Source organism: Camelus dromedarius, chromosome 3, assembly GCF_036321535.1.
Source record: "Camelus dromedarius isolate mCamDro1 chromosome 3, mCamDro1.pat, whole genome shotgun sequence".
Classification (NCBI taxonomy): domain Eukaryota; kingdom Metazoa; phylum Chordata; class Mammalia; order Artiodactyla; family Camelidae; genus Camelus; species Camelus dromedarius.
Window position 1 is genome coordinate 116,249,872 of NC_087438.1, and position 72,089 is coordinate 116,321,960.

A 72,089-nucleotide genomic window follows, 5' to 3' on the forward strand; every position below is an offset into this window, starting at 1 on the left:
AATGAGCTCTCAAGCCATGGAAAGACATGGAAGAAACTTAAACTTAAGCCTGTTACTAAATGGGAGAAGACAATCTGAAATGGCTGCATACTGTATGATTCCAATATATGAAATTCTAGATCAGGTACAGTTATGCAGACAGTAAAAAGATCAGTGATTGCCAGGGGTTCAGAAAGAGGGAGGAAGAAATAACTCTGGAGCACAGAGGATTTTTTAGGGCCATGTAACTATTCCATATGGTAGCATAATAGTGATACATGTCACTATACATTTGTCAAAACCCACAGAGTGAACCCCTAATGGACTTTTGGTGTAGTGTATCAATGATGTATCAATTTAGATTGATTATCCGATAACATACAAATGTACTCTCTGGTACAAGCGTTGGTAGTGGGGGAGGCTGTGCATGTCTGGGAGCAAGGAGTAACTTCTGTATTTTCTGCTCAATTTTGCTATGAACATAAAATAAACATAAAATAAACACAGCCTCTTAAGAAAATATTTTTAAATAAAAAACAGAAAAAAGGGACAATCCCCTACTCGTTTCTGAGGCTAGTATTAGCCTTAAAAGATCTTGTAAGAAAATTACAAATCAGTATCTTATGAAAATAGACATACAATTTTCTAGTAAATTATAGCAAATTAAATCCAGAAATTTATAAAAGGAATACTACATCACAAACAAGTGGTGGGGGAGCGGTTTCTCGTGATGCAAACCTAGTTAAAGAGACATCACTGATGTAGCCCATTGTATTAACTGACTAAAGGATGATGCAGCAATTTTTTTTCAGTAAAGGACCAAACAGCAAATATTTAAAGCATTGTGGGTGACGTACACTTTTTACAGAATATTATTCTTCTTTTTACAATCCGTTAAAAAATGTAAAAAATGTGTTTTAGCTTGCTGCCTCTACACAAACAGCTAGTGGGCAGGATTCGGTCTGTGGGTCACACTATGCTGATCCCTGGACTAAGAAAAAATCAAAACCATATGATTATATCAACTGATGCAGAAAAGAAACCTACCCACTTGATAACACAGTCCCGACTCCCAGCCCGGTTACCTCTCACACAACCACAGCACCCTGACCCCGTCTGCCCCTCCACCTGCCGCTAGCCCACCCACCCAACAAATGGTGCCTGGGATCCTTCACGGAGGCCACCGGGACAAGGACAACTGAGTAACACACATTTTCAAACCATGTAAGAGCTGGGGCTGATGGACACTGGGCAGAGGGCCGGAGAGCAGGTCCTTGCAGAGGGGTGACCTGCAGGTGGTAGGACAGGCCCCAAGAGAGCGATGACAAAGGTTATGTGTCAGGAGAGGCTGAGCTGCAGGATGCACAGAGCCGGCACCTCCTCTCCTGGGAACACCCCTCCTGGCCACACTGCTGTCACATTCGACCTAGTCCCCTGCAATCAGGCCACAGTCCACCCTATGCTTAGGGGACATTCAGCTCCAAGTCCTTAGGGAGCCAAGTGCGTGCACGTGGCTGACGTCATCCTGGGCATTAGCAGCTGTGAAGGGAGCAGGTGTGGGCAACAGTGATGCTTTCTCACAGGTGCCCCTTCCCCACCCGCACTAAGGCACGTCCCAGACACAAACACTGGTCCCTGCCCAGCAGTGGAGAAGGCGCCGTCCTACCCCGACCTCCACTCTCACTCGTTTAGATGTTTGAATGGCCGACCCCAGCAAGGACCGCTCCTAGCCCGGGCCCACGGCAACACAGAAGTGACCTTGCACTTGCACCTGTTGACCACTTCCCAGGCTCGGGGTGGCTGCCCTGGGTTTCCATCCTGCCTGCACCTTACTGCAGGATACCACCCTTCCCCCTATGGGCTGTGGTCCCCACGAATGGGGGTCCCCAGGGGCTCTGGTCCCCGAGGGCTTGTGGCCTCCTTGCCTTCCGAGGGGCTAGGTCTGCACCGCTGTCTCACATGGTCCCACAGCCTGCAACCCTGGCCCCTCCAGAGAACCAGCTACTCAGGCTGGCAGCCCAGGAGTCGGGCACCTGCTGGGCTCACTCAAAACTTGGAGGATTGCAACGTGGGCTCTTTGGCCTCGGCCTCTCCCCCATCAAGTGTCCCCTGGCTCTGCAGTCCCTGGTGGAGACGATCAGGGAAGCATGCACCGGCTCCTGACCTCCAGCACAGGGACAGGAAGCTTCTCCTTGCCCCCTCCCCCATCTCAATATTAACAGCTTCCTGTCCATTTTCTCATTTAATCTTGGAAATAATTCACAGCTCAGCTCTGTGAAGAAACTGAGGCTCAAAGAGGTGGGAGGATTGCCAGACGCCACACAGCAAAACACAGGAGGGCCAGGATTCCAGTTTCTGTTTGTCTCACCACCTCACATCCCCTCCACCTCGCAAAAGCCTACAACACCTGAGCTATGCAATCAGGACTGGGAATCACAGACCTGAAAGGGACCCTCAAGGATGGTCTAACACCCAGACCAGGTGGAGGGGGGGCCTCCCTAAGGCCCATTCAACACTAGGGCAGAAAGCCCCATCAACAGAGGTTTCCCCGGCTATTTGCAGAGCTTTCCAGGCTGCCCTGCACATCAGCCGAGGACTAGCCCCAAGCAGGACATGTGGGGTTGTGGTCTCTGACCAGAGGACCCTCACTTGCATCTTAGGCACATCCTGCCCTGGCAAATGTCAGGGGATCCTTGAACCTCCTTCTTTCAGTTACACCTCTAGGATACATCCTCATATACACACAACATCTGGAAGTTCTTCCCCATGTCTGACTGAATCCTTCCTGCTGCAGGGGACACCTGTTACCATCTCTGCAACACAAGCAGGTCCTTCCTTCCTTGAGCACACAGTGACCACTCCCACATGTGGGAGACCAATTGCTGCCTCTTGTCCGAACTTCAGAAACTTGGAATACCTGGGTCACGGATCCAGGCCCCCACTCTTGGGCTCAAACCTGAGGAATCAACGTCAGTGACATCTGCTCCTCCCCAATCCCCAGGTCCAGGGTGACAGAAGGAGCTGGGGCAGGAGCCCCTCACAGCACTAGAAGCAAGGAGCCCCTCCCTGCCTAAGTTGAGGGGAGGTTGCAAAGGTCCCCGAGCCCTTCAAATCAGAGCTCCCAGAGAAGAGGCTGTGCCTCCCCCATCAGACCAGGGTTTCCAAGGGGGCCCAGCCACTGCCCACTCCTCTGCAGGCCACCAGTTCCTCACCACAGGCTCCTCCCACCCTGCTCGGGCCAAAGCCCCCATGTCACCAAACACCAGGGACAACCACCTGTCCCTTTCGCTCCACTTCTGAGCTCCTCTTCTGCCCTCAGTCAGCAACCACAGGGCCTGACCCTGAGCTGGGACCTGAGTTTCCTCTGCCACTCCCCAGCCCTCGGATCCCTAGGTCAATCAAGAATACAGCCAGCAACCTCCTTCCACCCCTATGTCACCCCCATCCACCCACCTTGCTCCCTGGACAGCTGGCCTCCCGATCCCACATCCCCCCGATGCCAAGTTGTCCTTCACAGTGTGTTAGGCCAGTCACTGCCATGGTAAGCTGCCCCTCTGGTTCGAGGCCTGCACACCCACCAGTTATAACAATCTTAATAACCTTAAGCTATTTAGGTCCCCAAGCCCCTGCAATAAGCACAGAAAGTTACATGATCAAGGACAAATTGTTTTAAAGTTCGTCATGAAACTTCATTAAGTAGCCCATGTCTTATCCAGCCGGCAGTGCCTGTCTTAGGTTGTCCTCCTCTGAGGATCTTACCCGTCACTGGCCCTCCTGCCGTCCATACTGGACACATTAGCCCATTTCTTATCCAGCCAGCCGTGCCTGTCTTAGGTTGTCCTCCTCTGAGGATCTTACCCATCTCTGGCCAGCCAGCCGTCCATACTGGACACATTAGCCCATTTCTTATCCAGCCGGCCGTGCCTGTCTTAGGTTGTCCTCCTCTGAGGATCTTACCCGTCACTGGCCACCCAGCCGTCCATACTGGATACATTAAATAGGCCATTTCTTATCCAGCCGGCCGTGCCTGTCTTAGGTTGTCCTCCTCTGAGGGTCTTACCCGTCACTGGCCAGCCAGCCGTCCATACTGGACACATTAAATAGGCCATTTCTTATCCAGCCGGCTGTGCCTGTCTTAGGTTGTCCTCCTCTGAGGATCTTACCCGTCACTGGCCAGCCAGCCGTCCATACTGGACACATTAAATAGCCCATTTCTTATCCAGCCGGCCGTGCCTGTCTTAGGTTGTCCTCCTCTGAGGATCTTACCCGTCACTGGCCACCCAGCCGTCCATACTGGATACATTAAATAGGCCATTTCTTATCCAGCCGGCCGTGCCTGTCTTAGGTTGTCCTCCTCTGAGGATCTTACCCGTCACTGGCCCTCCTGCCGTCCATACTGGACACATTAGCCCATTTCTTATCCAGCCAGCCGTGCCTGTCTTAGGTTGTCCTCCTCTGAGGATCTTACCCATCTCTGGCCAGCCAGCCGTCCATACTGGACACATTAGCCCATTTCTTATCCAGCCGGCCGTGCCTGTCTTAGGTTGTCCTCCTCTGAGGATCTTACCCGTCACTGGCCACCCAGCCGTCCATACTGGATACATTAAATAGGCCATTTCTTATCCAGCCGGCCGTGCCTGTCTTAGGTTGTCCTCCTCTGAGGATCTTACCCGTCACTGGCCAGCCAGCCGTCCATACTGGACACATTAAATAGGCCATTTCTTATCCAGCCGGCCGTGCCTGTCTTAGGTTGTCCTCCTCTGAGGATCTTACCCGTCTCTGGCCAGCCAGCCGTCCATACTGGACACATTAAATAGGCCATTTCTTATCCAGCCTGGATGTATGACTTTCCTCACAGCTTGTTATGAATTCAGCCCATGGCTTATTCTCTAGAGCCTTCAGATGGGGACCTACAGAGGGGAAGGCTAGCATCCTAGAACTCCACACCAGGTAAAAATGAAGATGATATAATACCAAGCAAACACAAGCTAGAGGATTCACTGCCAGCAGGGCTGCACAGTGAGACACGTTAAAAGAACGTTCATCAAGCCAAAAGAAAATGACACCATCTAGATGGACGTGTGAATTTAAAGGAATGGTGAGCTGGAAAGTATCAATAACTTGAGTAAATATAAAGATTTTTTTCTCACTTTTAATAAATTTAAAAGATGATTTAAAGCACACTAACAATAATGTATTATGGGGTATCATAACATGAAGAAGTAAAGGAGGACTAAACAGGAAGGGAGAAATGGAAGTTTATTGTTTCAAGGATCGTACACTCTACATAACTCGTGTATTATTTGAAGATTGGCTATCATGGGTTAAAGATGTGCAAAGTCTAGAGTAACCATTGTGAAACAACAGAAGCAGAGCTAATAAGCCAGGATTGGAGATAAAAAGGGGTTCATTTAAACAACAATAACAACAACTTAACTCAAAACAGGGCCAGGAAGTGGGAAAAGGACATAAAGAACACACAGGACAAATAGAAAACTAGTCACACTAAGGGTAGCTTGAAACCCGAACAAATCATAATTACATTATATAAAATGGTCTTTTTAAAAAAAAAAAACTCCAAATAAAAGGCAGAGATGGGCAGACTGGATCAAAACAACAGCAACAACAACAAAAACAAGACCCAACTCCATGCTGTCTACACACACACAGACACAGATTCAACACAGAGACAGAGACAGGTTAAAAGTACAAGAAAAGAAAAAAGACATCACACAAAAACACTAACCAAAAGAAAGCTGGGACAACTACACTAATATCAGCTCAAAAAATACTGAGGATGGAGAGACATTACATAATAACAAAGGAGTCAATGGACCAAGAGGACAGGACAACCTTAAATGTCTGTCAGGAGTGAACTTCAAAATACAGGAAGCAAAAGCAGAACAGAAGAGCCAAATCCACAGTTACAGCTGGACAGTTCAACATTTGTTTCACAATAACTGACAGAACAAGAGGTCAGAAAATGAAGCTGACCACCTTGATCTAAATTACAGAATACACTACCCAAAACAGCATATAAACATTATTTTCATGTACACTTATAACATTCACCAAGACAGATCATATTCTAGGCCGTACAACAATTCTCAATGAATTTAAAGAGAACTGAAATCATACCAAGTCGTTTCTCTGACCACAAAAGGATTAAGTTAAAACAGTAACTGGAAAGTACTCCAAATACTTGGAAATTAAGTAATTCACTTCTAAATAAACTATGAAGGTCAAGGAAGAAATCACAAGATAAAATAAAAAGGATTTTTAATGGAAATGTTAAAAAAAAAAACTGTTTTATGTAGCTAAAACAGTTGTCTGCAGGAAATTTATTCTTTTTTGATTTTTATATTAGTAAAGAAAAAAGTCTCAAATAAATGACCTAAGCTTCCATCTTAAGTTATCAGAAGGGGAGCAAATTAAACCCACAAAATCAGAAAGAAATGATAAAGAGTAGAAATTATGGAACTAAAACCATAAAAGCAATAGAGAAAAATCACTGATACCAAACATTAATTTTTTGAGAAATCAGTAGTATCATACAGCTATAGCCAGACTAATAAAGAGAAAAAGAGAAATGACAAATTCTCAACATTAGGAATAAAAATAATAACACTACAGACCATACATGTATTCAAAAGAGAATAATAAAACACCTTTATGCTCATAAACTTGACAACTTAGGTGAAATGGACAAGTTTCTGGAAAGACCCAAAATATCAAGACTCACTCAAGAAGAAATAAAAAAGCCAGTAACAGCACTTTGTCTATCAAATGAATTAAATTAGTGGTTAAAAACTTCACAAACTCCAGGCTCTGAATTCACTGTTGAATTTCACCAAATTTTGAGAAAGAAGTAATACAAATCCTACCAGAAAGCAGAAAAGGAAACAAATTTGAACTCATTTTATGAGACTACGACTACTCTAATACCAAAATCAGACAAAGATTTTACTTTAAGTACGCAAGGTTGTAAGTTTAACACTGAAAATCAATCAATGCATTTCATATTAAAAGGAAAACCACAGGATCCTATCAATAAATGTGGAAAAAGCATGAGATAAAATTCAATATATAATCATGACTTTAAAAAAGAAAAAAAAATTTTAACAAACTAGGATTAAGAGGAATTTCCTCAACATAATAAAGGGCACACATGAAAAACTTAACACCTAACATCATACTTAACAGTGAAAGACTGAATGTTTGCCCTTAAGACTGAGAACACAGCAAGGACCTCTCACTACTTCTATTCAAAATATACTAGATTGTGGCCAGTGAAATAAAGCAAAAAAAAATTTAAATACACACACACATATAATCATATATATGAATAAAAGGAAAATATAAAAACTTTCTTCACAGATATATTCCAAATAGAAAATTCTAAGAAATCGACAAAAAAATGGTATTAGAACTACTATGTGAGTTTAGCAAAGCTGCAAGACAGAAGGTCAGTGTATAAAAATCAACTACACTGCATGAAAATATTAACTACTCGGGAATAAATTCTACAGAATATGCGAGAGATCTCTACTCTGAAACATATAATATTGCTGGAAGAAATTAAAGAAGACTAGACCTAGAACAGTTGAAACAATTTTGGAAAAAAACTAAGTTGGAAGACTTACACTGTTTGATTTCAAGACTTACTATAAAACTAAAGTAATAAAGACAGTATGGTATTGGTAAAAAAAAAAAAAAAAAAAAAAAAAAAAAGACATGTACATCAATATAACAGGAAGAAATGTCCAGAGATATGCTATGATGTCAAGATAGATCAATGAATAAATTAACACATCACAGTTACTAGGTGAATGAATTGTGTACAACCCCCTCAATGAGCATGTCCATTTGCACCCACCATGTTTTCCTAGGAACAACCACAGCTCCTGTCTTGCTTCTAAGCCCTCTCTGAAACAAAACCTTTCGATGTGAGGATCACACTAGATTTTTGGGCAAAGGCTCAAGATAGTAAAACTAATCAAGTTAGTCAGTTTACTAGAGATAAACCATTGCTTTACTGAATGTGAATTTTGCTAGGCCAATCTTAAAAACATTTAAAAACTAAGCTCCTAAAACCAGTATCACACAAAAACAAAATATCGTAACAGAATACTAAAACAACTATATGGAAACAAATTGGACAACCTAGAAGAAACGGACAAGTTTCTGAAAACATACAGTCCACCATGATAGAAGAAGAAATAGACCACTAGAATAGACCGATCACTAGAAATGAAACAATTAGCAATAATTAGAAATAAGCAAAAACCCCCCTGCAAACAAAAGTCCAGACGAGATGGCTTCACTCAGGAATTTTACAAAACATACAAAGAACTCATACCGATCCTGTTCAAATTCTAGAAAGATTGAAAAGGAAAGAATATTCCTAAACTCATTCTATGAACCATCACCCATATACCAAAACAAAACAAAGACACTACCAAAAATGAAAATTACAGGTCAATATCACTGATGAACATACATTTAAAAATCATCCACAAAATATTAGCAAACAGAATCCAACAACACATAAAAAACATCATACAACATAATCAAGCTGGATTCATCCCAGGGACACAAGGGATAACACAAGGGATAGTTCAAAATACACAAATGAATCAATGTGACATACCACTTCACAAAATAAAGGACAAAAACCACATGGTCATCTCAATGGATGATGAAAAAGCAAAACAAAATTCAGCCATTTATGATAAAAGCTTATAATAAAGTGGGCATAGAGGGAACATATCTGAACATAATAAAAGCTATTTATGAAAAACCTACAGCTAACACAGTACTAAACAGTGAAAAACTGAAAAATATGCCACTAAAAACTGGAACAAGACAAAGATGCCCACTCTCACCCCTTTTATTCAATATAGTATTTGGAAGTCCTAGCCATAGCAACTAGACAACAAAAAGAAATAAAAGGGGTCCAAATTGAAAGAGAAGAGGTAAAATTGTCATTATATGCAGATTACATGATACTATCTATAGAAAATTCTTAAGGCTCCACACAAAAATGACTAAAGCTAATTAAAGTATTTGGCAAGGTAGCAGAATACAACAGCAACCTACAGAAATCAGTGGCATTTCTTCACATGAATGTAGTACTCCCTTTTAAAATTGCATCCAAAAAATAAAATACTTAGGAATAAATCTACCCAAGGACATGAAAGACTTACTTACATGCAGAGACCCATAAAACACTTAAGGGAATTAAGAGGACTTGGAGAAACCGAAAGATAGCCCATGTCCTTGTATTGGAAGAATATTGTTAAAATGGCCATACCTGCCCTGAGGCATCAACAGACTGAATGCAGATCCCTACCAAATCACCCAGGACATTTTTCACAGAACTAGAAAAAATCGTCTTAAAATTTATATGGAATCAGAGAAGACCCAGCATTACGGAAGCATTATTCAAGAAAAAGAACAAAGCTGGAGGAATAACCCTCCCAGACTTCAGACAGTACTACAGACCTACAATCAAAACAGCACGGTATTGTTACAAAAACAGACATATGGATCAATGGAACACAAATGAGACCCCAGAAATAAACCCACAAACTTTTGGTCAACTAATCTTTGACAAAAGAGGCAAGAACATACCATGGAGGGAAGACAGTCTCTTCAGCAAAGGCTGTAGGGAAAACTGGACCGCTGCATGGAAATCAGTGAAGTTAGATGACTGCCTAACATCGTACACAAAAATAAACTCATAATGGCTTAAAGACTTAAACAGAAGACCAGAATCTATAAACCTCTAAGAAGAAAACATAGGCAACACATTATCTCACATACATCTCAGCAATGTTCTCCTAGGGCAGTCTGCCCCAGCACCAAAAAGAAAATCACAAGCAAACACACACACGGGACCTAGCAGAACTCACAAGCTTCCACACAGCAAAGGGAACCATAAGCAAAACAAAAAGATAACATACTGAATGGGAGAAAATACTTGCAAATGATTTGACTGACAAAGGCTTAATTTCCAGACTACATAATCAACTCATACAACTTAAAAAGCAAAAAACAAGCACCCCAATCCAAACATGGGCAGAAGACCTGAACACACATTTCTCCAATGAAGACATACAAATGGCCAACAGGCACATGAAAAAAATGCTCAATATCTTTATCAGAGAAATGCAAGTCAAAACTACAGTGAGGTAACTATCACCTCACACACAGTCAGAAAGGCCATCATTCAACAAAAGTCCACAAAGGAGAAATGCTGGAGAGGCTGTGGAGAGAAGGGGACCCTCCTACACTGCTGGTGGCAATGTAGTTTAGCGTAGCCACTGTGAAAAACATTTGGAGACTAAATAAAACTAGACTTGCCAAAAGATTTTGATCTCGGGGGCAGGCCAACAAGTTCCCAAAGCCCCAGTCCTCGTCTGTTATTCCAACCTGGAGGGTCCAAGGCGGCCCGCAGTCGCCAGGCAGGTCCACCTGAGCAGGAAGGCCATGGCCTGAGGGCCAGTCGGAGATGCTCCAAGGCCAGCCCAGCGCTCTCCCACCTCCCGGGGCTGCTCCCACTTTCCCAAACCCACGTGTGAGCGGCGATGAAGACACCGGGGTTCAGTGACTACTAATGGTGGGGGCGATGCACCATGAACCAGGGCGGCAGCCCGGACCCGCATCAGGGTCCTGATGGGCTGCGTGGCCCGGGCCTCACCTGCGCAGCCCTCCCTGTGTGCCTCCCCAACGCAGCCCAGGCCTCAACCACCGGCTCCCCGACCTGCGCGCCCCCACCAGCGCCCCCTTACCTGCCAGGCGACAGCAGCAGAGGCGAAGGCACGTGGCGGCCCAGACCCCGGCTGTGTTCCTCCTCGGGAAGCTGGTCCAGGAGCACCCAGCTCCAGCCCAGCTCCCACAGGCTCTGGGCGGACTCCCGCGCCTTCGCGTGTGCGCGTCCTCGTCCACGCCCCTCCCCCGCCCTCTGCCAGTAGCAGTGACAATCGGGCTGGGGCTCCCGCACTACGGGACATGGCCAGTGGGGCTGAGAGGGGCCGAGCCCGGCCATGCGAGCCCAGGCCGTGGGGCGGTGGGGCTGGTCCACCCCGTGGCCCAGGACTGGCCAGCCAAGTTCCCACCCCAAATGCCCCCCCAACCCAGACACCGACAGGGTCCCCTCCACCCCAGCACCCAATCAGAACCACCACTGTTCCCGGGCCAGGCCACACCCCACAGTTCCAATCCCCCCTGCTGGCCGCCACACAACACCTCCAGCCCTGTCACGGCCCCCACACCCCCCGGCCAGGCCTCATCCCTGACATGATCCACAAGACAAGGCTCCTCCTCATATTGAGGTCCCCACCCCACACTCCACCCCACTAGCTTCTAACTTACAGCCCCTGCAAACAAGCTGACCCCTCATGCTTCACCCCGGGTCCACCCATCATCCTGAGATGGTCCCCTCACCCATCACCCCAGGATTAGTCCCCATCCCTCAACCGGGTTCCCCTATTCCGAGCGCCCCTTACCCCGTGATGGCCCCCTCACACTTCAGCCAGGTGACTTCCACTCTGGGCAGCCCCTCATTCCTCAACCTGACTCCCCGCGGGAGCCCCCCCTCACTCTGCACCCCTAACCCGAGCTGACCCCCTCACTCCTCACCCCACTGGGGGTGGGGCGGTCTGCGCTCAGGTCATCATGCTCACAGCCACCAGACAGGGATCCCGAGCAGCGCGCGGATATACACCCCAGTGTCCGAGGCTCCTCTGGGGCGTGGTGGACGGGGCTGGTGCAAGGTGATGCAAAACGGTCCCCAGTCTGGCACAAAACATGACAACTTCAGGGGTGGGGAGGGTATAGCTCAGCAGTAGAGTGAATGCTTAGCATGCACGAGGTTCTGGGTTCATTCCTCAGAATCTCCATCAGTAAATACATAAATAAATGCAATTACCACCTTACCCACCAGGGGAAAAAAATTACTACTTCATAAATTTTAATAGGCCCATTTCTGTGATAGAAAGCCTTGTACACCAGAAATTGACCTATTGTCTGACTATACTTTAAAAATTACTCATCAGCCCTCTAAAGTGACACATTTTCCAGGCCCCCACTTAGGAAGCTTACATTTGTGTACCTCTAGCCTTGACACTCAGAGGCCTGAAGTTCCAATACATCTAAATTTTAAGTATCCTATTTGGAAGGATATGTTCCATTCAAGGAGCTATAAGGGGTAACATGTAGGTACCCACTGGGGATTTTTGTATGTTTTTAGCACCTGCTGCCTAAAAGGCTGCAAACTGAACTTTTATACAGTTTAAAAAAGAAGACTGAAGCTATTATGAGTAGTCTTTCCCCATGAAGCATGCACACCTCACGTCAGAAAGCCCAGTTCTCTCGTAATATGTGTGCAAGAGTGTGAGAACCTTTCTTCCTTGAATTAAGAGCAAGCACTGTCTGAAGTAAACAAGTAACATGGGTGTGCGCACTGCTTCTCAGACACTCGCAAGATTCGGGATGGGTGGTCACCAGACCCTGTCAGCCGGGACTAGTGCTAACACAGACACAGAGAGCAAGGCCCAGCTGGTGGTGGGGGCTTTCTCATCACTGTCACTGGCATCCAGACTCCACTGTGATGCTTCTAGTTTTAGATGGAGAGAGTCCAAGCCCCTCCTTCTGGGTGTGCAAGTCTACAGAATCAAAGCCCAGCTCTGCCTGGGTCACAGACTGGCAGCTGCGAAGGAAGTGAGGCCTGAACGGAATTTTTCAACTTAATGTTTTCTGTTATTTCTCCAATATGTATTTATAATAATAATATGTATCTTTTTTTTTTAATCTACGGAAGGATTTTTTTCAGAACATCGAAGGAAGTATTTTTACAGACAGTCTCCACGACAAATGGCTCAGTGTCCTTGATAAACGGAATGCGGAGGAAAAAATAATTGCAACCCGGAGGTAATGACGGTCACACCCGGAAAACACAACCAACATCCCCAACATCCTCTTAGGAAAATATCAGCTCATAGTTCACAGCTTTGTCTACTAAAGTAATGACCAGTGTCAAAGGGCTGCATCTGCTACCCACAGAAGCCACTTGAAAAACAGATGCATGCACTCCTGCTGTTACTCAATTCCTGTTTTTATCCTAATCTTATTAATATGGACTCCAGACCAGTTAACACCTGCTGAAGACACGGAACTGCTGCAGATGAAATCCACTGGTCAAAACAGAGATGCCAGAGAACGAATCTGCCAGTGTTACAATCTTAATTTTTCAAATACTTAACAACAGAAGTTAGTATCTGGTCCAGAAATTGAAATCAATGAAACATTTCTGTGTGCATTCACGCTTAGAACTCTGTGAGAGAGGACTGTGTGCATGGTTTACAATCATGTACTCTATTCTCTGTCTCTGCATTTCCATTTTCTAAGCAAAACGACATGCTTTGTTTAAAAGTGCATTTTCCTGTCTGTACGCTTTCGGACCAGCTGCCAAGAGCCAATGTTGACCTCCTGAGACACCTTTTTCGAGTGCTCCACAACACTGAGCAACACTCCTCATTCAATCAGATGATGGCTTATAACTTATCACGCTGTCTAGCCCCAAGCCTTCTTGGTCCACCTAATGCCACCAGCTCACAATTAGAAGAGGACTTCACAAAAAAGGTAATGAGACCTCTCATCTTCATGCCTTGTGGGGCATGGTCCCCAGTTTGAACCTGAAACCTGAGGTACTAGCCATGATGGTCCAGGTTTTTCAAGTGCACATCTTAAACACGCTCCCCTGGAGTGGCAGAGTCACTGACCTGGTGGGGTGAGGGGAGGTGGTGGGTCGTTAAGTGGGAAACTGAGAGCAGTAAACACGCTCCCCTGGAGTGGCAGAGTCACTGACCTGGTGGGGTGAGGGGAGGTGGTGGGTCGTTAAGTGGGAAACTGAGAGCAGTAGAGGCATTTCTCCTTTCCCATCCAGGAGACTGAACCACAGAGAGGTAAGAGTAGGATGATGGGACAGAACAGAACCTGAGCTTTGGGGTCTCACAGCCGAGGCTCAACTCTCAGCCTAATCACTGAGGGAGTGTGAACTACGGCGAAGGTCCCATTGTTTCATCATCACAGAATGACAACACCACCCAGCTCCTCTGGTCACTGCTGGCACATTGCGGTGGCTTGGGCAAGATGAGAACCCACGGCTCCACATACACTGGCCTTCCTCTGCCAGCTGTGGTCCCTCACAAGGACACTCGGCTCCTATGTCACCCCCGCTGCAGGGTGAGGGGGCTAGGAAAAGATTCCAGAACATCCAGAGACACAACAGGCCTAATCAGATCACAGCTCTGCCCCAAGCTCAACCCGACAGCCAGCATGAGATGAGGCAGTGCAGACACGTCTCCTGTCCAGCTACTTCCTTCCTTCACAAGAAAAATCACAGAAATCTCTGCTTCTGAACTTTCACATATTTCCTCACTTAAGAAGTAAATTTCTCAAGTTTTTGTCTATTGGATGCTTTATGAGTTTTCCTAAGATGCTGTATGTCAATTTATATCAATAAAACTGAAGAAAATGAAACAAAAACAAACAAATGAAATTTAGTAAGAGAATATACAGATTCATCTCAAAAATCCTTCATAGGTCACTTGAAAATTGTCCTAGTTTTAAACATGTAACCATCGTTACAAAAACATTAGCTATTGAACAAGGCCACAAATTATAATTTTAACCCACTGATTTAAAAGAATTTTAAAATCTGTACCCAAAGTACTCATGAAAGTATCACTATTTCTTAGAGAAAACTGATTTGTAGGCTCATTTTTTTAATCAACTCTGAATTTTTCTCAGAATTCTCTTACAGGTTTTAGATCCAAGACTTACATATGAAATGATTTCTAACTGTGCCATTTGGAAAAGAACACCCCACTGCGCCCTCATGTGTTTCAGGTTTCTCTGGTACAGTTCCTCCTCGAGAACTGCCTCCAGCTCTGGGGAGAAGACACCCCTTCCTCTGGGAAGCGCGCGGCCACTCCTGACGAAGGTGACATCACTACTGACAGGGAGGGGGCTGCAGGGTGTGGGAACCATGTAACTGGCTTTGGTGGGAAAGGCAGCAGGGCTGCCAGGGCTCATGGGAGACGCTCGGACAGTGCAGTTCTGGAGCCCAAATCACATCCCAAGAGCAGTGATCTCCACCTGCTCCACGTCAGGGCAGCTTTCATACTGTCCTGAGACCAAAGAAAGGATAAGGCAGTTCTGACTGCAGGAAGTTGCTAGTACAGCATTAGGAGACATTAGGGTATAATACAGTGTTTGGAAATTTTTTCAAACAAAACTTTAAATGGGACTCATATATGTGAGATGTGCTCAGGCTGAAACTAGAGTGAGGGGCCAGAGCACTGCCTTGTTTATTCCCCACTCCCTTTTTTCCTGCTTAATGCTACCTGAGGTGCCACAGGTTTCCAGTGCCTTTGAAACAGGTTGAAAAGAAACCTGCATCAATGAGAAAAAAAGGACTTGATTGATTTGATGTGAAACCACCTTTCCAGACTGTCAGCACCTGGGCCCCTGTTCACCAGCTGTGTTACCTCTGGCCAGTTATTTTAGCTCGCTTTCAGTTTTTTCATCTCTAAAATGTGAATACAAACAACATCTAAATTTTAGGATTATTGTCAAGATTAATCATGGATGTAAACTAAATTTGTAAAAAAGCAATTACTGGGGCCAGTAGAAGTTCCTCTGAGAACCCTGAGCTAGGACTGTCTGAGCCTAGGTCATCACAGCTAACTGGCTGCAGTCCACTTCATAACGATGAGGTTAGATTCGGAACCTGGGGACGTGGATCATGAGACTCTTTGAATTGGGGGGGGCAGGTAATTAGGTTGGTTTGTATGTTTGTTTTTTATGTTAATGGAGGTACTGGGACTTGAAACCACGACCTCATGTGTAGTAAGTACGCACTGAACCACTGAGCTATCAGCCTCTCCCAATCCCTTTGCAGTTTTGACATTTTTTGGTTTTATGACATTTATCTCACTGCTTTCAGGAAATCTTTGGGAAAATCTATTTAATCAGGAATTTAGTTGAGTCTAGAACCTGAGAATGTGCTTTACTAAGATAACTGTTTTTGAATTCATCAGTGACAACAGGACAACCCCTGGAATCAACACGAATGACAGTGGCAGTCGTTTTCAAAAGTCCACAAGGACAGTACGAGGCCAAGTGCCCATCTACCACGGGTCTGCACACATGCCTGTCCACGATTCTTAAAGTCCCTGAAGAACAGAAGTGGCCATAATCACATTTGACCCTTCCTCTCTTCTATCTTTATTCCTCACATATTGTTTCACTTTTCTTCCTCCTCTATTCTGCACGTTTACCACGATTTATTAAAAATGCGTTAGAGAACCCCTTTATTTGCTTATGGCCCGTATTAACACCTTGGTGGAGGCTCACCTGGGCAGTCTGCGTCTCAACTAAGGTCACTTCTGCACCTGCAGTCAATGGGCAGCTCGGCTGGGGCTGACTCACGTGTCTGTTGGCTGGTGCTGGCTCCAAGTGGATCCTCATCTCTTCAGCAAGCGAGCCCGGCCTTCTTCATACGGTGGAGGAAGAGCTCCCAACAGCAAGATGCTTTTCAAGAGTCCATGTAGGGGAGGGCTGCACAAAGGACCACAAGGATAATGAGTTATTCATCACTTACTGAGGGCTGTGACTGTCATCGACCACATGATACCCAGAACCCGAGATGCATTCCTACCGCACACCTACTCTTCTTCATGAGCTGTTAATCCTCCGTTCTTTACACCAGCATTTTCGTAGGATATTAAGACGTTTGCTAGGGAGTATCTTTGAAATAATCATTGATTTTCCCCCTATGTATTTCTTGCTCTATCTTACTCCCTGTCTTAAGCTGTCTTAAGAGACAGACCATTCCTTAGAGAACAGAAGTTACAGAAGAATATGAGGAATAACAGAGGTGTTTGTTGCCTATGAGTTTTAAACATTCAGTTTTCTAGGAAACAAAAACAATTCATGGCATAAAGATTTAGGTGGGAATCTCATGGGGAAAGCCCAGAACAATGAGGTGTATAGGACATGTGCACCGTTTCCTGAATAGAAAACAAAAGGAATCAGGAAGCCCTCACAGAACAGCTAACTCACATCTCTAAGACCGAGCCTGGTAGAGTCGCACAGAACTTCCTGCACCTCAACATGGAACAGATCAGTGAAATGGTTCCATCAATCTGAGAATAGTAGGGAAGGAATAAAGTCACTGGATTTGCTGAGACAGGTCTCAGCAACAGCTGTGCAGGCCGGCTCCCCAGGACCAGACAGCAACTAGCACAGCTCAGCAGGTGCCCAGCGTACACAGGGATCCCCAGGCTTACGGCGCCCAGCCCAGGAGACCCCAGAGGAAGGTGGGGTGGGGGACTGGGTGCCCCCAGGAAGGTGCCCCCTCATCAGGCAGGATTGGCCCCCATAGAGGTGGAGGGTCAGCAACATGGACAGGGGGTGAGTTCAGTGGAAACGGGAGCAGAGGACGTGCTGACTCCTTCGAGGTCTGCTGCCCTCGCTCTCCAAGGCCCCTCACTCCCTGCTGACCCCCTGCCCTACCCGCTTGATACCACAGTCCTGACTCCCAGCCTCGTAACCTCTCACGCAACCACAGCACTCCAAGCCTGGTCTGCCCCCCAACCTGCCACTAGCCCACCCACCCAACAAATGGTGCCCAGGATCCTTCACAAAGGCCACTGGGACAAGGACAAGTGAGTTAGCTGACACACATTTCCAAACCTTGTAAGAGCTGGGCTGATGGACGCTGGGCAGAGGGCCGCACAGCAGGTCCTTGCAGAGGGGTGACCTGTAGGTGGCAGGACAGGCCCCGGGAGTGCAATGGCAAAGGTTATATGTCGGGAGAGGCTGAGCTGCAGGCCGCACAGGGCCGGCACCTCCTCTCCTAGGAACACCCCTCCTGGCCACACTGCTGTCACATTTGACCACAGTCCACCCTATGCTTAGGGGACATTCAGCCCTGAGTCCTTAGGGAGGCAAGTGCCTGCACGTGGCTGACATCATCCTGGGCATTGGCAGCCATGAAGGGAGCAGGTGGGGGCAGCAGTGATGCCTTCTGACAGGTGCCCCTTCCCCACCCGCACTAAGGCACATCCTAGACATGAACACTGGTCCCCACCCAGCAAGGGAGAAGGCGCTGTCCTCCCCCGACCTCCACTCTCACCCGTTTAGACGTTTGTATGGCCAACCCCAGCAAGGACCGCTCCTGGACCAGCACCAAGGCGGAACAGAAGTGACCTTGCACTTGCACCTGTTGACCACTTCCCAGGCTCAGGGTGGATGCTCTGGGTTTCCATCCTGCCTGCAGGACAACACCCTTCCCCCTATGGAATGTGGTCCCCACAAATGGGGATCCCCAGGGGCTCTGGCCCCCTAGGGGTTGTGGCCCCCCTGCCCTCTGAGGGGCTGGGTCTGCATCGCTGTCTCCTGTGGTCTCACAGCCTGCAGCCATGGCCCTGCCAGAGAACCAGCTGCTTGGGCTGGCAGCCCAGGAGGCGGGCAGCTGCTCAGCTCACTCAAAACTTGCAGGATTGCAATGCAGGCTCCTTGGCCTCAGCCTCTCCCCTTGACTCCATAGTCCCTGGTGGTGATGATCAGGGGAGCATGCATGGGCTCCTAACCTCCAGCACATGGAAAGGAAGCTTCTCCTTGTCCTTTCCCCCATCTCAATATTAACAGCTTCCTGTGCATTTTATCATTTAATCTTGGAAATAATCCACAGCTCAGCTGTATAGATACAGAAACTGAGGCTCAGAGAGGTGGTAGGATTGCCAGACGCCACACAGCAAGACAGCAGGAGGGCTAGGATTCCAGTTTTTATGTCTCACCACCTCATATCCCCTCCGCCTCGCCAAAGCCTACATCTGAGCTGTGCAATCAGGATTGGGAAACACAGACCTGAAAGGAACCCTCAAGGATGGCCTAACACCCAGACCAGGTGGAGAGGGGCCTCCCTAAGGCCAATTCCACACCAGGGCAGAGCCCCCATCAATGGAGCTTTCCCAGACCGTCTGCAGAGCTTTCCAGGCTACCCTGGGCATCAGCCAAGGACTGGCCCCAAGCAGGACATGTGGGTTGTGGTCTCTGACCGGTGGACCCTCACTTGCATCTCAGGCACACCCTGACCTGGAAAAGGTCAGGGGATCCTTGGCCCTCCTTCTTTCACTTAGACCTCTAGGACACATCCTCTTGTACCCACAACATCTGGAAGTCCTCCTCCATGTCTGACTGCAATCCTTCCTGCTGCAGGGGACACCTGTTACCATCTCTGCAACACAAGCAGGTCCTTCCTCCCTCAAGCACACAGTGACCGCCCCCACATGTGGGAGACCATTTGCTGCCTCTTGTCCGAACTTTAGAAATTTGGAATACCTGGGTCACGGACCCAGGCCCCAACTCCTGGGCTCAGACCTAAGGAATCAACGTCAGTGACATCTGATCCTCCCCAATCCCCAGGTCCAGGGTGACAGAAGGAGATGGGGCAGGGGCCCCTCCCAGCACCAGAAGCAGGGAGCCCCTCCCTGCCCGAGTTGAGGGGAGGTTGCAGGGGACCCCGGGCCCCTCAAATCAAAACTCCCAGAAAAGATGCTGTGCCTCCCCCATCAGACCAGGGTCTCCAGGAAGGCCCAGCCACTGACCACCCCTCTGCAGGCCACCAGTTCCTCACCACAGGCTCCTCCCAACCCACTCTGGCCAAAGCCCCCATGTCACCAAACCCCAGGGACAACTTCCACCTGTCCCTTTTGCTCCACTTCTGAGCTCTCCTTCTGCCCTCAGTCAGCACCCCAGGGCCTGACCCTGAGCTGAGACTCGAGCTTCCTCTGTGGCTCCCCAGCCCTCAGATTCCTTGGTCAGTCAAGAATACAGCCAGCAACCTCCTTCCACCCCCACGCCACCCCCATCCACCCACCTTGCTCCCTGGACAGCTGGCCTCCTGATCACATACCCCCTGATGCCAAGGTGTCCTTGACAGTGTGTTAGGCCAGTCACTGCCATGGTAAGCTGCCCCTCTGGTGGCTGTCCGAGGCCTGCACACCCGCCGGCTGCATACCACCTCTATGTCCTCAAACCTCTGTCCAGTTCTCCCACTATGTGATAGCCTTATGTTCCTGCTGGCGTCCTCCTCTGGGAGGGCGGGACCAGGACCTGGCTTGCTCACCCCGGTGCCTGCACCCCAGTGGGGGCAGAGTGCCCAGCCAAGACTTGCTATGGGGGGACAAGTGAAGCCACGTGGCCGGGCAGCATGGCCCCTCTCTGCCGCTCCAACCTGGCGGCAACCTCCAGGACCCCTCCCGCCTCCCTCCCTCTCATACCCACACACCCATCAGCAATCAGCCTTCATGTCAAAATGCACCAAGACTCTCACTGCTGTTTTCCATTCCATGGCCACCACCCTGGTGGGACCCACTGCCAGCCTCCCCCCGGCCTGCCTCTGCCTGTCCCCAGCACACTGCCATCACTGGAAATATGCCAAGACACATGCTCTGCTCAAAACCTTCCTGCTGCTCCCTCCTCACTCAGAGCAAAGGTCATGCTGCCCTCAGGGACCCCACAGGCCCCAGGGACTGGCCCACCTTTCCTGACCCTCCCCAACTCCCCACCTCGAGTACACTCGTCCAGCCACACTCAGACGGGGAACCCCAACTCCCTGCAACCCTGCCCTCGGAGACCTGCCTTATTCCGACTTCAGCCCCTGTGCGGGGCCACAGCCTTATCCTGGTGTCTCACGTGAGGTTGCTCAGAGAAGGCTGCCTGGTTCCTGTCACCAGCTGCCAGAGCGGAGTAGCCTGGCCCCCATCCAACTCAGAACGCCCCCCAGGGGACCTCCCCTGAGGCCCCAGTGTGTCAGAGCCTGGGAGGAGGCTCAGTCTGCGGCTCCCTGCCGTCCTGCTCCCTGCAGAGCTCCCTGGTGGTTCAGCCCAGCCCCAGGAGGGGGAACTGGACAGCCAAGGCCACTGCTGGCCACTCAGGGCCGAGCTGCCTCCCCTGCGAAGTAGGCACACATCTTCACGCCTCATGCTGCTCAGGGAGACAACAGAGATAGATACAGGGCTCAGCACAGGGCCCGGCACGCTCATGGGAGATCAGCAGACAGTAACACAGAGGGTGCGTTGGGGGCGCAGCCTACCTGCTCACCCACTGAGCCTGAGCCTTCTCAGCATTCAGGATGCCTCCTGCAGGCCCGCGAAGCAGGCGTTATTATAGGATTGTGGGAATCAGGGCCCCCTGGGGTTTGATGGGCTAATTCACACTGGAGTGGGAAGGCCTCATATCTGTCCTCCCACACAACAGAAAGAAGCCAGGATGGGAGAAGCTAGCCCCACTGAGGGAACAGGGAGTGGCCAAGGTGTCTCTGCAGGCAGGGGCTTCTAGGAGCCCTTCAAAACTTCTCAGCTGGGCCTTTGTGCTCCTGAAAGCACGCATGCCAGGTACAAGCCCCACCAAATCATGCTTCACATGTCCAGAGTGCCAACAGCCCACCTCTACTTACTGCCGTCTGACCCACAGACCAAGGCTTGTGCTGGGTTGCCTCCTCCAGGGAACCCACCTGGATAAGCTGGGAGTTCCTGAGCACTGCACCTGGCTCCTCCAACAAGTCCTACCCGGCTGCTGGGCTGGGGCTCCCTGCCCAGGCCCCACCTCCCCCAGCAGCTGGAGCTCATCAGGGCTCTCAAGCCCCCCTGCAGCCCTGGTGGCCCTGCTCCCACACGCCAGCTGGTATGTAGCCACTAGGGACTCAGAACACAGCACCCTCTCCTGCCTCCAGGCCTTCACCTTGGCCGTGACCTCTGACCACATCCCCTCCTGTCCCCTGGCTGACTCAGCTTCTTCAGGGCTCTCCAGAGGCACTGCCATCTCCTGGAAGCCTCCTCAAACTCCCACTCTGTGCCCAGCTCCCCTCTGACCACTAGCCTGTGAGAACCCCCCTCCCCGGACAGGCCCACACCTGCTTCCCCAGATCAGTGCCATGTCCTCTCTGTTGAGGGATAGGGGCAATGCTTGTGACCTGAGGGAACCCTGGAGGATGGAGATCGGCCTGACTTCAGTCTTGCTGAGTGAGCTGCTGGGTGAGAACCATGCACCCTCAGACCTGTGTCCCTACCCATGGGGGGCGGGCTCTCCAGGCACTGACGATGTCTAAGGCTCACTTAGCATCCACGGGTCTGTGACCAGGGCCTCAAAGGCTTCTCACATAGCCCAGGATGCCAAACTCCTGGCTCCCACCTGGTGCCGGCCATTCTGAGTCAGAGCTTCCAGCCGCAGGCCTGCCCCAAGGCTGGAAACCTGGCCATCCTCGGGGTCTGGTAGCTCTTCACCTGACCCACCCCACCCACTTGGACAGGGTCACAGAGGCCCTGCAGAAGGGGGGCCCCTCAGCTCCCCAGCCCTGCAAGGAAGTGTGCCACACTGGGGGAGCCAGGGTCTCGACAACCCCAGGGCACCTACTGACCCCGCCCAGCTCAGAGGCCTGCACCCCTGCTTGAGCCCTTTGGCCTCACTCAGACCTTCACCGGGTGCACGTCTGGCCCAGCTCTGTCAGGCCTGCCACCTGCTCATGCCAGCCGTGGGGCTTCAACACCCACACCCCATCACACTCCAACCACTGGCGCAGCTCGACCTCACAGCTCGACCTCAAGCCGATAGGTCACTCACTCAGCAAGTGCGTCCCTGGCCGGCCTGGTCAGGCTGCGTGCTGGGTTCTGGGCACCTGCACGTGCGCCAGTAGATCCCAAACCTCCCTACCCCTGCCAGCTCAGCTCTGTCTCCTCCAAGTCACCTTCCCAGACTGCGTGGCCCCATGAGCTCTCACCTCTGCCCTCCCACCCAGCCCCCTCACCTACTCAGCCTCATTAACTGCCCCCGGTGTGTCCTGGTTCCCATGAGGAGAGGGGCTTCAAATTGTAACAGAGGAGAACAAATCTGCCTCCACACTGGATCTGCTCCTTTAGTTTTGACCACTGTGCCCTGTTTTCCAGTCTTAGCCTTGCCAGCTCTGCACCTTTTGGGAAACAATGTTGCCTTTAGCCTGAAATAGACAGAAGAGCCTACTCTCCGGCTCTGACCTTTAAGGATGTCAGCACTTCTGCACTTAGGCAGAGATGGCAAGTTGCAAAACAGAGAATAACCTTTGCTTTGTTGGAGGTTTACAGGAACACCATGGCCTGACCCACATGGATGGCTCCAAGAACAAAGCATTCTACAAGAAGTTTGCAACAACGAACCCCACCCACTCTCTCTCTCTCTCTCTTTTTGTATAAAAGGAGCCTGTATTCTGACTGGAGCAGGATGGTTCTCTAAGAAATTGATCTGCCATCCTCTCAGTCTGCTGGCTTTCCAAATAAAGTCGCTATTCCTTACCCCAACAACTCGTCTCCCGATTTATTGGCCTGTCGTGCGGCAAGCAAGAAGGAGTCTGGACTCAGTAACGATTTCCCCTGAACTGCTCAGACCATCCCCAACACCATCTTAACTGTCACCACAGCCTCCACCCTCATGGCTCCCACTGAAACCACCACCAGTGCCATCACCACCACCATCATTACCACTGCCAGTGCCACCAGCATTACCACCTCACCACCATCAACACCACCACAACCATTACCACTGCCAGTGCCCTGCAGCTGCCCTGAGCACCCTGCACCAGGGCAGGCATCCTCCCAGAACTGCCCTGCACTGTACCCCAGCCTGTCCAGCAGATCCCGTGAGCTCAGAGCTGTCCATGCTCACTGCTTACCCTGTCAGGCCTCACCCCTGACACTCGTCACTTGTGAACACCCCACTCATAGGACTGCACGCCCCCACCGACACACGCTGGGCCTGCAGGGGTCAGAAAACAAAGGGACCAGACGCAGCCCCGCAGGAGACTCCTGTGCCCTGAACTCCACCCGGGAAAGCTCTCCACCCCCAGATGCCCCCGACCCTGCCACACCAGTGTATCCCGACCCTCGACCCTCAAGCACATGTCTGTGATGGTCCCACCACACAGGACCCCGCCCCAGCCCCCTAGACACCAGGGCCACCACTGGCCCAGCAGCAGCCAACAGTGCCCTTCAGCCAGCGTGGGAGAAGTCGGGCTGGGAACTGGCTGACTCTGACAGTGAGCTGGACACCCTTCCACTTGTCCCCCTTGGCCTGCCCCTTCACTGCCCTCTCTAAGGAAACCAGGGACAGGGATGGGGCAAGGGTGTTAAAGGGCCCAGGACATGCACTTGGGTGAGAACCCCAGGGAGGGAGAAGGGCCTGGGTCCTGAGCATCCCCCAGGACAGCTGCATCCGGCAGGGCTGGGGTCTGCCCAGGCAGGGAGAGAGCACAGACTGGCATGACCCATGGGGCCACCCTGGGCCTGGCAATGGCACTCCGTGACCCAGTCTCCTCAGCCAGCTGGCTCTAAAGGTGCCTGGAGTGGGGTCAGGTTTTGAGAAAGGACCCACCAGACTGTGCGGGAAGGTCACACCCTCCACCAGCCAGTCTTAGTGTCTGCTCTGCCAGCTCAGTGAGGGTGCCAAGTGCCCATTAATTAGGGAAACCACAACCCAACTGAACAGGAGCCACTTACAGGACTTCTGAGAGCCTTTATGGTTGCCAGGCACGTGGACCCAGGAGAACAAGACACAGTGGGTATGAACTCTGCCCTTCCTGGAGCCCACGTGGGATCAGTGTCAGGCAGAACACCTCCTGAAACGCTGGCATAGCAGGATGAGCACGTGGAGGGTGTCTGGCCCAGGCCTGGCCTGTACTGACGTCCCTATGCTGGGCCTCACCTCCACTGTTTTCAAGTGATGGTACAGCAGGTGATGTCAAAGGATCCTGACAGCTCTCACTTCTGTGCTCTATGTAACTCTGGGTATTCTTTTTTAAAATAGGAACTGCAAAACCCATGCAACCGACATGAGTGAAAGACCCAGAGAGCTGTCCGAGCAGAACCACAAGACTGAACTCCCTGGATGTGCTCCTGGCCCTCCTTAACCCCAGCACCAGTCTATCCTTCCTGGGCCCGTCCTCCACCCACCCACCCAAACATCTGGGAATTCTGCAAAGACCCTCCGCCTTTTCGTCCCTAATGGCCCCGTTCCCAAGGCCCTCACTGCTATCGGCCAGGCTGGTGTAGGAGTGTTGTGGGGATGGGGCCGTGAGTCCTGTTGGGAGAAGTCACCTCATGTGTACATGTTGAGCACGTGTGTGCAAGTGTGTATACAACTGGGGGTGACAGGCTCTGTCTCACTTTTGTGAGACACTTTAGTGCTGTGGGTGGAACCCTCTGACTCAGACTTTCCAAGACAAGCATGTCACATGGCTGACAGTTGCACGTGGCTGGAACAGGGGGCTGCCCTCCAAGCACATGACACATGCATAATTACATATGAATGCGCACAAATGACTCCAGATAAGACACGGGATCATGGCTCAATGTGTGACCAGGGTCAAGACTCAGAGTGTGACCAGTGACCAGGACAAGGGCTCAATCTGAGTCTGGAATCTAGGCTCCATCAGTGACCAGGGACAAGTCATGGATCAAAACATCAAGTACTACTCAGATGACGGTCACATCACTGATGGCACTCAGCCCCCAGTGGCCCCCCACCACACACAAAATTCTGGAGACACGTGAGAACCCTTCTCATCCAAACACACAAACACAGGCCCATGACAGCACAGACCCAATCTCTGAACTCACTGGTGGAAGCAGACCTGGGGTCCTGTCCCTGGTCCCCACTTCACGAAACGCTTGATTCCTCTGAGCCCGTTTATGTGAGGAGTGGCCCCACTTGGGAATGGACAGAGTTTCTGTCCAGCAAAGAGCAGGGCAAAGGAGAAATAGTGGGGGAGGGGAAGCGACAGCCCCCTCCCTCCCCTGCCCAGCCCTGGCCTTTGGCCCCAGGCTGTCCAGTTCTGGATCAGATACCACAGTCCTCATCCTGAGCTGGACCACGGTCCTAAGCCTCAGCTTCCCCAAACATAACAGGCATAGTTAGCCAGTCTCCTAAGGCCGTGCCCAGGACTGAACAGGGAGCTTGTTGGCAAAATGTGTTCTGGGGCACCTTCCAGCTGGCCTCAGAGCCCTGGGCCCAGGCACAGAGACCCTAACAGTGTCATCCACTCAGAAATGACCAGGGGTGGGCAGTGGGTGGGCCCCCCACACCTGAGGTGGAGGCCATGGCCAGTGGTAAGCACCCCATGGACCTGGCTACAGCCCACTCCCCATCACCTCTCTGCCCCCACCCGCAAGCAGGCTGACTCTGGTGCCGAGGATGGGAGGCTGAGGCTCCCAGAGGGTGGAATCTGCCCCAGGTCCCACAGTCTTGGGGACTGTGAACTTCACACTCACTGGGCTGGCCAGACTGTGCACAGCCTGCTGCCCTAGGGGCCAAGGGGCTGGGTCCACATCTCTGGAAAGCAAAGCAATTTACCACCAAGATCTTGAAACTGTCCAGGGGACTCAAGGCCTAGGGAACAATCAGAAATGTGAGCAGAGCTGTCTTAGCGAGGGTGCTGGGCCACTGGGTGAACAGGCATCCCCAGTGCACTGCAGGCAGCCTTCGAACAGCCACTGGGGAGGGGATTGTAATGACATCAAGGCGCCACATTAAACGGACCTGCAGCCGCAGTGTAATCTCCCACGATGACCAGCCTGGGCCCTGAGAGCACGTGGGCCCTCTTTCTTCCTTTTTCTTTTTTCAACCTTTTTTGATACTCCACTTTGAACAAAGAGCTTGCACCACGTGCAAAACCCAGAGAAAAGCAGTTGACAGCAACCAAAGCCAGAGAGCCAGTTTCCCAAGGCTATGGGGTCTGCCCCTGCTCTCCCCAAGCCCAGGCCCCTGCCCCAACCCCTGTCCTCACAATCCCAGACCCAGAGTTGGAAAGGGCAGTGGAGTCTGCCATATGGCCCTAGATACTTCCACCACAGGTCCTTTGCACTGCCTGTTCCTTCTGCCAAAATGCTTGTCCCCAGACACCCAGTACACAGTGCTGTCAGGCCTCTGCTGGAGCACCACCTGAGACAGGCTTCCATGAACCTGCCCTGAAAGGCACCTCACCCCACCTGCCACTCGGTACACTGGCTCCACTTTTTGGCCTGTGCCATGACCTGACAGTTTCAAAGGGAACTATACGTTCCCACTTTCCTGTCTCTCCTCGCTGGGGATCAGAGGAGGCTGAGGTCTGGAGTGATTACTGACCACTGACAAGGCAGTCCTCCTAGAGCAGTGCCTTGTCAGTGATCAGTAATCACTTTAGACCGGATGGGTGGGTGGATGGGAGGATACATGGATATGTCGATGGGTGGATGGATGGGTGGGTGGATGGATGAATGGATTGGGGGACTGGATGTGTGGATGAGTGAGTGAATGGGTGGATAGGTAGGTGGGTGGATAGCCAAGCGAGTAGAAGGATAGAAGGTGGGTGGGTGGATACCTGAGCAGGTGGACAGGTGGATGAAGGATGGATAGATGATAGTCACATCCCTCCCTGATAACCCATAGTTGCTGACACACAGCACTACAAACTGGCCCCACGCCCCTTGCAGCCTCCCCCCGGCGCCCATCCATCCTCCTCTCCAGTCGCCTACTCGTCCTGGCCTCACGTTCCTCCTGTACCCTCTAACTTCCACACCTTTGCTCAAAGTGTGTTTCTGCCTAAAGAGCTTCCTCCTGTTCTCTGCCAGAAAAACACATCCTCCTCTAGGGTCAGCCACTGCGGAAGCCTCCCTGACCTCACTTACACACCTCCGTCACTGCACCGTGCCCAGCAGTAGGGACTTGCCACACGTACACCCTGGCCCACAGGCTGGCCTGGGGACTGGTGGAACCAGGGATGAGAGAGGCAGCTGGTGACAATGACATGCAGCTCATACAGACCCACCCCAATGGACACCAAACCTCTAGGGAGGAGGCCCAGCCACCACCAGGGTGATCTGGCCCATTGGGACCTGGTCACTAAGTTCTCTCCCACCCTGTCACCACAAATTCTGACCCTCCTCACTTCTGGATGCTGCACAAACTCTTCCCTGTTACTACGTAGCTCTCCACCTGTCTCTTTGCTTCCTTGTGTCTGGGAGGACACCCGGCTCTGGGCCCTGTAACTCTAAATCACTGCCTGGTCAGTCCAGCCCAGTGCCCTGTCCCCCTGGTTCCCGCTGCTGCAGCACCTGGCCTGGGCTGGTGCTACCGCCTGAAAAGGAACTAGCCCAGAGCCCCAGGAGCACCCCCGTCTGCTTCCCATCTGACCCCTCGGGGCCTCACCCTGCTGCGCCAGTTCTTGGCGGTGCTCTTGCAAAGCTATACCACCTGCATGTAACCTGGCCGGTGTTGGGGGGACCGCCACACCCCTCTGGATCCCCAACTGTGGACTTCCCTGGGATGGGTGGAAGCCAACTGGGTGGGACCCTGCCGCCTTAGACCCTCACCAGGGCAGAGAGACCGTGCAGGACAGATAGAGTGGGGGAGTCAGTGGCCCCCAAACCTGAAGTCTGCGCACCTCCCCTGCTAGGTCGGCCTCCCCCCGAGGCCCAAGGCCCCAAAGACAAAAAGCGCAGATGAACTTACAGGTCAGTTTCGGGCCACGGACTACAAGTCTGGTTGGTGGTGTCCTGGGGGGGGGGGGGAGCTTTCAGGCCACCTGCCGGCCCCACGGGCCCCACCCAACCATCACTGCAGGGCCCACCCTGTGCCCGGCACTCTGCCTACCTTCTTCCCACAGAGTAAGAGTTTGAGGGGGAGGAACTGAGACCCAGAATGGGGAAGGGACTGGCTCAGACATCTACTGCTTTGTGGCCTTGGACAGCTCCTGTCCCCTCTCTGAGCCCAGATAGGGAGCAGGAACTAAAGCCCAGTTTTATATGCCCTGGTGGCCACTCCAGCATCTGGATGACCTCAAAGACCACCTCCCCGGGCAGTCCACATCAAGCCTTTGCCAGTTGCTCCTGGGCCTGGAAGATAGAAGGGGTGGGTGCCATCACTTACAGGTACCAAGGACTTCCCACACCAAGAAAGTCCTCTGCAGTCCCCAGTCGTGGCCATGGCTGACTTACGTCCACATAGTGTGCCACTGGGGACACAGGATTGTCAGAGTACAGAGGGCAGAGGAGGACCCTGGAGAGATGGGCTGGGCTGGGCTGGGTAGGAGACCCCTGTCCCAGCCTGACCATTAACTGGTTGTTTGGGTAGTCGATAGAGACACAGCGGATGTAGGTGGGGGCTCCCAGTAGGCGAGTCCCTCCTCGTTCAGCTCACAGCCTAACAGGATGAGGCATGGGGAGACGGCGGGTCAGCTCTGTCTCCTGAATCGCAGGTGGGTGCCCACCTCAAGCACAGGAGTCCCACCCATGGCTCCCAGGAACAAGCCCCTCCAGGTGGAACACTTAGCACCACAAGCAGACACTTGCCCGTGGCCGCATTACAAATGACCCAGCACAAGGGACAGGCCTCCCTAGGTGTCTTTCATTTAAACCATTTCTGAGCAAATGCTTCACATCAGACACTGCACCAGGTCCTGGGACATGGCAAGTGCCACACCTTCAAGGACCCACCTGTGTGGGGGCAGAGACCTTTCCTATCCAGAGCCCCGGGGAAAACCAACAGCTGGGCAGGCCCTGCTCAGCTCCACCCATGGGGGCAGGGGACCCGATGGCCTGGGTGTGCCGCAGCAGGCGCCGGGCAGCCTTGGGGCCGACTGACATCAGGTGTCCACTGCCTTAAACACGGGTACAGGCTGTGACCCAAAACTTACTCCCAGGGAACCAGGCACACTTGCGCGCACACACACAGCGGCGATGACCCTAGGGGACGGCCACAACCCTGTCACCCAACAGAAGCCACAGGGTAGGATAGGACCCTGCTCTACTGCATGGTGCACAATCAAAACGAGGGAAAATATGGTTGTACACGCAGACAAAAGGCCAGACAAGTCACACCATCCCACGACCTGGGTTTTCTTCACTTTACTTCTGTGGATTTGCAATACGCTACCCAGACGCGTATTGTTCTATAAACAAAACACGGTGGGGGGGTTGCAGCCACAGCTGGGAACACACAGCCCCCCTAGGGGGAGGATCCCTGGGGGGACAAGGAACCCACAATACACTTGTTTTACAGAAAGTAAACAGAGGCTCAGAGAGGGTCGATTCCTGAATGTTGCACAGCAAAGACAACTCCAAACCTGCTTGCACTCTTCAAATATGAGGGGCAAAGGACATCAATGCACTGATGTGCCAAGCCCCTTCTGGGAGCCCACTCTGCCTTTTCCACACCTCCCATCACTCCACAGGGCTGCACGGGGATTAAGACACCACATTCACAGCTGACTTCCCACTTAGTGGTCCTGCAAGCCCATGGCTACTGTTAACGTCTCTGTGCCTCAGTTTCCCACGTGTCAATGGGTGGCTCCATGGGACATTGCACTAAAGGACTTAATTAAGGCGCTGGATCCTGGTGAACTCTCAGGACACGGTGGTCCTAAGCCTCCGCCCCACCCCACCTGTACAGCCCCGGCTTCAGGGCCCGGGCTTCCTGGGCATGGTATGGCGGTATGGCCGTGTGACCTGTGCTGACAGCTCCTTGGGCTAGCATCTCAAGGACAGGAGGCCCCCATGACACCCACCCCTCGGTCCTCACCTGTGGCATTGTGAGGACACCAGACTGCGGCCACCTCTCTGGCCAGGATCTCCTTCCAGAGCATAGCACTGAAGCTGTCCTCGTCACAGATCTCACAGGGCTCTGCCAAGAGGCCGGGACGTGAGTGCGGGTGGGGACAGGAAGAGGGGTGGAGAGCTGGCAGCAGAGCCAGGAAGGCCAAGACCCCTCCAGGAAATCCATCGTCACAAGGGGGAGTCATTTCCCAGGAGAGATGAGCCCCAAGCCCACCAGTCTCTCCGGAAGCCCCTCCCCAGAGGCCAGCGATGGGGTGGGGGGACACTCACTGGGACACCACCGGGTGCTGCATTGCTGGTGCTCATCTTGGAGGCTCTGGCTGGCTGCTACCCCAAAGAAGGGCCCCAATCAGGCACGCTCCCCCTGCTGTGTGCCACCACCACGTGACACTGCATCTGCTCCCCGACACCCAGGGTGCCACTTCCATCCACTGCGGGATGCCGCCATACATAGAGGACAAGGATGCAGGTACTGGAGCCAAAGGGATGCTGACACAGGGACAAAGGGGCAGGAAGCCATGAGAAGAAACTGAGACCCTGAGAGTGGAAGCCAAGCTCAGCTCGATACAGGAAAAAACAAATGCTTCACATGCACTTGATCCCTCACCATCACCCCTCTGGCCCCAGCATCCCCAGGGACACTGCAAGGTCCCACAATGAGATGCCACGCTGTCTTGCCCCTGCCTCGTGGTTCATGCCCAACAGGTCCCCCACCCACATGTCCCTCGGCACAGCCCTGCCGTGGGCACTGCTGCAGGAAGCAGTCTCAAGTTTCCACCCCGTGGCCCTTGCACTTGGCGCCCTGTACGAAGGCCCACTGTACTCCCGTGTGCCCTGCTGCCACCCGGGGAGCAGCTGGTGGAGCACGGGCTCCGACTTGTCCTTCAGGGGAGGACCCCTCCCAAGCACGGATCTGGGACACAGCAGCCTGGCGGTCAGGAGGCGAGTGTGGGCCGAGAGGGGATTAGCAGTGGGGTGTGACGCAGAGGCCGGCTGGGCAGGGAGGGGCAGAGGTGCCGGGGAAGTTGGGGTCTGGTGCCCACCCCACTTCCCCCTGGAGGCTCGGTGCCCTCCAGCACTGTCTACAGGCAGCTGGGCCAGGGTCTCCACTGGCTTTGCATCCAGGTCCCCAGTGTGGGGGCTGGAAACAGAGCGGGAGCCCCAGCTAGGTCTAAAGAGTGAATGAATGAGTGAATGAAGGAAAGACACCCCACCCATCCCAGTGCTGCCTTACACAACAGGGTGATGGGGAGATGGGGTTGAGGATGGTGCTCGGGCTCTGTTTCCTGGGCACAGGTCCTCGCACCCTGCTGCCCCCTCCCTGTGGTCCTCGGTCCAGTTTCCTCTGAGCATCAGTCTCCTCCTCATCCCGCTCCTGCCCCAGCCATGACCTGTGTGCTCGTTCTCCCACGCCCCCCAGGGACAGCACGAGTGATCAAGCTCTCACAGCTGCTGGCTGAGCACCAGGCTGAGCCTCCCCAACACCCAGCAGACTGGCTGCTGAGGGCCTCCAGGCCCCTCCGGCCACCCTCCTTCAGCCCTCTCCTGGGTCTTCTCTATCCTGGCCCTCTCCCCTCAGTAGTCATGACTTCATGCCCCCAAAGACCTGAGCCCCTTAGTAGCCCCAGTGCCACGAGGGACACGATGAGGGACAGCCTCTAAACACTGGGGAGCCACTGAGGAGTGAGGAGTCGAGAGGCCTCACATCTGGGGCCAGCACTCCAGGCCATGCTGATGGGCTTGGAAAGAGGCTGCTTCACCCAGGCTTTCTCTCCGAAGGCCACACTTAAGGTTCCCAGATCACTCACTCTTCAAGGGACCCTGGTGCCATTATCCTATTCTCAGAATTGCCCTGAGGCCTCTGCCTTACCAGCAAAGCAGGGTTAGGGTGAACTCAACAAGGGCACCCAGCCTCACCAAGCACCTACTGTGGGCCAGGTTCAGGCTGGGCCAGGCACCCTGCATGTGCTGACATGGCACCCACGTACCAGGAACCAAGGAGATGGCACTGCCAAGGCCCAGCTCTAGGACTCAAGCTACACCTCGGCCACTGCCCCATGCCACCTACTCCACTGGGACTGGAGCAGGGGAGCTGGGCTGCCTGAGGGCAGGTCACACCTGGCCTGGCAAGAGGGTCCCTGATGCCACTTGGAGCCTGGCTTCTCTGTGGCCCTGGGGAGCAGACCCACCTCCTGGGGTGAGAATGAGGATGGTGCAGATCCCAGAGGGTGGGCTCTGAAGACAAAGGGCCAGGTTCAAATGGTGGCCCCGCCACCCACCGTCATGGGCCCATCAAGTACATCCCATCCTGGCCTCACACCCATCACCTGAGGACGGACTGATGCCTGAAATGGTGGGAGATGACAGGTGTGGGCACGCTGCTGGGATCAGAGTTGATCCCAGGGAACCCACTTTGATGGCCAGCAGCTGCAGTGTCCAGGTGCTCCCCTCTGGAGAGGTCTGCTGGATAGGTGCAGAGTCCCCTCCCAGCGGTCCCCATGCCTGTGCTGGGAACTGACCATCAAGGGGGTCTGATGAATGAACTGGTCACTAGGAAGGGACACCACTAACTCCCCCAATTTGGAAGGCGGGGCTCCTTCTCCCTGCTGAGTGATGTGGCAACCGAGAACTCCACACCCCCCATGCCCTTGCAGAAACTTCTCTCCTCTCACAGAGCCCACCCTCCCACGGGTCCCACTTTCCCCTGAACCCAGAGGCAGAGCCCCTCTGCCAGACAAGGGACGGGTAGGAGGAGTGGCTCCAACCTTACTCGGGTGGGCGTGCATCGTGCTTGACCCCTGAGCTCCTAGCTGTGCAGCAGAGGCCCAGGGAGGACTTGCCAGGGAGGGCCATAGGACAGGAGCAGGGCTGAGCTCTGCATGGACCCTGACTATGGGGGGGCCGAGGGCCCTGGTTCTGAGCCCCGTCCTGGGTCTGGGCATGATGCCTTGTAATTCCACAAAGGAGGCTTCTCTCTTTCATCGTTCAGCTAGGAAGACGCGAGCCTGCCCACAGGAATCAATACCCTGATTCCCACGTTGAGGAGAGGGCTGAGTGGGACTGGGCCCCACGCTCTTCAAAGGTTGCTCCCCTCAAGGTTGGCTCTCTGGGGAGCAACCTGAGCAAGGCAGTCCTGACTCCACCCTGCGCCTGCTCTGTGCTGGTCATCTCAGTACACAGAAGCCTTGAATCTCAGTCCACCCAGGAACCAAATATTCACTCCACCTACAGCAGAGACAACTGAGGCTCAGAGGGGTGGTCCAGACAGCCAGGAGGGTCTGCCCTGGAGACGGTGTGGAGGCCCAAGTCTCAGAAGACAGGTGAAGCCAGGGTCTCAAGGATACTGCACAAATAGGACTTCACTTTGAACTGGGAATGTCGTGGCAGCACCCTGGGGGCCGGGGCGCAGGAGAAGGGGAGAATACCAGGGCCAGGGGGAAGGCCGGGAGCCCCAGAACTGCCTCCATGCCCTTGGGACAGGGCAGTAGAGCGGGTCTAAAGGTATGACAGCCGAGGCTGCCCAGAAAGGGGGCCTTCATTGCTGCCACTTCGCTCGGGTGACCTCAACAGCCCCATGACCACACCCATTTGGCACATGCAGACAGAGGCCAAGTTATCCACCAGGCTGACAAGGAGAGGAGCTGGGATCAAACGCAGGATCAGATTCCAAGTGCTCCACTCGCTGGCCCCCAAACTAAGGCTGCTTGCCAAAACTGACCACAGGGTCCCCCGCCTGGCACTCTACACCTCAGTGGTCTCCCCTGCTCAGCCATCCCATCCCATCATGCTGAGACAAAGGGACCGAGGCCTGGGGTCCAGGAGACAGGACTGGAAGCAGGGCCAGGGTGGGCACATTCTGCCCATCCCCCTTTGCTGTCCCAGCCCAGGTCCCAAGTGGAAGCCAGAGTGACATGGAAACTGGCAGTGGGTGGGAGAGAGAGGATGCTCCTTGGTTCCCATGGCAACAGCTGCAGCGCTCAGTCTTTCAGGATAGACTCAGGTTAGGCCTCAGCTGCTGAAACACCCATTATTTCCGGGATGGTTACCTTGGTGACCCAGCAAATGAGGATGTGGTGGGAGGAGGGGGCAGAGAGGAGGGGTCAGATCAGGAAAGGCCAGGCAGGGGGCCGCCGGCTCAGAGGAAAGACTGCCCCCCAATCCTAGACATGACCCTGGTCACACACTGAGCCTTGATCTTCAACACAGACTGACCTCTGACCCTGGTCACAGGGTGCCTAGCCCCCATCACAGACAAGACCTGATCCCAGTCACAGACCACCCCCCGACCTTGGCCGCACTCCCACCGCGGAGGGACACTCAGCGAGTGGTGGCTGCTCCCCATCACGTACTGAGCCCTGATCCCAAAGACAGACTGCCCCCTGATCTTGGTCGCACTCCCACCACAGAGGGACACTCAGCGAGTGGTGGCTGCTCCCCATCACGTACTGAGCCCTGATCCCAAAAACAGACTGCCCCCTGATCTTGGCCGCGCTACCACCAGAGGGACACTCGGAGTGGTGGCTGCTCTTTATGTAATCGTTGTATCTTTAACGTGTGTCCCACTCACAGCTCACACCTGACAAATATCATTCAGACGAACGCATCCACAATGGGGGACTGTCCGCAAGGACTCCTGGGGCCCGCAGTACTGGGCAGAGGCTCTCAGGACCCCCTTTGCTGGGTGGCCACCGGGCTCCTGGGATGGGTGTGCTATGAGGGGGCAGCAGAGGAGTGGGAAAGGCTGGGGGGTGGGCTGCCCCTCCAGACCCAGAAGGAAGCAGCCATTCTTCCCTGGCTCAATGCCCTCACTTTCTGGATGCCTCATTTCCATCTCATTACCAGATGAACGGAGTCAATTAAAGGTGGTCAGGCAGCCTTGGCCACTCAGGAGAGAGGGCACATGGTGAGGGTGAGGGGGCTCCCAGCTTCCTTCCCACCCTGACGGCCCAGCCTGGAGGCTGTGGCCTCCCTGGCCCCTGTGGCCCCAGTTGGCCGGGATGAGGGCCCTGTGAGAGGCCTGCATTCTGCTAGGCCTTCCTGCTTCCTGGGCAGAGCTCTCCCCAGCCCAGCAGGCGGAGCAGCAGAGGCAATGGGTCAGCCCCTGTCCATTCCTGCCCTGCTCTTGCCTACCAGGCTGGTTCCCCAGGCATCCAGGGCGTGGTCCAGAGCCTCTGAAGTTAGGGCCTGTCCTGGGGCAAGGGGACTCCTCCTCAGCCCTCTGCATGGATGTGCAAATGAGGACCAAAGGGGACAGGACCTCTCTCTGAATTCCCCCACACAGTCCCCAGTTCCCCCCATGGGTCCTGACTTGGCCCATCTCACCAGAAGCAGCAAAATACAAAGAGACTATCAGGAGAAGGAGTGGAACATGGAGCTGACGGGCCGGCGGAGCAGGAGGGCTGCTGCAGAGGTGCCGTCAGGAGGGGTCAGAGGTGGAGGAGAGGGGACAGCTGCTCTGGCCCAAGAAACACTTGCCAGCAAGATGTGTGATGTGGCCATGTGGCATTTGGACAGACCAGGCCAGGGCAGGGCTGAAAACGGGCCAAGTGTTGGCCTGGGCCTCCTGCTGACTCCCAGCTGGGCTGCGGATGGAGGGACACATGTGACCCAGCCTCCCCTAACCAGCGTGAGGGGCGAAGCTCCCTGGCACATGCTCAGCCAGCAAGATCTTGGGCCAGGCACCTGCCTGGCTCAGCTGTGTGTATTCTGAATGACTGCTGGACCTCTCTGGTCTGCAGCCACCCCACCCTGACATACATGTGTACACATATACACACCCTCCCAGCAGAGTGCTGTGCAGGAGACACCCCAGGCAAAACCCACCAGGTAACAAGAGCTGGCTCTGCCCTGTCTCCCCCTTAGAAGCTGTGTAGCCCTGGATGCTGCCTTAACCTCTCTGTGCCTCATTCCACTACATTAAGTATTAATCCAGGGCCTCCTGTATGCTGGGTTTCATCAGCAAGCAGGGCAAATTCCTCTGCCTTGTTGGGGGTTACATCGTGGCAGGACAGAGAATAAGGGCACAGGAATTACCCGCTATTCACAGGTGACGCCATGTGGGAAGTGAAAAATAGGGTGTGGAGAGAGTGCGGCTGGGGCTGCTGCCACTTGAAGCAGCACGGTCAGGGAGTCAAGATGGCCAGGGCAGGAACAAGCTGAGGGAGGGAGCCCTATGGGTGTGTGGGGAAGTGTGTTCCAGCCCAGGGAACAGCCTGTGCAAAGGCCCTGCACAGGAGGCCGCCTCGCTGAGGACCCATCCCCGGGCTGCTGGGAGGAGTAAACTGGTTGACAGGTGGTGCTTCCTGCACAAAGGAGACACTCAGACGCAGCTGCTGTCACCACCACCAAGATGATGTTTACTCCCGAGGTCTCAGAGCATCAAGGCCTTCAGAGTCCCAGGCACGCGAATGGGGGTCTGAGCTGCCCCTGGGACTGGGTGACCGTGTCCTGTCCTGCAGCTGAGCTCCCCGCTTTACATCGTGACAGCCCCAGCCCTCAGGACCTGCCAGCCGTCTTCCCCCAAGGCCCCCAGCCCTGCCACACAGCCTCGACACGCGCTTTGTCACAACTGCTGAAATTGGCCCACACACGCACTCACACACGGTGGATGCGAGCACCTCCCAAGCTCACACATATGCAGAGAAGAATGCAACGCACACATGTACATACTGACGTGCTGGAAGGGGGCAGGCGAGACCATGTGCACACACATGCCCCATGCACTGCGCACATGCACACACACCCTTTGTGCACACAACACCCTGCGGGAAGGAGGGGAGCTCCCCCAGCCAAGGGGACAGTGACCTCCGCCTTGCACAGCCCAAAGATCTGCCCTCCAGGCCTCCCACCCCAGCGCTGGGGCCCTGATACACGGATGCAAGACTGGGATTTTCTGATGTTTCCTGGATGCCACACCTGCACCCTCGTCCCGGGGCTCTGGCCACCTCTTCGCTCCTATCCAGATCCTCTCTGGTAACTCGCTGCTTCAACATGTATCTAACCTGGGGTCCTTGGCCTGGGGGCCACGAAGAGAAACAGGTCCAGGATAACCAACTTCCTTTGCAACCCCACGTAGCTTATTCTGTGCCTCTACAGATGATATTCTATGGGATCCATCAGTGCCACCGGCTCAGGAGAGGCCAAGCGTCCTGGACCATGTCACCTGGCCCCATGATGACCTGCTGGCATGAATACTCAGCCCACACTGGCCCCTGCTGCCCTCCCTGCCCTGGCTAAGTTCCCACCCTCCCTCAACATCCTGGGCTTCCTGCAAAAGGGGGATCCCCTCCAAGGGTCTGCAGGGCTCCCAACCTGCCCTGCTGCCACGGAGGCCAGCCCGGGGTCCTGCACAGGTACTCCTCTCACCAAGGAAACCAAACTGCTAAGAAGGTGGACTGTGCCCCAGCCCCTCCTTGCTGGGACGTCCCCAGCACACTCATACAACTGCCATTCCCTCTCATGGTCACAAGGCTTGCCTGCACCTCTTCCAGAATCTTAACCACAGCCCCATGATAAGGCACACCGACTCCAGATGGCACGCAGTTCCAACACCAGGGACCCCCTCACCTGGGACCTGACACCAGCTTCTTGTGTTCAGGTGTTAGTGCCTCCTCCCTCCCCCGCCCCAGAAGGCAGCTCCACGGCACAAAGGACCTTCCTTGTGCCTCTTCACTGCTCATCGTCCCTCGAGCAGAACACCTCCCGGGAGCTGGGGAACTAGTTGCTGGATAAGGATTTGCACAGCCACACCACAGGCAGCCCCAAACTGCATCTCCTGAACACACTTTCCGACAGCCCACTCTCCTCATTTTGTCCCCATGTCCCAGGAGGCCCCTGCAGACCCTGCCACAGGCCACAACAGTGTGCTGGCCCATCAGAACAGTCCTACCTGCAAAAGAGGAGGGACCTTTCCCTAGCCCGAAATGACACCTCCCTCATCCAGGGAGAAACCAGACCCACCCTTCCCTGAACAGTCAGCAAGCACCTCCCAGTGTGCTGCACCACTCCCCGCCCTGGGGGCCTCAGGCAGGCACCCCAGGTCCCTATTCTCACAGTACAACTGGCTTCCCCGAGGGAGCCCTAAGGGATGGGAGGCCAGGGCAGGCCTGAAGAGGAGACCGTCTTCCCCTGCCCTCTGCCAAGAGGGCTGCCCCCCTGGTCCTCTCCCCGCCGGTCACTCACCTGGAGCGCATCCCCGCCCTGGTCCTGGGTCAGGCTGGTGAGGCAGCTCTCAGGGCCACCGGGCATGTCGCTGGGGTTGCAGTTGCCCATGACCAGGTGCTCCACGGAGAAGTTGTCGCTGGGGTGGGGCCCTGGGTCATCGTCCCGGGGCAGCTGCTGCCCCTTCATCTGCAGGAACTGCTTGCTGGCCTGCAGGAAGCCCAAGGGCCCCGAGGGGTCGCAGAGCCTCGGCAACTTGTCAAAGCTCTCCAGGCCCAGGGAGGTGTGCGTGGATTACAGGAAGAAGTCCAGCTAGTAGACGCGGATGTGGGCCGGGCTACTGCAGGTGGGGCTGCCTTGTGCACCTTCATTTAGTGCACGTGGTGGTGCGGGTCCAGGTCGCACAGGGTCCAGGAGCACCGCAAGGCACTGGTGGGGAACTCGGCAGCCGCCAAGAAGTCCCTGAAGAACATGCCCTGCACCAGCATGGGGCGCGGCCCGGCCCCAGGACCCACGTCTGCCCCCGAGGCCACGCTTGGCTGGCTCCCCCGTAGCAGCAGCAGCGGATTGAAAATCCACAGGGCACCCGGGGCAGCGGCCTGGCCCCTCATCCTTGCCGGGGGGGCCGCCGGGGTTCTGCGGGCTGGACAGGCAGGTGTGGGCCAGGTCGAAGGTCTCTGAGCGGAGGCAGGAGGAAGAGAGGGCTTCAGCCGACCAAGGGGGCAGCAGTGGCTCCTAACATCCGGGGCCCGGACGCCGGCCTGGGGCTGCCAGCAGCGGCTGGAAGAGAAAGCAGAAGAGAGGACTGTCAGCCCCGTGGGGAGGCCGAGACTCGAGCATGCTGGGGACAGTGCCCACCCCGAGCTTGGGGCCTTGAAACAGGCCCTGGCTTTGCTCTCAAGCACCTGCTCTATGCACCTGTCTGTTACCTGCCAGTGTGTTCACCTGCAGGGGCAGGAGGGGCAGGAGGGGCAGGAAGCCAGGGGCCCGGGCACCTCTCCCACCTCGGCCTGGGTGGGAGTAGTGGGCAGCCCCGGCCAGGGCCACAGGCCACATGGGCCTCGGCTGTGCCCATCTGGAGACACAAACTGGCATAGCCCCCCTGCTCTAGGCCTGACTGGAAGCCCTGCGGTGGCCGTGGGGGTCATTCCCATTCTGGGCCTCTGTGGCCTCTCTGACCTCACCCCTCCCCAACCCCATCTTTCAGGGAAGGATCTCCAAACCCAGTGAGAGGGGGATGGAGAACAGGGGAGCAGAGGAAAAAAAGTCATCCCACCCATCCCACAGCCTCCCTCCAGCCCCAGTCTCCGAACCTCAGCCCATGTGGGTGCAGAGACCCCTCCCATCTTGGCCTCCTCACATCAAGAGTGACCTGTTCTTTGGGGGATGAGGGTGGAGACAGACCCCAGTCTCTGGCTGTGACTGACAGTCAACTGCGTCCTCGCAGCGCCCACCCACCCTGCCCCCCGTCACAGGGCGCCTCAGGTGCCCCCTTCAGCCTCCCACTTGCACTCCTGCCAGGAAGCTCCCTCCCTCCTTTACCACCCATCCAGAGTCTCCTGGAGCCACTGGGTCCAGGCTTCTGCCTGGACTGACCCCTGCATCCTGCCTTGGCCAGGTCGGCAAGGTTGCCCTCCCCCCACTTCATGGTGAGGAAACCGAGGCTCAGACGAGATCACAGTAAGGAGGCGGGAGTACCCACACATGAACGCCCCACACTGACCCCCATCTCGTGCCCCTGGGGTCACCTGCCCTGCTCCAGGAGAGGGTGCCGGCTGTGTGCTGCCCGCTCACACCCAGGGGAGGGAGGCAGCTCCCGGCCCAGGTGAGCGGGGACGCACCAAAGCTGTCCTGGCCTCAAGAAGCCAGCACCGCCCTTCCTGGACTCACCCCCCACGTGAACCCTGGGAAGTTCCTTCTGCCGCCAAGCCTCAGTTTTCCTACCCTTCCCAAAGCCCCTGGCCGGCCACCACCCCACACAGCAGCAAGGCCAGCGGGCAGAGGAGGGAGAGACTGCAGCCTGCGCCCTAGAGCTGGCCCGGCCTCCTGGCATTGCCACCACCGCTCTGCGGACTATGCACACACTGGCCTCCTGCCCACAGGGACTCCTTGCTTCTGGCTGCCTGGGCCCAGCTGGCCGGCAACATAATGTCGGTCACTGCTGTGCAATCCCCTCCTGGGGTCCGTCCTGACAGGTCTGTGGGCTCGGCAAGAGCTGGGCATGGGCGGCCTCCAGCTCTGAGCGAACCGGGCCAGGACGGCTGGACTCGGGCTGCCCCTCTCGTGGCTGTGTGGACTCGGGCCCATCTCTCACCTCCCAGCCTCAGTGTCCCCATCTGTAAGATGGGAGTGAGGCTTCACGCACTCAGCACAAGGGTTAAGAGCTGGACCTGCTGATTTACCCAGAGATGAGGCAGGAGAGGACGCCAGGGGTAGAAAGGCCAGTTGGGGATGCTGCGTCACCAGGGACGGACCTGTGGGGGCTCTTCAGTGGCAAATGTTTATGTTCTCTGAGGAGGGAACTTGCCAACTCCTCATGCTGCCCCTCTGAGCAGTACTGGACAAACTTGCACTTGGCCCCTATCATTGGGAAGCTTGCTCTCTTGTCCTGCCTCTGGACCAGTCTGGGGACAGTCTTGGGGGTGGGCAGAGCCACCTGCCATGGCCACCCACCCCCATGTTTCGGGACACAGGCCAGGTCCAAGGTCCCATAGTCATTCACAGACCTGGTAGGCTGCCAGCCCGGCCTCGCAGCTGCATGGCTGTGGGACCAGAAATCTCACCTGAGCCTCAGCCCCAGCTGCAGCCCCCAGCGCCCCACCCGGGGCCCCAGCCCCAGGACAGACCCTCTCTGATATCCTGGAGAACCCCAGCAGGAAGTCGGATCGTAGTCCACTGCCTCCCTCAACACCACCCGACTCTCAACGTGACAACTGCCTCACATGGTCCTATCCCCACTGACCCGGGGTCAAGGCCATTTCGAAACCCAGCACCTTCCTCTGAGGGGCCTGCACGGTCAGAGATGGCCCAGGCTGGGCCCATACTCTCCCCTCCTCGTCTCAGCCCCTGGCAGCACACCCCACAGCCCACCTGTATGGGAACCAGGTACAGCCCGGAGTAGACGCTCGGATTGTGTGCTGGGGGTGAGAAGGTGGTGGAGGCAGGTGCGAGCAGGGCCACCTCCAACACGCTGTGGACTCGCAGGCCGGGAGGGAAAAGCAGGGCTCACAGTGGGAGGGGACCACCACTGGGCTCCATTCCGTGCCGGGCGCTAGGTCCCCACAGCAGCAGTCCTGGGGGCACATGCTGCGGCTCCACTTTGCGGATGGGCACGTGGGGGCCGCAGAGGAGCCACCCTGGAGGGGCTCACAGGTCCTGGGCACCAGAGACAGGATCCGAGCCCAGGTCTGCTGGACAAAGTCCCTGCCCTCTGCACGGCCTGGCACTGCCCCAGGACAGGCAGCACCGATCTGAATTCTGCCCCTGTCCCAGGACCCATGGGAGCCGGACCGAGTCGAGGCCCTCCCGGCATCCCTGTGGGCCGGCCTCATCAGCACCAGCTCACTCCTCTCTTCAGTGCATGTTGGGGGAGCCAGGCCCACCCGCTGTCCTGCACAGAGGGCAAGAGGAGGCAGTGAGCATTAGAAGCAGAACAGCACCCCAATCAGAACTGCCCCTCGGAGAGCCCGCCCTGGCAGCACAGCGGGGCAGGCCTTCGGGGAGGAAGGAAGCAGGGGGAAGATGCTCAGGACACAGCTGAGAGAACCTCAGCTCCAGCTGGACTGTGGGGCCTGGTGGGGGCGTTTCTGGCCTGGACCCTGAGAAGGTGGGAGGTGCCAGTGGGGAAGGAGTTTAGGGGAAGGTGAGGGCAAAGCCCCATCAGGCAGCCACACCCCTAGGACTGAGGCTCTGGACAGAGATTTCAGCTGCTCTTGGGACCAGAAGACAGCGCAGAAGAGCCCACCCATGAGGTTCTCAAACAAGGTTCCTTAGAGCCCTGCGACTCCACAGTGGGGATAATCCTCTAGAACTTAAACTGCTCTACCCCCTGGGCTTTGGGGCAGGCTCTGCTGGCCAGAAGGTGGTCCCACTGTTAGTCTGAGCACCACGGAACTGGCCCACGCTGCCTCTTCTGGCTGGATCCCGAGGCAGAGCTGGGCAGGGGCCCAGGCTGCCAGCACGGACAGCTCCTGCACCCTCTCACCTCCCAAACCTGCCACTGCCCTGCATCTCTGCTCCTCAGAGAAGCCCTCCATACTCTGCTCCATTCACGTCCTCCGCGTGTGCCAAGGACCACTCCAACCAGCATGCCAGCCTGGGGGAAGGAGGGGGAGCTGCCCGGGGAGGTGGGGGAAGCTGGCCTCCACGTTGCCCAGCCCCAAGATCTGCCCTCCCGTTCTCCCACCCCAGCACTGGGGACCCTGAGACACTGATGGAAGATGGGTTTTTTGGTTGGTTTCCTGGACACCACACCTGCCCCCCTTCCCAGGGATCTGGCCACCTCTTCCCTCCTCTCCTGATCCTCGGCTTGGGGCTATGAACAGAATCAGGTCCAGGATAACCGGCTTCCTCTGTAACCCCACTTAGCTTATTCTGGGCCTCTACAGTTGCTACTCTGTGGAACCCATCAGCCCCACTAGCTCAGGAGAGGCTAAGAGCCCTGGACCACATCACCTGGCCCACAATGACCAGCCAGCATGGAAGCCCAGCCTAGCCCCTGCCACCCTCCCCCTGCCCTGGCTATGGCCCCAGCCTCCCTTGACTCCCTCAGTGTCCTACAAGAGGGTCTCCCCTCCAAGTGTCTGCAAGGCCCTCCGCCTGCCCTGCCGCCATGGAGCCCTGCCCAGTGTCCCAGCCCACTGATCGTGTCCTCCTGTGCAGGTGCCCCTCTCACCAAGGAAACCAAACTGTTAAAAAGGTGAACCGAGCCCCAGCCCCTCCCTGCTGGGACCTGCCCAGCACACGTGCACCCCCGCCTCTGTCTCTGATGTCCACAGGCCTTGTCCGCACCTCCCCCGGAATCTTGCACACGACCCTCTGACCAAGTGAGCCACTGACTCCGGGTCACATGCAGCTCCAACAGCAGGGACCCCACCTCCTCAATCCCGCGCATCTTATATTTGGCTGTTAGTGCCTCCTCCCTCCCCCGCCCCAGAAGGCAGCTCCACGGCACAAAGGACCTTCCTTGTGCCTCTTCACTGCTCATCGTCCCTCGAGCAGAACACCTCCCGGGAGCTGGGGAACTAGTTGCTGGATAAGGATTTGCACAGCCACACCACAGGCAGCCCCAAACTGCATCTCCTGAACACACTTCTCGACAGCCCACTCTCCTCATTTTTCCTCCCATGTCCCAGGAGACCGCTGCAGACCCTGGCCACGGGCCTCAGCAGCCTGCTGGCCCATCAGAATAGTCCTACCTGCAAAAGTGGAGGGACTTTCCCCCAGCCAGAAGTGAGAAACTCCCTCATCCAGGGAGAAACCAGACCTATCCTTCCCTCCTTCCTTCTGTCCCTTCTGCCATTCCCTGAACAGTCAGCAAGCACCTCCCAGTGTGCTGGCACCATGCCCGGCCCTGGGGGCCACAGGCAAGCACCACAAGTCCCTATTCTCTCAGTGAGCCTGCAGAGAACTATTCTTGGTGTAACTGGCTGCCCGAGGTAGCCCGCAGGGACAGGTGGCCAGAGCAGGCCTGAAGCAGAGACTCTCTCCCCCCTGCCCTCAGCCTAGATAGCTGTCCCCTGGGCCTCTCCCCGCTGGTCACTCACCTGGAGTGCATGTCCGCCCTGGTCCTGGATCAGGCTGGTGAGGCAGTTCTCAGGGCCACCAGGCATGTCACTGGGGTTGCAGTTGCCCATGACCAGGTGCTCCACAGAGAAGTTGTCACTGGTGTGGGAGGGGGCCTGCCCCAGGGCCCAAGGTGACCGTCCTGGGGCAGCCGCTGTCCCTTCATCTGCAGGAACTGCTTGCTGGCCTACAGGAAGGCCAGTGGCCCTGAGGGGTCACAGAGCCTCAGCACCTCATGAAAGCTCCCCCTGCCCAGGTAGGTGTTGGTGGACTCAAGGAAGGAGTCAAGGTGACAGATGCGGACGTGGGCAGGGCTGCCTCGGCCTCCTTCATGTAGAGCATGCAGCGGTGCGGGTTCGAGTTGTGCAGCATCCAGTAGCAGTGTGAGTCTTCAGCAGGGAACTCAGCAAGTGACAAGAAGTACCCGAAAAACTTGCGCTGCACCAGCTCCCATGGCCACACGTGCCTGGAGCCCCAGCAGATTAGCAGGAGCGGCAGTAGAAGGAAGATCGAGAGGGCGCCCGGGGCAGATGCCTGGCCTGTCATCCTAGCTCTGGGGCTGCCAGGGTTCCACGGGCTGGGCAGGCAGGCATGGGCCAAGACCTGATATGCCAGGGTCTGGTGGTGAGCGGGGCTGGGCCGGGCCGGAGCCAGGGCACGGGGTCCCTGAGCGGAGGCAGGAGGAAGAGAGGGCTTCAGGAGACCAAAGGGACAGCAGTGGCTCCTAACATCCGGGGCCCTCACACCGGCCTGGGGCTGCCAGCAGTGGCTGGAAGAGAAAGCAGAAGAGGGGACTGTGAGCACTGTGGGGAGTCTCGGATTCTCGCGCGCTGGGGGCAGTGACCACACTGGGCTTGGGGCCCTGACACAGGCCTCGGCCTTGCTTGCTCTCAGGCAACTACTCTCTGTATCTGTCCATTTGCCACCTGCCAATGTGTCCAGAGGAGCTGGGAGCCAGGGGTCTGGGCACATTCTCCCCAATTTAGGCATGGGTGGGAGCAGTGGGAAGCCCCTTCCAGGGTCACAGGCCACATGGGCCTCAGCTGTGGCCAAATGGATGGACAGACTGGCATGGCTGCCAGGGTTCTGGGCTTGTCTGCAAGCCCTGTGGTGGCCCTGGGGTTCATTCCCATTCTGGGCTTCTCTGACCTTAGTCCTCCCCCAACCCCATCTTTCAGGCAGGAATCTGCAAACCCATAAAGAAGGAATGCAGGACAGAGGAGCAGAGGAGAAAGCTCACTCCAGCCATCCCACAGCCTCCCTGCAGCCCCACCCTCTGAACCTCAGCCCATGTGGGTGCAGAAACCCCTCCCACCTCTACCTCCTCACATCAAGAGTGACCTGTTTTTTGGGGGATGAAGGTGGGGTCAGATCTCAGTCTCTGGCTATGACTGACATCCAACTGCCTCCTCTCTGCCCCCACCCACCCTGTTGCCTGTCACAGGACCCCTCAGGTATTCCCTTCAGCCTCCTGCCTGTGCTCCTGCCAGGAAGATTCCCTCCCTTCTACCCCCTCCCCTGGAGTCTCCTGGAGCCACTGGGTCCAGGCTTCTGCCTGGACTGACCCCTGCATCCTGCCTTGGCCTGGCCAGCACTGTTACCCTCCCCCCATTTCATGGTGAGGAAACTGAGGCTCAGATGAGCCCACATTGAGGAGGCGGGAGTACCCACACATCAACCCCCAAGACTGACCCCCATCCCGTGCCCCTGGGGTCACCTGCCCTGCTCCAGGAGAGGGTGCTGGCTGTGTGCTGCCCGCTCACACCCATGGGAGGGGGGCAGCTCCCGGCCCAGGTGAGCAGGGACGCAGCGGAGGTCTCCTGGCCTCAAGAAGCCAGCACCGCCCATTCCAGACTCACCCCCACGTGAACCCTGGGAAGTTCCTTCTGCCGCCAAGCCTCAGTTTTCCTACCCTTCCCAAAGCCCCTGGCCGGCCACCACCCCACAGCACTGAGGCCAACGGGCAAGAGGGAGACTGCAGCCTGTGCCCCAGAGCCTGTGCCTGGCCTCCTGGTGCTGGCTCCTCCGCTCTGCTGACCATGCACATGCCGGCTGCCTACCCACAGGGACTCCTTCCTTCTTTCTGCCTGGGCCCAGCTGGCCGGCTACGCAAGGTCGGTCACTCCTCTGCCGTCCCCTCCTGGCGTCCTTCCTGACAGGCCTTGTAGGCACAGTAAGAGCTGGGCGTGGGTGGCATCTGTGTTAAGGCACTATGAACATCTTTCTTTTCTAATTTGTTAGGCAGTGACTTCATGAAGTTGATATTTCTGAGTCATCTACGAGAAAAGAAAAGATAAACCTTCACAAATCCTGTTCGTGGAGTCAGACGTCCTATTAAGAATGGGAAAAAGAAAATCTCAAGAATAAAAATTGAATTCAAACCCCAGGAGTATACTACTTTACAGTATAATGTACAAATATCTGACTTTCTAGTCTTGGGAGTGGCCCATTTGGGACTCTAACTGAACCAGGGTCATTCATTTTTTCTTCACTCATTTATTTTAAAAGTTGTTATGCACCTGAATTAGGTGTATCCACTACACAAAAGGTAACATAAACATATAAACAGTAATAATTTACACTAGAAATTGACAAGTGTAACTCTACACAAAATATTTAAAACAAAATGACAATGAAACCACTATACATTAACTCATGGGATCTCAATAAAAATTCATAAACTACGAGTATCTAGTGAGTAAAGAAGTAATGCCAATTAAGCTAAGATAAACCCAAGAATAGAAGTACAAAAAGGAATATCACAGAAAGAAACAATAGAGGTTTAGGAAAACACCCAATTAGTCTTTGGAAAGACTAACAAAGTAGAATAATCCCTTCTTAATAAAAAAAAGAGAAGCACAAATAACACATTAACAGGTCAACAGATCAAAGAAGGAAAATATGTGATCATCTCAATACACAGAGAAAGCGAAAGCATTTGATAAAATACAGCGCCCGGTCTTGACAAAAGTAAAAACAATATAAAACACTCTAACTTAAACTGGCAATGGAACTTTGCAATTTAAAACAAAAATTATCTATCAAAATCCTTCAATAAAAACCATATTTAATATAAAATGTTAGACATTCATTTTTAAATCAGGAATGAGAGTGCACACTGTCATTGCCTTTTTTCAATAAAACCCCAAAGCTCCTAGACCTCTAATAGAAGACTGAAAAAAGCATAAAGATTGGAAAGGAAACAAACTACCATGGCTCTTAGAAAATATTATGGTAATAAAAAAAATCTAGACACTATTTGAATGAAAAAAGAATTCAGCCTGGTTGCTAGATCTAAAACAACATCCTACACTTAGTAACATGCACCGACAGTGATCAGTAAAACATGTCATCTAACAAAATTTCCTTTCAGAATGTTAACAACAAGTATCTGGGAACAAATTTAAGAAAATATGCAAGAGACAGGTAAAATACAAAGTTATAAAACCTCACCAAAGAGCACAGAAGGCATTTCTAAAAGGCAACCATGTTCCTGAATGTGAAAACAGTATCATAAAATGTCAACCCTCCTGGAATTCATCTATAAATTTAATCTATTTTTTCATCAAAATCCCAGAAAATGCATTATTTTTAAAGACATGTGACAATGTGATTCCTAAATTGATATGAAATACTAAGAGGGCAACAACAGCCAAAGAGTTTTAAAGAAAAAGAATGATGAGGGAAGAATTTCTTTTCAACTAATAAATCTTCTTTTAAAGCTATATTAATTAAAATCTGTGGTATCAGTCTAAGGAAAAACAAATGACCAAAATAACAGAGCAGAATCTACAGTAACATCCATGTATATTTGGGAGTTTGGTGTGTGGCATTAAAAATAAGTGAAGACAGGACAATAAAATTATATGTGGACCATCAGTCATCCACATGGAAAAATATATATAAATCCCTCTCTTGACCTGTTTACAAAAATAAATTCCAGATAGGTTAAAAGCCAAAATGTAAAAAGCTAAACTATAAAACTCATATAAGAGGATATCCTTTATGCAATTAAAGTAGGGATGGAAATAAAGTCACACACACAAAATTTAAACTTTAAACGGAAAGACTGATAAATTGAAACAGAAATCACTAAAAACAAATTTAAAAAACATGCCATAACAGCCTGGAAGGACGCACCTCCAACATAAAAAATCACATAGCATTACAAATCCAGAAATCAGCAAGAACTTCTAGAAATCAGTACAAAGGGCAAATCCTCAACAGGAAAATGGGCCAACGATATGAACAGATAGTTCAGGGAAAAGAAAATCCAAAGTGTCATTAAACACATGGAAAGAGATGCAGTGTCACAAGTCATCAATGAGAACCATCACACAGGTGGAAGTTAAGACGTCTAAAACAACAAGGGCTACATGTCATGCTCTATCAAATTAAAAAGAAGACTTAAGAAGTCGAAGTATTAGGAATCTGCAAGGATGTGGAAAAACAGCAAACTAAAAACACCGATGATGAGAATGGAAACAAGTAAGAAATCAACTTGGCAAAAACCAGTGGAATTAAGCTACTGTATTGTCTGAAGAATTCCACTTCCAGGGATATTAAGGTATGTTACTTAGAGAAACCTCCCGTGAGTACACAGGAGCTATGCACAAAGCTGTCCCATGTAGCATAGTTTACAGCGGCAAAAGGCTGAAGACAACCTGAAGGTCTGTGAGTCAGGAAATACATAAACTGAGGCAGCTCAGTCAGTGGGCTACTTTTACTTACCTACTTACTTATTTATTTGTTTATTTACTTTCATAATTGAAGTACAGTTAGTTTAAAACGTTGTGGTCAGTCAACAGACTACTCTATATGTATACAAAGTAATAGATAAAAATTAATAAAAAACAATTTGCATTTGGATATATATGGCATAATAACATTAATGCAAATTTTTATAATATATAAAACTGTATCTTGTGTTCTATAGGTAAATACATACATAGGAAAAATAAAAAACATGGATAGGAAGGAGAAACTGCCCATCTTCAGGTTGGCGGTAAGCTCAGGGGGACATGTCAGATAATGGGTGCTTTATTTCTAAAACAAACAAAACAACAAAGATAGAAGCCAGTACAGCAGAGTGTTCACATCTATAAAATTGGGTTGGTGGGGATACATGTATCTGATGTTCTGCACACTTCTATACATTTGAAATATTTCATAATTAAAGTTTTGTAAGTATGTGGGCAGTTCAGGAGGTGGATGTGGAAAATGCAGGTTACCGCTTCAGGAGTACGGACAGCAAAGGAAAGGAGGCTTGATGGAGGCTTAAAAACAAATTTTAAACAGGGAATGTGCTGCCTCTTCTTGTAGACTAGAGTTCACGTGTATATGCGTATATATGTAGGTACGTGCGTGCGCGTGTGTGTGTGTGAGCACAATCATTTTCATTTGGAAACAGGAGAAAACAAGGAAAAGAGGATCCAGACAACGCCTGTGCTGAGGCTCCTAGGCCGCCATTAAGCCAGTAGGTCCCGGCACAGCAGGACTCTCTTAACATCAGTGCCTGCAAGTAAGAGCGTGATTTTTTCCTTTTTGTATTTTCACGGTATTCCTTTTTCTACATTTACCATGTTGGCTAGAATGTCTGTGAACCTTGATTAATAACAATGATGGACATATGCTGTTTCTGATTTTACTGGAATAAATGGAGATGAAATTTATCACAGCAATGGAGACCATGCACCATGGAGTCAGAGTATCTGAGTTTGATCTCAGGTGCTAGCACTTACCAAGTACAAACTTAGGCAGGTACTTTAAAGTATGAGTCTCCCTTTGCACATTTATACAATGGTGAATGATTAAGGAAATTTGACTCTTGCCTCCTCTACATCATTGGTCTTACCTGAATGGTTTCTTCCAGGCAGCAGCACTCCAGGCCTGACAGCATCTCTATAACCTGGTTGGGGCTGAATGGACACAACAGCTCAGTGAACAGCTCTGTGACACAGGGAGACATTCACAGCAATTCTTGATTTACATGGAGATCTTCTCTGAAAACAAAAAAGGCAAGAGAGCAGCATTATGTAATCACATCTATAATTAAGGCTACAGGTAAAAAGTATGTTACCTTAAAACCAAGACAACAGTTTGGCCAGGTAAAATTGCAAATTACATCAGAGACCCTCTAAATAACATTATTTCTCACTTTAATGGTTGTCAAAATTATGTATTTTAGACCTAAACTTTATCTACTCTTTTGGGAATTTCTATTTTAATAATAGTATTGACTTACAAAATATCACACTTACACATGTATAAAGGGAGAATTTTGTAAGACACACAAGGCTTTCTTTTGTCAGCTTTAAAATAAAGTATATGTATGCCTTTGACCCACATACCCACACCTCAACTGCACCCCAAAACTCAGGATGGAGAAAATATTCACTCTTACTCAGTGAAAGTCATTTTGAATTATAATCTTGTATAGTAGGCTATTTCTCGGGGAGAATAAACTGTTTTGAAAAGCCTACATTAAAATGATTCTAAAATTTAAATTCTGGTTTTAAAATATTTGACAAAGAAAATGAATACTGTGCAGGAATGAAAACGTCTGGTCTAGTCCTTCCCCAAACTCCAAAAACTGCACAAAAACAGGCCTGTCTGGACTGCGCTTCTAGACCTCTGGACTTCACAGCCTCCCTCAGTGTCTTGTTTTGACAACTTAGGGCCACCTCAACTTGGCCTACATCCTGACTGTGTGAACTCTCTGCTCATTCCCACGTGTCCAGTCCTTGGGGTGGGGGGTGGCATATAATGACTACTTGGGACCTTTTACACTGAAAATTCAAATAATCACTCACAACCCATAAGAGTAAAGAAAATTATTTTCCACGTATCTTTTATTAACAGCAAGTTGTTTCACAAGACCACAAAGCTAAAGTTTCAGCTTTCCATATACATCCAGGTTAAAAAAGCCACAACACACTCCTGTGCCAACTAAATACAAAACCCTAAGTGAGTACATCGGTCTGCCTAAAAAACACTTTAAATGTCTTAACTACAGGTAACTTTAAATGTCTTAACTAAAGGTAGCAAAGCCACGCCTACAACCTGTAGGAATTTATAACATAATAAACAACAATGTTCCACAAACTGGACAGGCAACTGACTGGCTCAGACAGAAGGTTGTCCTCAGGCAAGAAGGAATCCAGCAGCTTCGGTGCCTTCAGTCTCCATGCTGACCCTGTACGCTGCACAGAGCTGCCAGGATTGCTCATTCAGAACAGCCACAATACCAAACACGCATTCATGAGACACACACCAAAGCAGATGAGTGCACCATTCTCTCTAACAGCAAAGATCCTGACATGTGAAACCAACGGAACAGCAGAGAGAAGGCAGATTTTTCAGGGGGTTTGGTCAATTTCCACTTTCCTACTTACATGCACTTCCCAATTCTTTAGAACATGACTCGAAGAAAGCATCACCATGTGCCCAGAGTTGCAGATCCCTCACACCACCGACCAAGCAAAGCACACACTGTGGAGTCAGCCACTTGAACTGGGCCCAGTGCGGTCAGGGGGCGGTGGCCACGGAGGCAGGGGCAGAGGGGTGCCCTGAGGGAGCCAGTGGATTTGCTTCAGGCTCCTCTGTCTCCCCTACACCTGGCTTGCCGGCAGCCTTTGCTGCCCCAGGTGGCAGGACACACATTTCCCAGTTTGCTTACCAGAGAATGGGGAGATGGGGTCAGCCATTAGCGGTCAGGTGGTCCCTGCCCCCCCACCTCTACCATGACATGGCTGCTTCCCAGGAGAAAGCGGACTGGGACACGTATGTCCCATGACCTGGGGTGGCAGAGGCCACCCCCAAGGCATGCCGGCTGCAAGGAAAACTGGAGCAAAGAGGCCAGCTCCTCCAAGGCAGGCCCCCTCCCCCAGCTGCCCCCTGCTCCCTAACTGCACCAGGCCCACCTCCTGGGAGCTGGCTGACTTGGGGACATGCCTACAGCGAACCTGGGGCAGCAGAGGCCACTCCCAGGCCAGGCCACAGGGAAGATGGGAGCAAATGACTGGCTCACAAGGGGCAGCCGCCCTCCTCCCACCACCGCAGCCACTGCTGCTACTGTCCACCCAGCCTCCTTGACTGCACTGAGCCCATGGTCTTACCAAAATGGATACAGAGGGAACATATATTAATATAATAAAAGCTATTTATAACAAACCTATAGCCAACATAATACTCTACGGTGAAAAGCTGAAAGCCTTTCCACTAAAATCTGGAACAAGACAGGGATGCCCACTCTCACCACCTCTATTCAATACAGTATTGAAGGTCCCAGCCATAACAGTTAGACAACAAAAAGAGAAAAAAGGGATCCAAGTTGGAAAAGAAGAGGTAAAACTGTCATTATATATCATTATGTGACATGATACTATATATAGAAAACCCTAAAGGCTCCACACAAAAACTACTAGAATAAAAGAATTCAGCAAGGTAACAAAATACAGCATCAACATACAGAAATCAGCAGCATTTCTTTACACGAAAGTAATAATCCCTTTTAAAACTGCACCCAAAAAAAATAAAATACTGAGGAATAAATCTGACCAAGGAAGTGAAAGACATATGCGGAGACCTACAAAACACTGACTAAGGAAATTAAAGAGGGCTTAAAGCAATGGAAAGATTTCCCATGTTCTTGTATGGGAAGAATTAATATTGTTAAAATGGCCATACTACCCAAAGTAATCTACAGATTTAATGTGATCCCTATCAAATTACCCAGGACATTTCTCACAGAATTACAACAAATTAACCTCAAATTTATATGGAATCACAAAAGACCAGAATTACCAAAGCATTACTGAAGAAAAACAATGAAGCTGGAGGAATAACCCTCCAAGACTGCAGAATACTACAGAGCTCCAATCAAAACATCATGGTATTGAAACAAAAACAGACATATGGATCAATGGAACAGAATAGAGAGCCCAGAAATAAACACACAAACTTGGTCAATTAATCTTTGACAAACGAGCCCAGAACATACAATGGAGTAGAGACAGTCTCTTCAACAAATGGTGTAGTTGGAAAACTGGACAGCTGCATGTAAATCAATGACATTAGACTACTCCCTCACATCATACACAAAAGTAAATTCAAAATGGCTTAAAGACGTAAACATAAGACAAGACACTATACACCTCTTAGAAGAAAATTTAGGCAAAACATTACCTGACATACATTTCAGAAATGTTTTCCTAGGGCAGTCTACCCAAGCAACAGAAATAAAAGCAAAAATAAACACACAAATGGGACCAAACTGAATTTATCAGCTTTTGCACAGCAAAAAAAAAACCATAAGCAAAACACAGTAACAACCTACGGAATGGCAGAAAATATTTGTAAGTGATTCAACTAAGACTTAACTTCCAGAATATATAAACAGCTCGTAAAACTTAGTAACAAAGACAGACAACCCAATCAAAAAATGGGCATAAGACCTAAACAAGCATTTCTCCAATGAAGACTGCAAATGGCCAATAGGCACATGAAAAAATGCTCAATAGCACTAATTATCAGAGAAATGCAAATCAAAACTACAATGAGGTATTAGCTCAAACCAGTCAGAATGGCCATCACTCAAAAGTTCATAAAGATAAACACTGGAGAGGATGTGGAGAACAGGGAACCCTCTTACACTGCTGGTGGGAATGTAGTTTGGTGTAGCCATTAGTGAAAACAGTTTGGAAATTCCCCATAAACCTAAAAATACACTTACCCTAGGATCCAGCAATCCCACTTCTGGGTATATATCCAGAGGGAACTCCAATCTGAAAAGATACCTGCACCCCAGTATTCATAACACCACTATATACAATAGCCAAGACACTGTAAAGCAACCTAAATGAAGCAACAGATGACTGGATAAAGAAGTTGCAGTAGATTTATACAATGGAGTACTACTCTGCCATTAAAAGGGGTAAAATAATGACATTTGCAGCACCATGAATGGACCTAGAGATCATCATTCCAAGTGAAATGAGCCAGAAAGAGAAAGAAAAATACCGTATCACTCACATGCGCAATCTAATAAAAAAAAATACTATGAAGTCATCTGCAGACTTAGTGAAGAATCTTATGGTTACCAGGGAAAGGGGGTGGGGAAAAGAGAAATTTGGGAGTTTGAGATTTACAAATGTTAGTCACTATACATAAAAATAGATTTAAAACAAGTTTATTCTGTATAGCACAGAAACCTATATTCAGTATCTGGAAATAACCTATAATGGAAAAGCCGCTACACCTACCAACTGAGGAAGCAAGAGAGGAAAGGAGAGTTAGTTATCCTGGGCTAGAGCCTGGTGCTCGGAAAGTCTTTGCCCACCGCTGACGCTGCCCCCTGACCTCACTGCACTCTCCTCCCAGGAGCAGGCTCACATGAAGACATGCGTCCCGTGAACCTGTGGTAGCAGAGGCCGCCCCAGGACAGGGCCCAGGGGAGATGAGAGCAAGTCCACCTGCTGGGGGCGGGTGTGGAGCAGCACACCTCCACGTCGCCGCCCTCTAACTGCAGCCCACTGACCTGGAAACAAGTGTCCTGCGAACCTGGGGCAGTGGCAGGGAAAAGGGCGTTGCCCCTGGCTAACTGGTCTGTGCCCCCACATCAGCCGCGGCATGGCCTGGGGGCGGCCTCTGCAGCCCCAGGCACGTCCCCAGGTCAGCCAGCTCCCGGGAGGCGGGAGCGGTGTGGTCGGAGGCAGGGGCGGCTGTGACGGGTTTAGGGGTCTGCCTATGCGAGCCTGTGGATTTGCTTCAAACTCCCCCGTAGCCTGTCCTGGCCTCTGCCTCTACCGCCCCAAGTTCTCAGGACTCAAGTTATAGGTCAATCAGCTTCTGGAAAGGGGGCGCTGTGTTGTCAGCGGGCGGCGGCGGCGGGACTGGGGCTGCCCTGTGCGAGCGCGGGGATTTGCTCCCATTACTGTTGTCGCTGACGCCACCAAGGCACACTGACCGCACCGCGCCCGCCTCCCAGGAGCAGGTATACCTGTAACCTGCGCTCTGCGAACCTGGGGCAGCAGAGGCCGCCCCCAGGACAGCATGCGAGGTAGATGGGAGCAAGTCCACTGGCTCCCAGGAGCACACCCCTCTCCCCGCCGCTGCCGCCGCCGCCGACCTCGCACCCGGACAGCACCGCGCCCGCTTCCCAGGAGCACACCCCTCTCCCCGCCGCTGCCGCCGCCGCTGACCTCGCACCCGGACAGCACCGCGTCGCCTCCCAGGAGCACACCCCTCTCCCTGCCGCTGCCGCCGCCGCCGACCTCGCACCCGGACAGCACCGCGCCCGCTTCCCAGGAGCAGGTTTACCTGTAACCTGCGTTCTGCAAACCTACGGAGGTAGAGGACGCCCCCATGACGGCATGCGGGGTAGATGGGAGCAAGTCCACTGGCTCCCAGGAGCACACCCCTCTCCCCGCCGCCGCCGCCGCCGCCGACCTCGCACCCGGACAGCACCGCGCCCGCTTCCCAGGAGCAGGTTTACCTGTAACCTGCGTTCTGCGAACCTGGGGCAGCAGAGACCGCCCCCAGAACAACATGCGGGGCAGAAGAAAGCAAATCCACTGACTCCCAGGCGCACACCGCTCTCCCCGCCGCTTCCGCTGCCGCCGCCGCCGACCTCGCACCCGGACAGCACCGCGTCGCCTCCCAGGAGCACACCCCTCTCCCCGCCGCTGCCGCTGCCGCCGCCGCCGACCTCGCACCCGGACAGCACCGCGTCGCCTCCCAGGAGCACACCCCCTCCCCGCCGCTGCCGCCGCCGCCGACCTCGCACCCGGACAGCACCGCGCCCGCTTCCCAGGAGCAGGTTTACCTGTAACCTGCGTTCTGCAAACCTACGGAGGCAGAGGACGCCCCCATGACGGCATGCGGGGTAGATGGGAGCAAGTCCACTGGCTCCCAGGAGCACACCCCTCTCCCCGCCGCTGCCGCCGCCGCCGACCTCGCACCCGGACAGCACCGCGTCGCCTCCCAGGAGCACACCCCCTCCCCGCCGCTGCAGCCGCCGCCGACCTCGCATCCGGACAGCACCGCGCCCGCTTCCCAGGAGCAGGTTTACCTGTAACCTGCGTTCTGCAAACCTACGGAGGTAGAGGACGCCCCCATGACGGCATGCGGGGTAGATGGGAGCAAGTCCACTGGCTCCCAGGAGCACACCCCTCTCCCCGCCGCTGCCGCCGCCGCCGACCTCGCACCCGGACGGCACCGCGTCGCCTCCCAGGAGCAGGCTGACCGCCAGACACGCACCCCGCGAACATGGGGAAGCTGACACTGCTCCAGGCCACGGGGAAAAGGGCAAGAAATCCAGAAACTTGCACGGCGAAGCCCGCATCCCACTGCGGCCGTCGCCGCGGCCCCGCGACCGCACCGTGCCCGCCTCCCAGGAGCAGGTTAACCAGTAACCTGCGTTCTGCGAACCTGGGGCAGCAGAGGCCGCCCCCAGGACAGCATGCGGGGCAGATGGGAGCAAGTCCACTGGCTCCCAGGAGCACACCCCTCTCCCCGCCGCTGCCGCTGCCGCCGCCGCCGCCGACGACCTCGCACCCGGACAGCACCGCGCCCGCTTCCCCGGAGCAGGTTTACCTGTAACCTGCGTTCTGCGAACCTGGGGCAGCAGAGACCGCCCCCAGAACAACATGCGGGGCAGAAGGAAGCAAATCCACTGACTCCCAGGCGCACACCGCTCTCCCCGCCGCTTCCGCTGCCGCCGCCGCCGACCTCGCACCCGGACAGCACCGCGTCGCCTCCCAGGAGCACACCCCTCTCCCTGCCGCTGCCGCCGCCGCCGACCTCGCACCCGGACAGCACCGCGCCCGCTTCCCAGGAGCACACCCCTCTCCCCGCCGCTGCCGCCGCCGCCGCCGACCTCGCACCCGGACAGCACCGCGTCGCCTCCCAGGAGCACACCCCTCTCCCCGCCGCTGCTGCCGCCGCCGACCTCGCACCCGGACAGCACCGCGTCGCCTCCCAGGAGCACACCCCTCTCCCCGCCGCTGCCGCCGCCGCCGACCTCGCACCCGGATAGCACCGCGTCGCCTCCCAGGAGCACACCCCTCTCCCCGCCGCTGCCGCCGCCGCCGACCTCGCACCCGGACAGCAACGCGTCGCCTCCCAGGAGCAGGCTGATCGCCAGACACGCACCCCGCGAACGTGGGGAAGCAGACACTGCTCCAGGCCACGGGGAAATAACGCAACAAGTCCAGGAGCTTGCACGGTCAAGCCCGCATCCCACTGAGGCCGCCGCCGCGGCCCTGCGACCGCACCGCACCCGCCTCCCGGTATCAGGCCATGACCTGATGGCCGGTCGGAAGTGCTCCCTGCCCCGTTCGGCGCACTCCCACCTCCCATGGCTGCATCCGCTTCCCGAAACCCGGGTACAAGCAGCAGGTAAGAAATGGGATTCAGGGACTACTAACGGGGGGGGGGGGCACCACGACCCACGGCGGCGGCCCGCACCGCCTCAGAGCCCTAACGGGTCGAGCGGCCCAGGCCTCCCACGCACCCCCAACCCGTGAGCCTCCCCAGCTGCGCAGCCCAGGCCTCTCCCGCCGGCTCCCCGATCTGCGCGCCCCCACCAGCGCCCCCTTACCTGCCCGGCGACGGCAGCAGAGGCGACAGCAAGCGGCAGCCCAGTCCCCACACCGCCTTCTTCCTCGGAAGCTGGTCAGGAGCGCCTGGCTTCTGCCCGGCTCCCGCCCGGCTCCCACACGCTCTGGGCGGTTCCGGCGTCCGCGCCCCTCCTCCTCCCGCCGGAAGCGCCGACCCTCAGGGTGGGGCTCCACCCCTACGGGCTGCGGCGAGCGGGCCGAGCGGCGCCAGGGGGTGGGGCAGAGGGGCGGAGGGGGGGAGGGGGGGAGGGGCGGTGGGGCCGGCCCACTCCCTCCCCTGGGTGTGAGTAAAGAGATTGAGTAATCAAAAAGCTCCTAACAAAAAGTTCAAGATCAGATGGCTTCACTAGTAATTCTACCAAATATTAATAATAATGAACACCAATTCTTCTCAAACTCTTCTAAAAACTAGGAGGGAGAACTTACTTTTAAAGCCAGCATTACCCTGATGTCAAACCACATAAGGATATTACGAGAAAACTACAGACAATATCTCTTATCAATATAGTTACAAAAATTCTCAACAAATAGTAGCAGACTGAATCCAGCTGCATTTTAAGAGGATCATGACATTAGTGAAATTTATGACAGGAATGCCAAGATGGTTCAGTTTGCAAACATCAATGTAACACAGAACGTTAAAAAGAAGGAAAAAAACAACATGATCATCTCAATGCAGAAAAAGCATTTGCAAAATACAATATCCTTTCTTGATAAAAACACTCAACAAACTAGGAATGGAAGGGAAATTTCTCAAAAGAAAAAACGGCATTTAAAAAATCTTATAGACAACATCAGTCACAGTGAAAGACTGAAAGATTTCACCCAAAAATCACAAACAAGACACTACTTCTATTCAGCACTGTACTAGAAGTTCTAGCCAGCGTAATTAGACAAGAAACATAAAAGCCATTCAACTTGAAAAGGAAGACATAAAAATATCTCTATTACAAACGGCCAATAGGCATATGAACAAATGCTCAGTATCACTAATTATCAGAGAAATGCAAGTCAAAGCTATAATGAGGTGTCACCTCACACCAGTCAGAATGGCCATCATTCAAAAGTCTACAAACAATAAATGCTGGAGAGGGTGTGGAGAAAAGGTAAGCCTCCTACACTGTTGGTGGGAATGTAGTTTGGTGCAGCCATTATGGAAAACAGTATGGAAATTCCTCAGAAATCTAGGAATAGACTTACCATATGATCCAGCAATCCCACTCCTGGGCATATATCCAAAAGACACATGCACCCCAATGTTCACAGCAGCACTATTTATAATAGCCAAGACATGAAGACAACCTAAATGTCCATCAACAGATGACTAAATAAAGAAGTCATATTATATTTATACAATGGAATACTACTCACCCATAAAAAGAATAAAATCATGCCATTTGCAGCAACATGGATGGACCTGGAGATGGTCATTCTAAGTGAAGTAAGCCAGAAACAGAAAGAAAATTACCATGTGATATCATTTATATGTGGAATTTATAAAAAAAGACTAACTTATTTACAAAATAGAAACACACTCACAGACATAGAAAACAAAATTATGGTTACTAGTGGGGAAAGGGTTGGGAAGAAATAAATTGGGAGATCAAAATTTGCAGATACTAACTAATATATATAAAATAGACAAACAAGTTCATACTGTGTAGCACAGGGAACTATATTCAATGTCTCATAGTAACTGATGGTGAAAAAGAATCTGAAAATGAATATGTGTATGTTCATGTATGACTGAAGCATTGTGCTGTACACTAGAAATTGGCACAACATTGCAAACTGACTATGCTTCAATAAAAAAAAATATGTATATACAATAGAAAAATAAAGAGGTATAAAAAATAAATTAATTAAATGTTATCAACAAACCCAAGGTCACAAAGATTTTATCCTGTGTCATCTTCTAGGAATTTTATAGATTTGCATTTTACATTTAGGTTAATGATCCTTTTTGAGTTAATTTTTCTGAAAGGTATAAAATCTATGTCTAGATTTCTAACCACCCCCCAATGTGGATATCCAGTGTTCCAGCATCATTTGTTTAAATGACTGTCCCTTGTTCCATTGAATTGCCTTTGCTCCTTTGTCAAGATCACTTAATCGTATTTGTATGAGTCTGTGTCTGGGCTCTGTATTCTGAAGTCACATATTGCCAGTTTTCTAATTTTGTTCTCCTTCAATGTTGTAATGGCAATTCTGGGTGGATCTTGGACTTTAACAGAGAAGTCCTACATAGTCACACTGGAAAGTGATTGAACAAATGCATAGAACCAGGCTGTGAAGGCCTTATTCAGCTTTCTGTAAAACTTTACTTAATCCAAAAAACAAAAAACCAAAAAAACAAATGCTGCTCATAAAATGCTCCTGAAATGCTATAACCCTGACATGCAGTGAATCAATCCTCAGGCCTGACATAGAATAAACACTTTAAAGTCATATTATGTTATTTCAAAAAGTTTGGCTTGTAAGTAAAACTATGCATAGAATCTCTCATTTTAATTATAGTTTTTCTTACTCACTAAGAAATTGAGGCTCACAGTTACAAAAGGACCAGCTATACTGCTACTTAGAGGCAAGAGACTTAATTTTGGGAGTTCTTTCCACTGCATGGTGATACTTTGATATAGTGTAGTAGTTTCTATTAATTGATTAGATCTTTGGAGGAAACTGAAAGTTCTTCTAGTGAAGCTATTCCTTTTATCCTCTAATGAGGTGTTTGACAGCCCTGAAATTAATCACCCATTTATTCATTCAACATACACTGCTGAACCTAGAGATTCTAAGTGGCTAAGGAGGGGAGTACAGTACATGAGATGTGGTCTCACCCTCAAGAAGGTTGTAGTCTGGCAGGGAAGATAACATACCTTGGCAATTCTCAGGGCTCTTACCCATGAGACACAATGGATACTGTCTAAAGCCCATGAAATTTTTTTTGATTTCAATGTCTTTTTTCAAATCAAAAGAAAAGCTGAATATATCCTGTCTGGATTACATTTGTCTTTATACACAGTCATAAAAATATCATTTTTATCATTTTCTGTTGGAGAAAGAGTCCCACAAAGGCAAAAGTGCCCAACACCCATGAAAGTCATATTATGGCTCTGGAAATGCTACCCAAACAAAGAAAGCTGAATCTTCATTCACCCCAGTTACCATCTCAGAAGCCTTATATATTTACCTCTTGTCTTCACTTCTGTGGAGCACCCTTGGGAATTTTACTTTAGGCTAAAATTTCCTTTGTAGAGGTCCAGACCCAGAGATGGTTCTGTGATTAACTGGTAGAGAGTAGTTTTCTGACCTCTGGAACCAAGAAGGCTTTCTGTACATACATCCTAGAATTAAAACACCACGGCCTTAAGTTCATGCCATTTTATGGCCTCGGCAAATCCTCTCAAACAGACTAATTTAAGATTTTTCCAAACTATATGATGATCATAGATGTTCATGGAAAATAAAGGGTTCTATGACCAAATACTTTTGGGGACTGCTATGTATAACATCCTCTGCTTTTGCTGATTATCAGTGAGCATATTAAATGTTATCAGAAGCCTAACTGTAGAGAAACCTGGTTAACTTTGTTTAATCCAGCATTTTCCAAATTTATTTGAACACAGAGCCCGTCTTCAAGAATGTTTATTAACATTTCATGGGAAACTAATGTGCCTTGGAATATAATTTGAGAAATACTGGTTTGCCCCAGGCATTGGCAACCCTTTTATGTAAAGGGCCATATCATAAATATTTTAGGTTTTATGGGCCAGATACTCTGCCAGAAGTACTCAACTGTGCAGGAAAGCAGCCACAGACATTGCATAAACAAATGGGTGTGGCTGTGTTTTCCAATACAACTTTCAAAGTAAGGAGTGGACTGGATTTGGCCCAAGGACCCTAGTTTGCCAACCCGCGGTCTATGCTTTCCACTAAAACCTTTCAGAATAGCTCTAGGTCCACCCAGAAAGGAAAAGTTCCAAAGCCATCTCACCACGTATAATAGTCAAAAACAACCAATCTACCCAAAAATTTTATTTGTAAAGTATCTTTTTGGCCTCAAACTAATATCAGCCTAAATAAATAGCTGCTCTTTTCATCAAAGGTCTTAAAAGTGTTTGCCAAAAGACATGAAGGATATTTACTAAAAAAATGAACAGTGATTATCACAGGATGCACGACTGTAAGGGATTTTTGTTTTCTTAGTTGCACTTTTCTGTAACACTTTTGTAATCAGAAGCAAAAACAACAAAAGATTTTTTTTTTTTAAATAATCCCCCTGTAGTTCAGTATTTTTCAGGCCCTCTCGTCTTAACAATCATGTCACCTCATACTTGGTGGCACTTGGTAGTTCCTAATGCTTTATATGGTCTTTATCTCATATCCCCTCCCCAGTTCCCTTTTTAACTTAAACAGGATGAGCATAGGTTCTGCTTTCAGCTTTTCTCAGTCTCTTCTCCATGTTCTCACTCTCTCCTGTGATTTAAAATTTCCCTTCTTCATGGCTGCTTTCTAAATTTATATTCCTAGAGCTGATCCAGGTCCTCTTATCAGAATCACCTTGGAATTTGTTAAAGATGTAGATCTCTAGTTCCACCTGAAACTGAATTAATCAAAATGCTCAAGGATAGAGCCTGGGTATATTTTCAAAAGTCCATAGGAATTTAGATGGAACTCCTGTTTGAAAGGAAAAAAGCAAAACAAAACAGAAACCCAAAATGCTTCTCTTGAGAGACTTGGTTGTTACAGTACAACATTATTTTTTCCTTGGCTTGTTTTTTGCATGCCAGATTCTTAAAGAAGGAATATAGCTTATTTATCTTTTCTTTTTTTTTTTTCTTACTTATCTATACATTTTATAACTAGTTACCAACTCTAATGCCAATTAACAGACAAGATGAACCCCATTTTAATCAGCAATACAAATAAACATGCAGCTATATTTGCATTTGCTCATTCTGTTTTCTTACCTTTCTTGTACTTTGCAATCCATTTCATTTGGGTTTCTTCTTCTGCCACACCACTGACATTGTTCTTTTCAAGGTCATCAACAGCCCTTTAATTGCTAAGTCCAAGAGACACATAAATGCTCATTTTTTTGTGTTCTCTTTCCAACTTCTGACATTGATGACCATTCCTTGTTCTTGAAATGCTGCTAATGGATATTTATCTAAATACCCCACAAATACTGCTAGTTCATAGCCCAAAGTGAGCCCAACCTTATGACCACAAATGTGCACTTCCTGCTTTGTCCTCTCTCTGTCTGAATAGCACCACCATCCACCTTGTTGCCAAACAAAATCCCAAGTGTGCACCTTAATTCACCCTTTTGCTTATTCATCCTCCACTTTATGCAATTAATTACCAATTAGTTACCCACATTTCAAAACAAAAGACTCTAAAAACTCAAAGATTTTCCATAACTCACTTGGGAGCAAAACCTGCTCTGAAGTGATGGAGGGTTATTAATATCCTTGATTCTTCTCATTTATTATGAATATTTGTATGTTTACTCGGGTGTTATTGGCGTCTCAACTCATGCCCAGACCTCCCTGAGAGTACTATGTAATATACTTTTTGTGCATCATATTATCTTTCAAGAAACATCCGAAAACTTCTTAAATCCAAAGAAAAAAATTGGTCTCCACAGATCTCAGGGATTGTGAGCTTGAACTTCCCAAGTAGCTCTCAAGTGCCTCTCATCCTCTCCATCCCCTTCCAGCTTAGATAAAGCCACTGTCAGCTCTGGCTGGATTGCAGTAACAGCTCCCCAGCTACTCTCCCTGTTCTCACTCTTGCCTCCTCAAATCCATTTTCCACCTGCAGCCAAAATAATCATTCTTTTTAAAAAAAAAAAAAAAAAAAAAAGCAAATCTTCTCCCTCAGTAAAACCCTTTGATGTCAAATTTTGCTTCTAACATAAAGTCCAAATTTAGAACATGGCCTAGAATTCCCCAGATGATCCAGCTCCTGCCTAAATCCCCAGCCTTATTCCTCATCACTTTTTACCCTCAACTCAGCAGTACAAATGCCTTCTAGTTCCCCCGCATCCTGCTGTCTTAATGTTTAGTCTTGCAGTTGGACTCAGCAAATAGTTGTTGAATGAATAAACAAAGTCTAACTTGCTAACTTTCTGGGCTATTAAGAGAAACATGATAGGTATTTCTTCTGAGCAGATTCCCACTATTTCCTAATTATTCTCCCTTTCAGAATAACTATGAAGGGTGGGAGGTAGCAATGACTATAACTAATAGTATTGGGGTGTTAAAAATAGTGGTATGTACTGAAGCAAACTAAATGTTATGACCAAACACAAATGTTCTATTGCACTAATGACATTTCAAAAATATTTTCTGGCATCTGAGCCATTTTCTACCAGTTGCTTCTCTAGCTATCATTTAACAGTCACAGTAGTTGTACATCTAGTTAACATTATTAAGCATGTACCTTGCACATAGCACTTTATATACATTGTATAAATGATTTATAACCCTGGTAATAAACATATGAGGTGGGTATTGTTCTCAGTCTTTCTGAAGGATGAGGAAACTGGGGCTCTGAGGACTTGATGGATTTTTCCCTGAGGTCACAGTTTCAACAAGTGGCAGAAATGGGATTTAAACTCAGTCCTCTTCATCTACAAGACCTTCTCTGCTCTTCCACACTGTCTTTCAGTTCAGTGAAAACTGGCGACTTCTGGGCAAGCCTGAGTGATGAATCATGGGTGACACGGGAGGGAGTCTAGTGAGAGAGGGAGACAGAGTAAACAGGAAGGGAGAAGGAAAAAAACATAGAACTTATGAACTCCTTAATTATAAAGATATCTGGCTAGATTATAAACTCTGTCAAGGAAGGGTCCGGTTGTTTTACTTCATCTCTCGTGCTGCCTAGAACAGGGCTGGGACCAGAATGGATACTTAATGAAGATTTACGGATTGATATGAATTGACTACTCATTAGTGAGATGTTGACTTAGTATCACAACATTAATCACTCCCTACTTTCCTCCACCCTTAACCTAGAGTGTGGTTGAGGTCAGGGGAAAGGTGTGGTTGTTGCAGTGAGGCTTATCAATAGAAGGCATTTTAATGCCTACAAAGACCTCATTAAACTCTGACCTAAGATAGCATTTGAAAAAGTGCTGATTGCCAATAAGCCAACATCCTGTGTTTGACTGGTAAGGAATTGAGCTGGTAAGAAACAAGTTGGATTTCTATCGATGAACTGTTTTGATACTAGCTCTTATATTCACAAATATTTACTAAGCACTTACTGTAAGCAAGGCAATGAATAGGCACTATGCATGCAAGTACCCAAACATCCAGATGTATACAGTTGGAATAAATATGCCTTTAAATGTCATTTTGTTTGCCTCAAAAGTCCAAACAAAGACCTTCTATGGAGTGGGAGAAAAAAAAAAAACTCTTGATTTTTGCAACTGCCATGTTGTCCTTGACTAAAACACTTTCAAAGAAGCATTGTAAAATGCTCACTGTCCTGCATGGACGATAGTGTGTCTGAATTCTGATTCTTGATGGGAAAGCTGCTATGGTCCAGCTCTGGCAAGAAAACCCTCCCATTCCTTTAGAAAGTCTCAGTAAGGGCAAGAGGCCCTGTCCTGAGTTTGTGTACGTGTGTGTTGATTTTTAGAGGAAGTAGAACAAGATGAGTCCCAGGAAAATTCAACACTAAAGCAGTTATATGAAAAAAGAAGGAAGTTGTGATAACTGGAGGAGGAGTTAGAAAGGAGTCGAGACGATGTTAAACTTGTGCCTATGATGTGCTTTAACCAGAATTTGCACTGGGCTGTGGAACCAGAAGGAACTCCCCACTTTCCTAGTGGTCAGTAGAAATGAGAGTATTTTGTACCTTAGCCAAGAGACAGAAGCAGGATCCAAATAGAAAATATTATAAATGCTTAGAGACGGAAGGTATGTTACAGACTGCTGGTCCAGTGTTTCCTAAATCCTGTTGCCATCAAAAACACCTGAGAAGCTTTCTAAAAATTGAAGACTTGGGCCCCAACCATATGCCTAGATTTTCCAATGGGTAGGAGCTGGGAATCTGCTCTATCAAGCCCCTAGGTGTTTCTGAAGATAAAAGGTGACAAATAAATAATGGCAAATATCAAATAGTAAGTATTTATGTTACCATAAAGTAGGGTTGTTCAGAAAGAAAAAAACTCCAGCACCAATTGAAATATATTCCTATTACATGGTCATAAGTAACAATGTATAGGCCCAAACCACCAGGTGCAAAGTCCAAAGACCAGCATTCTTCCCTCTCCTGCGTATATGCACTTGGAGAAGTCACATGATGCTTCCTAACACCTTAAATAAACTAAATAGAAACATTGTATCTGAAACAAACGTGAACAACATGTTTAAAGTAGTCTGTCAGTTTTCTCATCTATAAAATGCAAACACTCACATGAATCCCCTAAAGACTAATTTTCTCATTGCTAAAGTAGAATTGAAAGAAGGTCTTTTTCCTCTTGATGAGTCATTACATAAAAACACTGGTTCATAGGGAATGTAATTAAAAACAACAACAACAACAGCGAGCAAGCAAGATTTCCTTGCTCCTGCCTTCCAGAGATGCTATGGGGAGGAAAGTGGAGGATATGTATTCAAAGAGAGGGTGTTTGTGGTACATTTTCTCATCATTCCCAGCTCAACTCATTGTACATCAAAGCAGGAGATGACTGACTGTTATGGGTTGAACTGTGTCCCCCAAAAAGATATGTTGAAGTCCTAACTCCCAGTACCTGTAAATATGACCTAATTTGAAAATAGGGTGTGTTTCACTTAAGTTAGGATGAAGTCAGTTGGGTGGGCCATAACTAGTATGATTGGTGCCCTTATGAGAAGAGAGACATCCAGACACAGAAGTGCGCAGAGAGGAGAACATCATGTAAAGGCATTGACACAGAAGGAGAACACCATGTTGTGACATAAGCAGAGGTTGGAATCGTGCAGCTGCAAGCCTGGGAACACCAAGGACTCCGGCCACTACCAGACACTGGGAAGAGGCAAGGACTGAGGTATACCCAGACTCTCGAGTGAGCATGGCCTTGCTGACATCTCCATTTCAGACTTTTAGCCTCCAAAACTGTGAGACAATATGTTTCTGTTGTTTTGAGCCTCCCGGTATGTGGCACTTCGTAATGGCAACTTTAGGAAACTGACATACTGAGCCAAGTCCTCTATGTCCTCAGTGAAACTGTGTCTCTTCTCATCCTAGCAGAAGAGAAAAAGGACTTCCATCCATGAATCTTAGCAGGCCAATAGCAGTCATACAATTTGGGGGCATGTCCTTCTGATGCCCAGAGGAACACCTGTCAATGCTTCCCTGCGTGTGGCCCGAATACCTGGAGTGGCGTCACAAAGAGAGTGGCCAGACATGCCGAGGACAAGCTGGCAGGGACGGCGTAACTCTCCAGTCTAGTGAAAACAAAACAAGGAAACACAGTGCTGAAAGTTGTAACACACATTCATTTCAAATTTGGTATTAGTACCTAAAAGCCAAAGTGCTGACTGCCAGTCAGCTTTATATTTAAGCTTTATACATAAGCTTTATATACTTTATGGGACAGTTTTGTGACTAAAAGTTCATTACAAAGTGGCATTTGCTTGGGAAAACCAGGGCCTCGTGAAGGAAATTGTGCCAGAGCACCCTTCTGAGATATTGCCTTGCAGTGCTGTTGTGACGATGAGATGTTAAAAATAGTGGCTTTGTAAGCCAAAAACATTACCCCAACATAGGTATTGTTGCTGGTTTCTTATCAACATAGTCATGCAAAATAAAAAGGTTTATTATTCCCATGGGTTCATTTGTGGAAATTAAATAACAGGGCCAGGAAAGGCAATATACGTTCTCACTGTCAGATATGCAAATAGAGTAAAGAAGTATCCCCATTTACTCGCCGTCTGCCTGGAGAACCAGGCCTTTTGTCTAACATCCGTCCCCTACAGGTTAACTGGGGAAACTGCTTGCTTAAAGAATCTAGCAGCTATTCTGAGGAAACAACTAGCCAAATATATTCCATTTGATTATGAGTGAAAATACAGGTCTTAACTCGTCTCTTAAAAACAACAACAAAAAACATGTTTTGAAGGTGGGAGATAGGAAATCTGAATTCTGCCCAGCAAGTGATGCTGATATTCAATACTGTCAAGAATATTGAATTGTCTCGTTCAAACTGCTTTTTAAGCCGTATATTACAAATAGGTGAGCTAGGCACTCAGTACAATGCAGTTTCTGTACTAGCTCAGGAATTCAGTGATTCTAAAATATTCTAGGCTCGTGGTCTATTTCACTGTCCCTATAGAATCTTCTGATTAAGTGAGGAATCCCAGGAAGATAGGCATGAAAAGAAGATTTTATTTTTAGTTGTTGCCTTTGGCAAAAGTTCTCTGCTTAAATGGAGGGAATTTATTCTAAAAAAACAGAGTTTTCTTTTCTGCCACGTGAAGAAATAAAAATAGCAAAGGCCTCATAAATTATCATTCCTCAGTGTCAGGTTGTCTAGTTGTGGAGCCGATTGTTAGGTGAGGGCTGTTACAAAGTCACTCTGCAGGCAAAGGCCCCCTGCCTAGTTCCCAACACTAAAGTTACAACTGGAAATAGATTAAGAAGCCTTTGGGCAAAAACGTTATTTTATTTTCATGAACAGGTACAGGTTTCAGAAGAGGCCAGACATGACATAGACTTTCTCATCATTATCATATACCTCCCTTCCACCAGCAGAATTAGTGTCAAAACTACTTACAGCCTCCTGTCCCATTCCTAAAGGACTTCAGGACCTAATGAGCTCCACGTGTGTACGTGCTGGGCGCCTTCTCCTCTGTCCCCGAAGCCACCTTGCTGGGGAGCCTGCTGACAGAGGCACAGAACGGGTCAGGGCTGGTGATTTGGTTTGGCTGCAGCCACCCTGTCTCTATGGTTTGCTCTAATTGGCCTAAAGCAGGAGAAATTCAAAGAGCTTAACTGGATCTTGGCCTCCCCACTGTTGTCTTTATTCTGATCCTAATGGTTCCTTTGCATGCTGGGCTGGATTCTAAGAGAGCCCCCCAGGATCTCCCTCTCTGTGCCCCAGGACTGTGAGTGTGATGGGATATCACGCCCATGCTTATGTTACTTTACATGGGGAACAGAGGGCCTTTGCAGTGCAATTAGGGTTACTAATCAGTTACCTTGAAATAGGGAGATCGTTCACAGGGTCCTACTCTAATCATATGGGCCCTTTCAAAGCAGAGATTTGTATTCAGCTGGTAGCAGAAGCCAGAGAGATTCAGAGGGTGAGAGGGATTTAATATGGGGTAAGTCACAGGCCAGCAGTTGGGAGCAGCCTCTAGAAGCTGAGAGTGGTCCTCAGACAAAAGCCAGCAAGAAAACAGCAGCCTCAGATCTACAACCACAAGGAGCTGAATCCTGCCAATAGCCTTTCCCAGGGTCTCCAGATAAGAGCCCAGCCTGGTCAACACCTTGCTTTAGGCCTTCTGAGATGCTGGGCAGAGATCCCATCAGAGCCCACCTGGACATCTGACCTACAGAGCCGTAGGCTAAGAAACATGTGTTACTGAAGCTGCTAAGTTTGTGATAATTTGTTACTCAGCAATAGAAAACCAGTAATCTGTGCCTGAGTAACCCTCTTTGTTTCTTGTCCAGTAACTTGGTTCCTCTGAGGTAAGGACCCTACCTTCCTCTTACCAGATCCTCCTGTCTCTTAACCCAGATTCCCAGCCAAGTGACTGGGTCCCCACTACCTGGGGGATTATGGCCCTGCCCAGGTTCCTGAAAGCTCTGACGCTGACTTATATATAATGGGGGGCGCCTGATCATCGGGCTTCCCCGCCTCTTCACGTTCAATGTACGCCCATAACCATTGCCTATCATTCACATGAATTTAGAAAAAGGGCATGAACTTTGAAAGCAGCCAGGATTTTGAATCTCAGCTTCACCACTTACTACTTATGTGAGGTCAAGAAAGTGTTTATACCTCCAGGGACTCATTATTCACACTGTAAAATGGAGATGATAACATTTGCTTTATAAGGACTAATCATAATGTATGTAAAGTATATAGCGGCATGTTATCATTACTACTTTGTGTGTAAGTCCACGCAACTAAATAGTGCATTCTTCCTGCTGAAATGGAATTCCTCCCAGAGCTGTCAGCTGGGTTTGTCCCTCCAATTTCTACTTTGGTGGGTGAGTCTAGTTCCAACCCCCCACCACTCCCAGTTGGCATACCGTATTAACCTCGCCGTGGCCCATTTCCCAGTGCAATACCCCTCTGTTTGTTCATTCACCCATTTATTCATTCATCAAGGACCTACTATATGTCAGGCACCCGGAAAAGGCACAGGGATATACTAGTGAGCCAAGCAGGTGAGATACCAGACTTTAGATTCTAGTGTGATTCCTACATGCTGGAGCCATTTTATAAGGTGTATGGATTTATTGCAGTTTTGAAGTTACATCAAGACTTTGAGTCATAATAACATTACCCCAAAAATGTATGGAAATGTGATCAACATTATTCTTCCATCAAAGAACCTTTCACATCTGATAGCTAAGATTTAATATTTCTTTTGCAAGAGAAAAGAACAAAGCTATTGACTTTTATGTGGCAGTGAAGTGCTCGTGAAGTACCTCAATGAGTTAATGAAAAAAAAAAAGTCACTTTGTTTCAGAGATTTGGGTTATTAATCCACAAGGCTGTGGCTGAGGCTGGGAGTACTGTAGAAGTACGTGAACAATTTGCTGGTTAGATCTCAGACTAGCTATGCCTTCTAATTAAAAGGGGGGAAAGTCCTCTTAACCTCCCATTGGAAGCAAGCCCTGACTCTCCGTGGAGATCACTTGTAACCCAGAAGAACTCATTCCAGAGAACCACTGAATTCACCTCAATGGCAGTTTATCACAGAGGGTGTCCAGGCTGAACAGCATAACTGCATGAAATGCCTGTCTGTGTTGGACCAATCTAAAGCCATGGGTTTTGTAAGGGAGAGCCCTTCGCTGAGATGTTGGCCCAAGATCATCAGTATCACCATTTACAGCTTGTGCTGCAAAAGAAGTAAATAAAAAGTGAAGCTAAAAAGAAAACAGGGTCTTCATTGAGTTGCCTCCTATTTACCAGTAATCCCACCAAGTGTTTTTTTGGATTGGCAAAACTGAGCTCTACATATTTATATTGGTAACATTTTCCAGTAAGTTCTATCAAAAGGTGTCTGAGCACCTTGTGCTGTGAAATTCAGAGAAATGGAAAACATTAAAACAAATAAGCCTTGGTTCCCAGTACGGCCTCCTGGAAAAGAAATTCTACCTTTCCAAGGGCATCAGACTAAATGAGGGCTCAGTTCTTAAATTCTTTAATCAGTTGCCTTAGAAACCAGGAGAACATGGTAAGCACCTCCAGTTAGCAATGTAATACAGTGATAGGTCTAATCACTTGTTACTGGTCAGATACACACTTGCGTAAAGGTGAAATTGGTATTATTCACTGTGACTGACATTCTGCATTTTCAAATCATCGGCACTTAAATAAAGCAAAAAGTCTTATCTCCTACATGACAAAGAAGAAGGAAGGAATGCTAAGTACACTGGGATTATGAATTCTTATTTATTAGCCAGTGGTGATTTATCTCAGCTGGAAAGCACTCAAAAAAAAGTGAAATTTTATCCTGTTCAACAAATTATTTACTGAATTCCTTCTATGTGCAAGGCACGTAGGGAAAACCAGTAACAAATGATTTTCACTCCCATTTCTGGAAAGCACCAAGAAGTTTACAAAATAAAATGATACACACCATGCTCTAAATATGAAAGTGATAAGAGAAAAATGTTCTTTTGT

General features: G+C 50.8%; 1 pseudogene; it reads right to left on the reverse strand.

Annotated features, from left to right (window-relative positions):
- Nucleotides 1-16,198: 16,198 nt before the first annotated feature.
- LOC116152361 (adhesion G protein-coupled receptor B1-like) lies at nt 16,199-58,352 on the reverse strand (annotated as a pseudogene).
- Nucleotides 58,353-72,089: the final 13,737 nt, after the last annotated feature.